The sequence below is a fragment of the Cervus canadensis genome, chromosome 5 (genome assembly GCF_019320065.1).
Source record: "Cervus canadensis isolate Bull #8, Minnesota chromosome 5, ASM1932006v1, whole genome shotgun sequence".
NCBI classification, from domain to species: Eukaryota; Metazoa; Chordata; class Mammalia; order Artiodactyla; family Cervidae; genus Cervus; species Cervus canadensis.
In genome coordinates, this window is record NC_057390.1 from 46684654 (window position 1) to 46756742 (window position 72089).

Sequence of the window (72089 nt, forward strand, 5' to 3'; positions counted from 1 at the left end):
GAAAGTCAAGTGACATAACACTCAAAAGAATCTAAAAGAAGAAAATAAAATAACAAATTAATACTACTAGATTTATAGACCTACAATATCTACAGTAAGTGACACAAGGCCTATTTACAATGGCCTATTGTTTACAATGGCCTATTCATAAATGGCTTCCCTGGTAGCTCAGACGGTAAAGTGTCTGTCTGCAATGCAGGAGACCCAGGTTCAATCCTGGGTTGGGAAAATGCCCTGGAGAATGAAATGGCAGCCCACTGCAGTACTCTTGCCTGGAAAATCCCATGGACAGAGGAGCCTGGTAGGCTACAGTCCATGAGGTCACAAAGAGTTGGACATGACTGATCGACTTCACTTCACCTTCACTTCATTCATAAATGGGAAGCTGCTCACTCGTGTCTGACTCTTTACGATCCCATGGAATGTAGCTTACCAGGCTTCTCCATCCATGGAATTTTCCAGGCAAGAGTACCGGAGAGGATTGCCATTTCCTTCTCCAGGGGATCTTCCCGACCCAGGGATCGAACCCAGGTCTCCCACATTGCAGGCAGATGCTTTACCATCTGAGCCACCAAGGAAGCATAATTGTCAAATTTCAAAAACAACAAAGATATCCTTTAGTAGGCTTATGAATAAACTGTGGTACCTAAAGACCGTGAAATATTATTTGGCACTAAAAAGTAATGGTTTAACAGCCATAAAAAAACATGGAGAAAACTTAAATTCATATTACTATGCGAAGGAAGCCACCTGAAAAGACTATATATTGGATGATTTCGTGTACATGACGTTCTGGAAAAGGCAAAACTATGGAGACAGTTAAAGATCTGTGATTGTCAGAAGCTGTGGGGAAAGATAACAGGTGGAGAATGGAGGAATTTGAGGGCAGTGAAACTAGTCTGATGATACCATGATGGTAGACACATGTCATTATAAATTTGTCCAAAATCATAGAATATATGACCCCAACTGTGAACCATAAACTATGAAATTGGGGTGACAATGATATGCCAATGTACATTCATCAATATTATGAAATGTACCACTGCGGGTGGGTGGGGGAGGGTTGAATGGATAAAATTGGAGATGTTGTGCATGTGTGGAGCAGGGTATTTATGGGAAATGTTTGTACATTTGCTAGTTTTTATAGGAAACATCAAGGCTGTATATTGTCACCCTGCTTATTTAACTTATATGCAGAGTACATCATGAGAAATGCTGGGCTGGATGAAACACAAGCTGGAACCAAGATTGCTGGGAGAAATATAAATAACCTCAGATATGCAGATGACACCACCCTTATGGCAGAAAGTGAAGAAGAGCTAAAGAACCTCTTGATGAAGGTGAAAGAGGGGAGTGAAAAAGTTGGCTTAAAGCTCAACATTCAGAAAACTAAGAAAATGGCTTCTGGTCCCATCACTTCATGGCAAATAGATGGGGAAACAGTGGAAACAGTGGCTGACTTTATTTTTTTTGGGCTCCAAAATCACTGCAGATGGTGACTGAAACCATGAAATTAAAAGACACTTACTCCTTGGAAGGAAAGTTATGACCAACCTCGACATCATATTAAAAAGCAGAGACATTACTTTGCCAACAAAGGTCCATCTAGTCAAAGTTATGGTTTTCGCAGTAGTTATCTATGGATGTGAGAGTTGGACTATAAGGAAAGCTGAGTGCCTAAGAATTGATGCTTTTGAATTGCGGTGTTGGAGAAGACTCTTGAGAGTCCCTTGGATTGCAAGGAGATCCAACCAGTTCATCCTAAAGGAAGTATTTATTGGAAGGACTGATGCTGAGGCTGAAACTCTAATACTTTGGCCACCTGATGCAAAGAACTGACTCATTTGAAAAGACCCTGATGCTGAGAAAGATTGAAGGTGGGAGGAGAAGGGGATGACAGAGGATGAGATGGTTGGATGGCATCACCGACTCAATGGACATGAGTTTGAGTAAACTCCAGGAGTTGGTGATGGACAGCAAGGCCTGGAGTGCTGCAGTCCATGGGGTCGCAAAGAGTCAGACACGACTGAGTGACTGAACTGAACTGAACTGACTGGAACCTAAAATATCTCTTAAAAATAATATTTACAAAAAAAAATTCTTTCTTGGACTATCTAGTGTAAATTCACCCCATAGGTATGAACCCTGATGCCACATATCACACAAAGCAGGCATAACCATCTCTGACTTTAAGTCAACAGAGACTTTTTCAAGTCTCTACTGCTGGGGCTGAGAGAGAGAGAGAGATTTAGGGAGGAGGTTTCCCAGCCCTTCTACAAAATCTTCCATTGATCTTCAAACCTGGGTGCATTTGAGAAGTGTTTTCAGCAGATGGAAGCACCCAGAGCAACTGGGGCAGCCCATCCTCACACATCTGCTCCCCTGGGTGGTTTATGTTCTGGTCTGTAACACTGTGGGAGGTGTACTGTCATACTGCTGACAGTAATAAGTTGCAACATCATCAGCCTCCAGCCTGATGATGGTAAGGGTATAATCTGTCCCAGATCCACTGCCACTGAACAGGGATGGGACCCCTGTGTGCAACCTGGATGCATAATAGATCAGGAGCTTAGGAGCTTTCCCTGGTTTCTATTGATACTAGGCTAAGTAGTTGCTAACGCTCTGACTGGCCTGGCAAGTGATGGAGGCTCTGTCTCCTAGAGATGCAGACAGGGAGGAAGGAGACAGGGTCATCTGGAGGTCACACCTGGCACCTGAGATTAGAAACATAAAAATACATGTCCACAGGATTAATCAGGTTACAAGAGGACTTCCATAAGTGGCCAGGCAGTACTGACTACACTGGGCTGAACAAACCCGCAGTGTTCTTCCCCCTTACCTGGGAGCCAGAGCAGCAGGAGACTGAGGAGTTCCCCAGGGGTCTCATGTTCATTCTGCGTCCTGTCCAGGATAGACCTGCATAGGCTGTGACCAGACTATGAGGAAGTGTCCAGGGCAGTGGGCTGAGCTCTGGGAACATGTAAATCAGCAGGGGTGGGGCGGGGCGGGGCGAGGCTGCAGGGCTGGCTGAGCTCAGTAACAGCTCAGGGGCAGGAAGTCCCCGGGTCTGGGTCCCACAGGGCAGCACACACTTGCCTCAGAGAATGACTTCTCCCCGGGTGATCACATGACACAGTCAGTCCACTGTCCTGTGGGTACAGGGTTCTTTTGACTTCTTCAGGATCCATGACATGCTTTTCTTGCTCTCTCTCCTTCTAAGACAGGGTCTGTCAAGTAGGACACTCAAAAGAATTATACAGGTTCCTTTTATTTGGTGCCAGTGGATATTATTGTGGCCACAGAGGCTTCTGCTTTCTTTGGCTTCCCTGATATTCTTGGTGAGAGAAATTGTCATCACAACCAGTCAGAGATGCAATGAGGTAGAAGAACAAAAAAATGTGCATGTCATGACTGGTCAGAAGCATCCAGATACTGAGCATCTCCATCACACCCTGTCGTCTCCAGCTAAGCTCTGTGACCTCCATACTGCATGTTCTGTCCCAACACTTCCTTTATCCCAGAGACAAGAAAAGCTTTTCTTTTTTTCCTAGAAAAATATAGAATGCTAAAGCTAAAGTTTATAGAAGTATATATTGAGCTACACTAGAAACACAGGTTGAACACATTAAAAATGCTCTGCTAAAACTGGATGTGGGACATACATATGTGTGTGTGGTTGTGTGTGTGTGTGTATAGCCAAGGACATTTATCCTCATCACTAACCTTGTGTGTTTATGTGGCTTCATGCTTCGGGAAACATGGTGAATTAAAAGACGACTATCCTTGATTGAAAGATGGCTTGCATATCTGGCACTTAATGACTCTATAACTGGGTCATTTGTAGTGTTTTGGATGAACATAGAATCTGTCATAAAGAGTGAGTTATCAAATCAGAAAGAGAAAAAAACATTGTATATTAACACATATATGTGGAATCTAGAAAAATGGTAGTGATGAATCTACTTGCAGGGCAGGAATAGAGACACAGATGTAGAAACTGGACTGGTGACACAACAGGGGAAGGACTGGGTGGGATGAATTAAGAGAGTGGCACTGACAAATTCAAAACCATGTAGAGTAGATAGCTAGTGGGAAGTTGCTTACAGCGTGGGGAGCTCCGCTCAGCGCTCTGTGATGACTTAGAGAGGTGGGATGGGGGTGGGCGTGGGAGAGAAGCTCGAGTGAGAGGCATTAAATGTAGCCTTTTCGCTGATTCATGTTGTTTACAGCAGAAGCTAATACAACATTGTAAAGCAATTATACTCCAGTTAAAATATAAATTTTTAAAAATCCCATCTTTGTTAATCACATTGATTCACTTCAGAACTATCAAATGGTATTCAGAGAACCACAACCCTGTCTTCAGCAAGTTGCACATGAGGCCAAGTGACTAGGTGACGCCACTGTCCTTGCCTCTTGCAGAAGTTTTAGCTGTGTGCTATTGTACTGTGTAATCAGCTCCTTCTATTAATCAGATTATCTGACTAGAATCCCCACTTGCTAACTGGGTGATCTTACACACATTTCATAACCTCTTCCTGCCTCTGGGTTTTCAGCTGGAAGATGGGAATAAAATACACTTCTTATACCAAGACTTAGTTTGATTTCAAGGCACACATTAAGCATTCCATAAATATTGCAGCCATTCTTAACTCTGCTGTTGTAAAACTTATAATTAATAATGAAACTTGTAAAACAATTATGGTGAATCAGAAACTATGTTGCTCCCATTGAGGCTGCAGTCTAATTCATCATGTGGTGGTGGATTTGGGGTCTTACTTTGACAAACAGAATGCGGTTCCAGGAATACTGTGCCAGCTCTGGAGTCCAGGCCTCAAGTACCCTTCAGCTTCCACCTTCCCTCTTGAACTGTAAGAGCACTGATCTAGCCTACTGGAGGATGAGAGGCCACATGGAAGGAGCTGAGGCCCCTAGCCAACAGCCAGCACTGACCACTGTTGACTTAAAAAAATAGTCACAACCTAAAAGTTGAGAGTTATGTCTTATTCAGTAGAAATTTTTAGGATTTAAGCCCAGGAGACAGCATCTCAAGTAACCCTGAGAGAGTTGTTCTGAGGGGGCAAGGGGAGGACCCAGGTTATATAGAAGTTTTGCAACAAAGGGCATGTAGTCTGAACATCAAGAGATTATTGTTAATTAAACAGATATCACAAGTTAATTAAAAAAAAAACATAGATATACCAAGTTAAAGAATTTAGGGATTTTCTATACATGGGAAGATGCAAGAGTCTGGGCTCACTGAAATCATTCCTATCTTATGCATCTCAGCTATCCTGGGCAGGTATCCTGTGTTTTTCCACATCCTGAGTGTCCTTGGGGCTTGCCATAGGGAGTGGCTGCAGCCTGATGGGATTGAGATCACAGGTATTCTCTTTTCTGAGTGTCCTTAAGACTCACCAACTCACATTGGAGGGCTGGAATCACTGATGACTGTGACATCCTTGCTTACTGATATGACTGGAAATACTCCATTTCTCACCACTAAATATGTGGTCAGTGAACCAAGATTACCACTCTGAGAGCACCAGCTCTCCAGGGAACAGAATGGGCTCTGCGGGAGATGGCTGCTGCTGCTGCTGCTAAGTGGTTTCAGTCGTGTCTGACTCTGTGCGACCCCATAGATGGCAGCCCACCAGGCTCCACCATCCCTGGAATTCCCCAGGCAAGAACACTGGAGTGGGTTGCCATTTCCTTCTCCAATGCATGAAAGTGAAAAGTGAAAGTGAAGTCGCTCAGTTGTGTCCAACTCTTAGCGACCCCATGGACTGCAGCCTACCAGGCTCCTCCATCCATGGGATTTTCCAGGCAAGAGTACTGGAGTGGGTTGCCATTGCCTTCTTCACTGCAGGAGATGGAGTGGAGGGTAAAGGCTGGGTTCACACATGGTTCTGTGGTCTGGTGACAGCTCTTCAGCATTTATCCCTTTCTTGATTGGAAATGCCCCGCACTCTGGAAACTGAGAGTCTCATCCATATGAATTTAGCATCCAAAGGAGTTGGGCTTTTTCCAAAGGTGGGAAAAACCCTAGAGAACAGAGGCATAAAGGAAGGAGTTCAGTCTGACCCTTGGAGCTCACTCTGATTCTTGTGGGAGTCTCACCCCTGGCTTTGGGGATGAGAGGAAGAAGGGTCTTGTATGCTCTGAGCTTCCCAGGTAACGCTAATGGTAAAGAACTCACCTGCCAATGCTGAGTGAACATGCATGCTTCAAGCATGTGCCTTGCTGGCTGTGCACCATGAATGCCACTTTTCTCTTTTAATGTTTAGCAATGAGTGCAGACATTATCCTGATCTAGACGCCCAGATACCAGCATCTCCAGGACAAAGAGTCACCATTTCCTATCAAGCCAGTGTTGATGTACACAGAGAAATATCTGGATCTGAACAAAACTTGGGCAAAGGTTTGAGCCTCTTATATCTCACATCTCTACCTTGGCCCCTGAGAGATGCAGACATAAGAGATGCATATTTTATCCCTGGGTTGGGAAGATTCCCTAAAGTGGGGCATGGCAACCTACTCCAGTATTCTTGCCTGGAGAATCCCATGGACAGAGGAGCCTGGCGGGTTACAGTCCACAGGGTTGCAAAGAGTTGGACACAATTGAATCAGTTTAGCACACACATGATGCTCTAAGGAAATGGGAAGGAGCATGAGCAGTGAGCTGCCTACTGACCAGTAGTTTCCCTAGAAATCCAGACCCTAAGGCAGTAGGATTTTTTTTTTTTGCACAGATTGCACCACTGTGGTTTGGCCACCTATAGTCAGGCATGCCTGCTTCATGGAACATAGCCTTGTTATGGCAAAAGGGCTTGAGTAACTCAATGAAACTACAAGCCATGCCGTGCTACCTGATATGAAAAGCTGACTCGCTGGAAAAGATCTTGATGATGGGAAAAGGAGAAAGGGATGACAGAGGATGAGACAGTTGGATAGCATCACTGACTCAGTGGACATGAACCTGAGCAAACTTGGGGAGATTGTGGAGGAAGAGGAGCCTGACATGCTACAGTCCATGAGGTCACAAAGAATGAGACATGACTTAGCAGCTTAACAACAGCAGTCATACATGCAGTAATACTCCCCAGAATACCTGGGCTCTAAGGTGCTGATGCTAAACACATAGTGAGTTCACTTCCCCTTCTGCCGTGTTGGGTTGGGAAAGTGGGGGCCAAGGTAGAGATGTGAGATACTTGAGGCTCAAACCTTTGTCCAAGTTTTGTTCAGATCCAGATATTTCTCTGTGTACATCAACACTGGCTTGATAGGAAATGGTGACTCTTTGTCCTGGAGATGCTGGTATCTGGGCATCTAGGTCAGGATGATGTCTGCACTCGCTGCTAAACACTAAAAGAGAAAAGTGGCATTCATGGTGCATAGCCAGGAGGGCACATGCTTGGAGCATGCATGTTCACTCAGGAGAGAGGATTTTGGAACTTCCCTGGTGGTACAGTGGATAAGAATCTGCCTGCCAATGCAAGGGACATGGGTTCCATCCCTGGTCTGGGAACATTCCACACGCCACAGGGAAACTAAGCCCATGCATCACAACTGCGGAAGCTCGTGCTCTAGGGCCCTCAAGCCACAACTACTGAGCCCTCATGCTGCAACTACTGAAGCCGGTACACCTAGAGCCTGTGCTCTGCAACAAGAAAAGCCGCTGCAATGAGAAGACCTCACACAGCAAGGAAGAGTAGCCCCTGCTAGCCACAATTAGAGAAAGCCCACCCACAGCAACAAAAGACCCAGCACAACCAAAATTAAATAAGTAGAAAAGAGAGAGGGTTTCCTCCACACCACCTCCCCACTGACTGCTCTCCAGAAAGCCAGACTCCAGAGGAGCTGTACTTGAGTCTGCTGTAACATGCTGGTAAGAAGTTACTCAGAACCTGGGGAGTGTGCCTGGGACCTATAGAAAGAGACTGGGCAGGTGGGCTGCTGGTATAACCGAGGGAGTGGGGGGATGCAAAAAGGGGATAGCAAGGAAAGGAATCAAGTAGTCCTATGAGGTTGTGGGGCGTCTGATCTTAGATGGGGGCTGGAACACTTGTAAAAAAAAAAAAAAGCCCAAATATTTAAGATGGAACTTTTTTATCCTTTGATGTAACCACACTTGGAGAAAAAGATAAGAACCAGCTCTGCTGTGATAGTTTTCCTCTTAGCTAGCCTAGAATCCCACAAGATATTAGATTTCAGCAGATGAAGAGCAGACTGACTCTAAGTGAGAAACTCCTGAAGCTTGGAAGACGTCAGTGTGTGCCTGCTAAATAGCTTCAGCTGTGTCGTACTGTGTGTGACCTGCCAGGCTCCTCTGTCCATAGGGTTCTTCTCCAGGCAAGGATACTGAAGTGGGTTGCTGTGTCCTTCACCAGGGGATCTTCCCGAACCAAGGATCGAACCTGGGTCTCTGACATCTCCTGCTTTGGCAGGTAGGTTCTTTAACACTGGCATTACCTGGGAAGCCCCAGAAGATGTCAGTATACTTGGTATAAACTTTTCAAGAATTCTAATGCCCATCTGTTATTTTACCCTATGGATCACCAATCCATCTGCTTTCTGAATGGGGTGTAACTTTCAGGGTCCCACGCAGCTTTGGGTGAAGACTACTTCATCCAGAGAGGTCCACGTAACTTCAACTGAGGGACCAGAAAACCACTGTTTTGGGGACCATGTGGGCACATCAATGAAGACGGGTCCCAACGTTCAGGACAGGCAGTTGTATCCACGGATGAAATGAGTTTCCTGATGAGAACCAATTTCAGTCCCCGTGGCTCTGGGATCAGTGGTCCCCACCCTGAGGCTCCTAAGGCTGTGGATGTAGGTCTGAGGTCTAAGTTCTTTCTTCCCAAATGCACGGTCCCTCTCAGAACTCACTCTGGACTCCTCCATGTTCTGAATCCTGAATCCAGAACCACCATCCCGCTTCCTATCCCAGGAATCCAGCACTGACTGCCTGGAAGTTTTTCTTTGTAAATTCTCAAAACAGCACCCTGCTAGGAAATGGCAGGATGAGTCAGCATCTTCTCTCAAAAACTGAGAATGAAGGGAAAATCTGCAAACATGATTTTGGTGTTGAGGAGACCTGTATAACCCACAGAGTTGGTCTTTTCCAACTTTTCCTATTTCTTGACCATAATTCTATTTGAGTGACCCCTAGAGGATAGAGAGATTAAAGAGGTCGTTCCATACTAATGATATAAACAGGGAAGTGAAGATAGAGAAAGAATAGAATTCAGGAACTCTTTGAAGTGGTTTAATTTCTCCATCCATGGGCATAGCATGACTAAGATGCTGGGGACCACATGACTTATGGTTTTCTGCCTTCAAGCCTCTGATTCCCCACCTACACAGGCTACCCTGATGGCTTAGATGGTGAAGAATCCACCTGCAATGCAGGAGACCCGGGTTCAATTTCTAGGTCAGGAAGATCCTCTGGAGAAGGAAATGGCAACCCACTCCAGTATTCTTGCCTTAGAGAATTCCAAGGACAGAGAAGCCTGGCAGGCTACAGTCCATGGGGTCACAAAGAGTTGGACACGACTGAGTGACTAACTCACACATCCTGCTGCCTCGGGTTCCATGTGAAGAAGGAGAGAATGGAAGATTCTAAGGGAAGAGGGAGTGCTCCCAGCCATTCTCTCATCTCAGAAGAAGCCCGTCCCTCCCCCACTGCTCCTCCAGATCACCCCTATTCATTGTCCCCCCTTTTTGTTGCAGCATCTTCAACCTTCCCCTCACTGACCTCTCCTCCTAAGCTAACAAAGCTACACAAATATCAGCTTATTTTCCTTGGATTTGTGATTCCCTGTGGCTATCACACTTTTCTTTCTCTCACTTTTCTAAATTAAGAGCATTACTCAATGACACTAATTACCAAGAAATGCAAATAAAAACTACAATGAGGTATCACCTCAGAGGTCAGAATGGCCATTATCCAAATATCTACAAACAATAGACACTGGAGAGGCTGTGGAGAAAAGGGAACCTGCCTACTCTGCTGATGGGAATGTAAATTGGTGCAGTCACCATGGAGAAGAGTATGGTGGTAGTGGTTCAGTCACTAAGTCCTGTCTGGCTCTTGTGACCCCACAGGCTGTTGCCCACCGGGCTCCTCTGTCCATGGGAATTCCCAGGCAAGAAAACTGGAGTGGGTTGCCATTTCCTTCTCCAGGGGATCTTCCCAACCCAGGGACTGAACCCACATCTCCTACAGCTCATGCATTGGCAGGTGAATTCTTTACCACTATACCACCTATCCTGGAGAAAAAAAAAAGAGCAATGCTTTGAAAGAGTTGCCTGCACTCCCTGCCTCCACTTCCTCAGCATCCTCTCATTCCTCAATCCATTACTGACTGCCGCCCTTGCCACTTCACTGAAACTGCAAAAGCACCATGGCAAAACCTCAATGGCCGTGCAATCGCCAACTCCAACGTCTTAACCCTTCTCATACCTGCTCCACCTGCTGCATCAAACATTTGTTCATGTTACAATGCTTCACTTTTTCTTTGTGTCTCTTCTTCCTAACTCTCCTCCTTCCTCTCTGATGGGTCTTTCTTTCTTTTACTAAATACATTTTTCTGCCCTCTCTTTAAATGTTGGTGTGTGTGGAATCTCTCATCAAGTCTCTTTCTTTGTTCCTTGGCCCAGTGAGTTTGCATATATGAAAGCTTCACTAAATGCAGAGTGTGCTTATGATCAGGCAAAGGGTCCACCTGGAACTAAGGGTAGGAACCTGAGTCCCTAATCCTCCAAAATGAACCTCAGTCCTGCTGATCCCAGGGAAACTGTGGCCTGGGAAAGTCTCCCATTATGACTTATTAATACCCAATAGAAATGATCTTTGTGAAGAATAAGATTATTGAAGTGGGACCCTGGTCCTATAGAATCTTATCTTGCCAGAAGTTACATGAGGTTTTCAAAGTTTAAAGGTATTGAGATGGGACTTGCTGGTGGTCCAGTGGTTAGGAATCCACCTTCCCGTGCAGGAGATGTGGGTTCCATTCCTGGCCGGGGAACTAAGATCCCCCATGCTGCAGGGCAACTGAGCCTGCTGGCTGCCATTAAGACCCAGTGCAGCCAATTTTTTTTTTTAATTTTAAAAAGGTATGGAAAAGACCCAGATGCAGGGAAACATTGAGGTCAAGAGGAGAGGGGGGAGACAGAGGATGAGATGGTTGGCTGTCATCACCAACTCAATGGACATGAGTTTGAGCAAACTCAAGGAGACAGTGAAGGACAGGGAAGCCTGGCGTGCTGCCATTCACAGGGTTGCAGAGTCAAAACCGACTGATCGACTGAACAACAACAAAAATGAGAAATGAATGCAGGACTCATTTTGTAAGACCCTGCTTCTCAGGAGCCCCTGCACTCCACGTGAGAAAGAGGCATCAAGAGCCCTGCTGAGATTTCCTCTTGGGGTGAGGGGAGGGGTTGGGGCTGGTGCTCAGGTCATTTTCCGTGGGAAGGACCTAAGACTCTGTGGTAACACTGGTCTTCAGATTGTATGACAGTCTCTATACGATATCAGGAGAAGAAACTTGAGTTGAGGGAAGTCGGGGGTGGGGGTGTATCTGGGAAAATTGTACTATGTATATTTGCAGGTGGAAGCTATTAATATTTATACGATGTTCACACACACACACACACACACACACACACACACACACACACACACACACACACAAACACCACCAGGAGAAGGAAATGAGACAGTTGCAGCATCTGGAGTAGGGCGGGGCCAGCAGGCAGCATCAGTCACAACATCTAGAAACCAGACTTCTATTCTCGGCTCCGTTAGTAACGTCTGTAAAGCCTTGCTCAAGTCACTTCCCTCTTGTGATTGCTCCTTTGTAAATGAGGAAACTGAACTATGCACTCGCTAGTATTTCTCCTACTTCATCTCATGATTCTATACATTAAACTTCAGCACTAGTGTTTGGAGAAACGGCCTTTAACCACTTTGGCCACTAGAGGGAGACATACGATCGTTACAAAGACAGGTTTTTATTTATTTTTATTTTCTATTTGGTCACAAGAAGGTGCTATTACTGCCGTGCACTTCAAGGCAAAGAATTTCTTGGATTTTTTCCATTTTCTTCATCATGTAATTATCAGAGAAAGTCAGAGAGAGTCACCTTTCAATTTAACAAAAATTTATCAACAAAATCTACAGAACACATTTAAGAAAGAATGTTCAAAAATAATTTCTTTAAGCCTTGTATTGCCTAATTATGACTACAACATTTTTAAAGTATTACTTATATGGCTTTCATTTAAAAATATTAGAAATATGCATATTCTGTTTATCTTTGCATTATTTATATTAGGGAAAAATTAGATATTAACCAAGAATTCAAAAATAGGATGGTGGGGTCAAGCATACAGTTCTTTGTAATAGTCACTAAAACTGAAATAGTAACTAAAAGTAATGACAGAAGAGAAATATATAATGTTGAATGAAAAAATCAAGATAATTTAAAAATTGTTATTACATTTCATTCTTGACTATAAACACACAAAGATAGGGGGAAAAAATCAACCAAAATTTCAGAGAGTTTATCCTTGTTAAGCAAATTATCAATTGTTGTTATTTTTCTCTTTTTAATGTTATATGATTTTCAGATTTTTCAGTATGGACTTGTATTACTTTTGTATTTTAAAACAAAAATGAAAAAACAAAAAACGGCCATGAACTTTCCAGTAGATTTAACTGATCAACCATATCTGTATTTCTGATGTTAGCAAACACTGAAATCACCCTTGGCACCATCCATTTCTTGGTTTTACTTTAAAAATACCTGTGATGGGGGCTTCCCTTGTGGATCAGTGGTGAAGAATCAACCTGCCAGTGAAGCGGACACAGGTTCGATCCCTGGTCCAGGAAGATCCCTGCCAAGGAGCAACTGAGCCCATTTGCTGCGACGCCTGAGGCCCTTGTGCTACAGCCCGCGCTCCACAACAAGAGAAGCCTCCGAAGCGGGCACTGCAGCTAGAGAAGAGCCCGGGCAGCCACAAAGACCTACCACAGCCAAACATAAAAAATAACAACAATTTTTAAAAGTGCCTGCGATGAAAGTCGTCTTCTCTCATATATCCTACAATATATTTGGTTAGTTCTGATTATGACAGCATTCTGGATACAAAGTCAAATTCTGCCTTTTTGAATGTCCATCCATCACTTTGACTCCACCCTCTGTTGCAAAGCCCGTGAGAGGACTTCACAAGCTTAGGGAGAGCTTACATGAACCCTCTGTCCTGCAAGGTTTCTCTTGTCCAAGCTGAATAACCACCATTGATAACCTTCGCTGTGTTAATATTAAGGGTCAGAAGTTGTGCCAGGTCATGACATTAAGCAATGAGCAGAGCTCAGGGTCTAACACAATAAACCACCAACCAGCTGTGTTCCTAGCAGCGTCATGTTCTGTGATAGGAGTGAGCAGGGACCCCAGGCAGAGCATGGAAAGATGTCCCCTTGGACTTTGGAGGTAAGGAAGGCTGCTCCCAAGAAACAGCTTCTCAATTGAGAAGTGAGAAGAGTGAGACAGGAAAACAGTAAGAGGCCGGCTGTGGGGAGGAGAGCTCTAGGGATGCTGAGGAGGGTGTGCAGGGACCCAGAGGGGAGACGGCTGGGGCTTTGGGAGAATGTACTGCTCCATCCCCAGTCTTCATGAAGCCTCTGCTTGCTCAGGGTTACCCCATCTTACAAGCTATTTGAGGATAAAGATTGTTTTATTTAAAATTTTATCATATCTTTTGTCTGTCCTAAACATCCAGCCCAGTGCATGGAACATAGGAAACAACAATGGATTTCTGTTGGGTGAGTGAATAAGTAAACATGATAACACTCATGCCATCTGATAAACACAGAGTAGCACAGAGTCAAAATAGGGGTCTCCAATTTTTTGTGGGGGGTCTTCAATTTTTAAATATTTTGTTTAATATAGAGATCAATACTTAGTGATCCTTTAGACCTTGGAGATGCTGTAAAAGGTACAGTCATCCGCATGGACTGTTTTCACCCATTAAGTCACTATTGATTTCAGATTGTCCCATCATGTAATTCTCCATCTTTTTCTCTTTTCTTTCTTCCATTTCAATGTATTCATTTCTGTGCATCAGGGAAAGGAATGCATGATGGAAATTTCACAAGGGTTCCCAGATGCCCAGCTCCTCTCTCTCGAGTCAGCCACTGCTTCTAGTTTCATGAGTATCCTGAAAAGAGCCTGTGTCTCTGCAAACATACATGCATGTGTACTTTCTGTCCACAAATAGTAGCAGAGTAGGCCATGTGTGCCATGCAAAAATTCGAAGCAGCGGGGAAAACAGGTGAGTTGTAAGTTCCACGTGTACAAGGCAGTTTCCACAGGGATGGACCCAGCAAAGCTAAGGGAACAGATGCAATCAACAGTGAATGAAGGGTAGAGAGCATTTACTCTTGGTGTATTCCTCCTGAATGTGGGACAGATAAAGGGCTTCCTTGTTTGACAGATGCGAAACAGCTTTGTGTTCAACAACGGTGATGGAAAATTTCACTCTGGACCTAACTGTTTAACAGCCCAGGAGTTTTTCAGAAATGAACAATAAGAGACAGATAATGCAGTGATTTATCTTTTGAATTATATTTAACATTGCCACAAGTGCTGTCTCCATAATGTACTAGACAATAATGACCCTCAGAGGACTAAGAGACATAAGTGAAAATTAACTTATTAATTTTAACTAAGGATATATACATCATGACCAGGAGGGAATTATCCATGTGATGCAAGGAAGGTTCAACAGGTGAAAATCAATCAATGTGACACACCAGGTTAACAGAATGAAGGGTAAAAATTTTGTGATCAACTCCATAGATGCAAAAAAAACCCTGACAAAATTCAACACCTTTTGATTAAAAATATCAATAAATTATATATAAATTAAAAATAAGGAACTTCCTGTCAATCCAGTGGTTAGGACTCTGTGCTTTCACTGCTAAGGGCCCAGGTTCAATCCCTAGTCAGGGAACTAAGATCCTGCAAGCTGCATAGCACAGTCAAAACAAATTAATTAATTAAAAATAGAACTATTGTATAATCCAGAAACCTCACTTCTGCATTTATAGCCAAAGGACTGTAAATCAGGATCTCAGGAGATATCTGCATTCCTGTGTTCTTTGCAGCATTATTGACAACAACCCAGACATGGAATTAACTTAAAAGTCCATCAGTGGATGAAGAGATAAAGAAAATGTGGGCAATTTGCATACATACAACCTTAAAAAAGAAGGAAACTTTGTCATTTGTGAAAATATCAATGAACCTAGGAGATATCAGGCTAAGTCAATCACAGAAGAACAAATACCTGATCTCACTCATATAAAAAATCTAAATCAGCATTACTCCTAGGAACAGAGCAAAACTATTTTATATTAAGTCCTAAAGCAAGGTGCCTATAATTGACAATACTGTATTTCGTACTTAAAAATTTGCTTAGAGTGCAGATCTTATGCTAAGTGTTCAGAGAAAAGATAAATAGATAGATAAAGAAAACACGAGGCAACTTTTGGAGGTGATAGCTACACCTGTGGCAATGATTATGTGATGGTTTCATTGGTATATACTTATCTTCAAACTCAGCAAAATATGTGTAACTCTGTGTATGTCAATCATATGTCGGTACAGTGATTTTTAAAATGGCAACAAGTGGGGCTTCCCTGGTGGAATCCACTTTCCAATTCAGCAAACACTTAGCTTTCCTAGTTGGAGAACTAAGATCCTACACTCCATGAGGCAACTAAGCCTGCATGCTGCAACTAGACAGCCAGGGTGCCACAACTAGAGAAGGCCCACATGCCACAACAAAGACCCAGAACAACCAAAATAAACACACAAATAAACAAAATAAGGGCTCCCCAGGTGGTGCAGTGGTAAAGAACCTGCCTGCCAAGGCAGGAGATACAGGAGACGTTGGTTCTATCCCTGGGTCTGGAAGATCTCCTGGAGGAGGAGATGGCAACCCACTCCAGCATTCTTGCCTGAAAAAATTTCATAGACAGAGGAACCTGGAGGAGAGTTATAGTCCATGGGGTTGCAAAGTGTCAGACATGACAGAGTGACTGAGCACAAATAAAATAAAAATAAAATGGCAACAAGTCAAAAGACTAATGAGAAAGTAGAAAAGTAATTTTGCAGTTTGTATCACAGACAGATGGCTACTCTCTCCAATATACAAAAAGCACTTAGAAATTGAGGAACAGGCCAACAATTCAATGGAAAAAAACTTTTTAAATATGGACACAGAGCTCTAAGGGAAATAATTGAAAATAGACTTTAAACATGAAAAAGTTGCTCAACATATCTTATAATAAGTGTAAATTAAAGCTACCCTGGAACACCACTTCTCACCTACTAAATTCAACAATATATTCTGTTGTTGAGGCTGTATGGAAACATATACTCTCATACATTTTTTAAAGTGATAAAAAAATGGGTGCAACCCTATGGAGGGAAATTTAACAATGTCTAAAACATTGCATGTGTATTTTTATTTGTCTATCTCATTCTCTCCCTCTCAATACTGGACTCATAAATTTCACATAGTCAACTTGTTTTAATCAGCTGCTTTCATTATCCTTTTTTGATGTTCATGTTGTCCTATTTTTGGCCAATAAGAAGCCCTATAAATGGATGTCTATGTCTTTTGACTCAAGCTATTACCTCCCCCCCTTTTTTTAAAGCCAGATGAACATTTTATTTGTTTTTATTATGGAAAATGTAAAATAAAAGTAGAAAGAAGACTTCAATGAGCCCATATATATCCATCAGATAATTTCAACAACTCCCCACACATGGATAATCTTGTTTCATCCACATACCTTACTTACTATCACAACCTCAGCCTCAATTTATATGAAGTGAATTTCATACTGACTGGATATTTGACATCATTTAATATTTGATGATAACTTGACATTATGTTATTGCTCTGTATGTGTATGCTCAGTTGTGTCTGATTCTTTGAGGCCCATAGACAGTAGCCCACCAGGCTCCTCTGTCCATGGAATTTTCCAGGCAAGAACACCAGAGTGGGTTGCCATTTCCTTCTCCAGGGGATCTTCCTGACCCAGGGATTGAACCTGCATCTCTTGCATCTCCTGCATTGGCATGTGGATTCTTTACTACTAGCGCCAATGTTATTCCTAGTGTGATTCAATTTTCCCAAGCAATTACTCTTTAACTTCCTAGCTTTGGGGCATGAAAAATATGCCAGCATCATCTTGTATATTTTCTGCTCCAGATCTGGAGTCAGCCCTTTTAAGAAATTCTGATCTCTTTTAGTGAAAACTAGTATTGAGAGGATCACACTCATTGCTATCAGATTGTTATTGCTTCTGAGATTTTCAGCAGATATAAAGGAAAAGAGGAACAATCCACTGAACAGCAATGAAAGCGACTACCATACCAACAATTTAATATGAAAACTGTCATTTTCATTCAATTCAAAGGAAAACATAAGTGTTTATCCTATCTTCTTTATATAAACCATATGAGCAAGATTGTTCTAAAGCATGAGAAAATCTGCTGTGACCAGAGTGAACAAAGCAGAAAAATCACCCTTTTCAAAGCTTAATGAAAAAAAAAATTTCAGGCAACAATTACTAATGCATTAAATCATTATCACTATCTGAATACAATGATTAATCTTAGCACCATGAAACAGGAACAACAGACACTGGGAGCTTTGTTGTGATGTGACATGAGGCATACTGCAGCCTCTGTATCTGTATCTAAAGTACTCTGGCCACAGAAATTGCACATGAATTTATTAAGACTGTAGAGCTAACTTCCTTTTATAAGTATCATAAATAGAAGCACTTCCCTGGTGGTCCAGTGGTTAAGAATTGGCCTTCCAATGTAGGAGACTCAGGTTCCATCCCTGGTCAGGGAATTAAGATCTCACAGGCACAGGGCAACAGAGCCCATGCACCAAAACTACTGGGGCCCATGCACTCCAGAGTCCATGCCCTGCAACAAGAGAAGCCACCACAAGCAGCCACAATAAAAAATAAAAATTAACTAATTAGTAGTAAGAAGAAATAAACGAGAAAGAAGATAAATGACACCACAAAGAAACAAATAGACAAATGCAGGTAGGAGGACAACAAACTTAGTGAGGACAATTAATCTGATGTCTGCAGTGGGTCAGTGGCAAGGGGGTGGAAGGGAAGAGGAACCCTTCTAGATTAGAGACTCAAGAGTCGTGACCACCAAATTTAAATGTTAAACTTATTTGGAACCTTATGTTCAAATGCCTGCTATAAAACAAAAATTATGATATAGCTGGGAAAATTCAATTACGAACAAGGTAATAAACAATATTAAGGAATGAATGTTGACTTTGTTAGGTATGATAAGCAAGGTCACATTATGACTTTTATGAATTCTGGAAGCTTTTCTGTCTGCAAGATCCTGCTTCCATAAAAGAAATATTAAAAAGTGTAGTTTTTGATCATATTGGTGTAAAGACTATTGAAGTCCAAGGCGAATTCAATAGTATATATTCAATATTTTTTTCTGCTTTTAAAAGAAATACAGATTAAAACATTTTTCTGTGCTCCTAAACATATTTTGGGTCCTAGGAACTGTGTCCTCTCTGCTTGGTGGATCACTTAGACTCAGTGACAATGCCACAAAGAACTGAAGAAAGTTCTTCACAATCGTTTTTATATCAATAAGAATTTAATTCAACAAAACAAGAGCCCAAAGATGAGAATATAAACAAAATGAGACTGACAGATTGCAATTCTCATGAGAAATAACTGAGCAAGAACCCTCATAAATAATATCATTAAAAGTTAATATAGGGGCTTCCCTGGTGGCTCAGTGGTAAAGAATCTGCCAGTCAATGCAGGAGATACAGGTTTGATCCCTGATCCAGGAAGATGCCACCTGCTGCAGAGCAACAAAGCCCATGGGCCACAACTATTGAGCTTGTGCTCTAGAGCCTGGGAGCTACAACTACTGAGCCTGGGCACCCTGGAACTCCAGATCAATAGAAGCCATTGCAGTGAGAAACCCGCACACCACAGCTAAAGACTCCTGCAACTTAGAAAAGCCTGAGTAGCAACACAGACCCAGCACAACCAAAAATAAATTTAAAAAAAATTTTCAAGGTTAATATACAAACAGTAAGAAAGAGAATAGTCATTATCTTCATCAGTTTGTGCTGCTATAACAAAAACCACAGACCAGGTGTCTTAAAAAACAGCAGACATGTATTGTTCACAGTTGTGAAGTTCTGGAAGTCTGAGAGCAGGGTACCAATGAGGTCATGTGGGGGCCCTCTTCTGAGTCACAGACTTCTCATTGTAACCTCACATGGTGGGAAGGACTAGGGAGCTCCGTGGGTCCTCTTTTACAAGGGCACTAACCCCATTCACGAGGGTTCCATTCTCATGATCTAATCACTGCCCAAAGGCCCCACTTTCTAACACCATTATATTGAAGGTTAGATATTCAACATATGGATTTTAAACATTTATGAACATTCTGACCATAGCAGTCATTATTCAAAATATTTTGTTGACTGAATAAAGACTGATGATAATCACAATGATCACAATAATTACATTGTGATCACACTGTGATCACAGTATTCACAATGTTCATAAAACAAAGACTAAGATGAAAGAAACTAGTCTAAATATCCCCAGTTCTATTTACTAACCTACGATAGAGTGGAGTACATGCAAGGTCCTAAACCAATGACCTCTTGATGAGGTCTGGGTGACCTATAACCCCCTAAAAGTGTGTTGCTCAGGGTGGACTATAGCTTCCCAGCTATGATCAAATGAACAGAGAGTAGGGCAAAGCCCTAATATTATTTGTCTCTAGTCAGTGTATACCAAGGGTGATATCTGGAATATTTGGATCAATGTAGGGAAACAGACCTCGTCTGGGAATCTCAAAGAAGAATGCATTATTATGCTGGGGAATTCCACTTGTTATATTGCAGCTGGAAATGCCATACCAGCTGCATATTGCTGTGTAGTAGCACTTGTATAGAGATGGATATTGAATACTCTTGAGACCAGGAACATTTCCAATACAATAAAATTCCCATCCAATCCTCTTCACTCATTTATGTTATTTACTGAGCCCCCATAGACATTTGAATGGTGACTCCTGCATAAACCAGTAAAATGTTCACCAGCGGGTAAAATTCTCCATCTTTATGAGAGATTCAAATGGGTGGGGCCATGCTCAGTAAAACTTCAATCCAATTTTCTGTTGATGGGCGAGGCTGTATTCCTCCCTGTTGTTTGACCTGAGACCAAACTATGGTGGGGGCAATGAAGATAATAGCGACCTCCTTCAAAAGGTCCCACACACGTAGTGCCTCACTCGGTGCTCCCGACCCTGCAGCAGGCCACCGCCAACCCACGCCTCCACCAGACTCCGGGACACTCACAGACAAGTCTGGGTCAGTCTCTGGTGGGGTCACCGCTCCTTTCTCCTGGGTCCTAGTATGTACCAGGTTTTGTTTGTGCCCTCCAAGAGTCTGTTTCCCCAATCCTGTGTAAATTCTGTAATCAAATCCCACTGGCCTCCAAAGTCAAATTGCCTGGAGATTCTCAATCCCTTTGTCAGATCCCCAGGTTCAAAAATCTGTTGTAGGTCCTAGCAAAGAGTCTGACATGACTGAGTGACTGAACTGAACTGAACTGATGAGAGACTATCTGTAGATGTGTCAGAGAAGAGTTTTTGAAGAAGACACTTCTGACTCCAGTCACGATGGAATAAAAGGTGTCAGACGAACCCTCCTACTGTGATTAACTATAAAACTGAACAAAATATATAGAGCAATTATTGCTCAGGCATAATATGCAATGTAGGTCTGTGATCCTTGGGAGAAGAGAAACACTCATACAAGTCTAACATTCATCAGAGTGAGAACTGCTAAAGCAGCTAGAGTTTGAGGAGCAGAGGGGAAAAAAAGAGGGAAAATTGTACAGAAAAGGGACACTTGGACCCTGCATATGGGTCTTCTCGAATCTTTGGCCAAATATTTAAAGGCTAGGAGAGAATGGGTAAATGTCAGGGAGGGTTGTGTATAAGGAGCTGAGGCCTTGGGAATCCAGGGAAGAGCAGAGATGGAAAGTAGTATCTTGGAAATGGAGTCCACAGGGCCATCCTCCTTCAGAGAGGCCCCTCTGGCCAGTTCAGTTCAGTTCAGTTCAACTGCTCAGTCATGTCCAACTCTGCAACCTTGTGGACTACAGCAAATCAGGCTTCCCTGTCCATCACCAACTCCCAGAGCTTCCTCAAATTCATGTCCATTGAGTTGGTGATGCCATCCAGCCATCTCATCCTCTGTCATCCCCTTCTCCTCCTGCCTTCAATCTTTCCCAACATCAAGGTCTTTTCCAATAAGTCAGTTCTTTGCAGCAGGTGGTCAAAATATTGGAGTTTCAGCTTCAGCATCAGTCCTTCCAGGGAATATTCAGTACTGATTTCCTTTAGGATTGATTGGTTTGATCTCCTTGCAGTCTCAAGAGTCTTCTCCAACACCCCAGTTCAAAAACATCAATTCTTTGGCACTCAGCTTTCTTTATAGTCCAACTCTCACATCCATACATGACAACTGGAAAAACCATAGCTTTGACTGTATGTGTGTGTGTTAGCGGCTCAGTCGTGTCCAACTCTTTGCGACCCTGTGGATTGTAGCCCACCAGGCTCCTCTGTCCACGGGATTCTCCAGGTAAGGGTACTGGAGTGGATTGCCAGTTCCTTCTCCAATAGCTTTGACTAGACAGATCTTGGTTGGCAAAGTAATGTCTCTGCTTTTTAATATGCTGTCTAGGTTGCTCATAGCTTTTCTTCCAAGGAGTAAGCGTTTTTTTAATTTCATGGCTGCAATCACCATATGCAGTGATTTTGGAGCCCCCCCCCCCCCCAAAATAAAGTCTGTCATTGTTTCCAGTTTCCCCATCTATTTGCCATAAAGTGATGGGATACACTAGGGGCGATTAGACCAGCAGCCGTCAGGAAATGGCAACCCACTCCAGTACTCTTGCCTGGAAGATCGCATGGATGGAGGAGCGTAGAAGGCTACAGTCCATCGGGTCACAAAGAGTCGGACACGACTGAGCGACTTCACTTTCATCAGACTGGAAGGGCATAGTGCACAACAGCACCATCTTGTGGCAGGTTGTGGGAATAGCAGCAATAGTAGCATTGGTCCCCTAGGTATGGTCTCGCTTCCCAGGTGGCGTGGTGGTGAAGGGCCCACCTGCCAATGTAGGAGTCACAGGAGATGCAGGTTCAGTCCCTAGGTCGGGAAGATTCCCTGGAGAAGGAAATGGTAACCCACACCAGTACTCTTGCCTGGGAAATCCCATGGACAGCAGCCATGGAGTTGAAGAGTCGGATACGACTGAGCACAACATACACAGACGTGGTCTCACTGGCTCTTGGAACCTCTAAGTTTGGACCACATTTGGGTCTCCCTTATGAGCCAAGGACGAGACTTTCTGAAAGTTTGGATCCTCAAGCAGTTTAATTTAATTTGCATAGCAGTTTGTAGCTGTTACAGTTACATGAACTGGTATATAACATTCAAGAGAAATATGATTTTTCTATGATGATAATTGCCTTTTTAAATTATGATAATTGCCTTTTAAAAACAAGTTAATATCCTCATAATATTCTTTCTCTTTTTTGTTGGTCGCTCAAGCCAGACTATTTTAGTCATACTTTTAAATAAAAAATCAAATCTCGGTTTTTCACTCTTGGGTTAATATGTCTTCCATTTTCATTTTTTTTCCTATTTTTTTCCCACTGTTACAATTAGTTTTTTGCAAGGGCTGACTGATTTGTTGATTTTATAACGATTTTAATTACTTGGTTAGGTGTTCCATGGAGGATTTTATTTTTCTTTTTAAAGTCTGGATTAATGTTACAAATTTTATACTTGCTATTGCTTTCTCTGCACCCTGTACAGTCACTGGTTTCATCTCTGATATATCCATCATCTGCCAATAGTTGTTCAGTGTCTCCTTTCTGTTTGTGACTACGCAGTTACTGGATATGCATTCTCTTTGTCTGTGTATTTGTGTGTGTGTGTGTGTGTGTGCTGGAATATGATATTGCACAATGCCCACATCTGAAACAAATAAACAAGCAAGCCAACAAAAACAGTTGCCAAAAATTCTGCCTTCAGGAATTCTCAGTGAGGATTCTCAGTGAGAGGTGAGAGAATTTTCCTCAGCCCACCAGGATGAGATCCCTTTGAGCTGTAATACAAAAAAATGCCTCTTCACATATCTTCAAATAAAGCCCTCAAAAAAATTCCACAAAAGTTGGCACAGTGGATAAGAATCTGCCTCCCAATGCAGGAGACACTAGTTCAATCCCTGCTCCAGGAAGATCCCACATGTCACAGAGCAGCTAAGCTAGTGCATCACAACTACTGAGCCACGTGCCTAGAGCCTGTACTACGCAACAAGAAGTCACTGCAATGAGAAGCCTGCGCACTGCAATGAAGAGTAGCTCCCACTTGCCTCAACTAGAAAAAGCCCACCCAAAAGCAACAAAGACCCAGCACAGCCAAAAATAAACAAACAAAAACTCTGTCAAAGTCCTTCAACTTCACCAGTTGTGAATTAAAAGGACTAGATTTCCTCTGGGGCCCTGGAAAGTTCTGAAACCCCAGTGTACATTAAAACCACATCGTTGGCTTCTTTGAACATATCAGTGCTTGGGTCCCATTAGAGACCACAAGACTCAGATCTCTGGGGGTGGAGCCAGCCCCCACTGGTGACTCTACCTGTGGTTAGCTGTCACTTGCAACCAGCAACGTTTGGGAGCCACCATGCCTGACTTTACCCAAACTCAACTTAGGAGCTACAACTACTAGGGAAGTCCTTTCCCATGGCTGGGACCAGTGGCAGAACAGACAGTAAGAAAGAACACCATGGAGAACCCATTGGATGAACATGAAGATCTGAGTTAAGAAGAGCTTGAAGCCAAGTGTTAACACCAATTGGCCTAGCTGCTTTATCAGACTTTTCCTACATGCAACAAAGTGGCAAGGACAATGGTTTTACAAACCTGATTATGCTGAGGAAGGTAATATTTTTTTTCCCCAAAACAAAATTATTTTGTTCTTCTTTCCATTTTTCTTTTCTTTAGAGGTTCTTAGAACTTAGGGGCTATTGCTTCTTGACAAAGTTTCAAGGCCATCAATATGGTTGGTTAAATTTCCTTGCTATTTAAAATTATGGAAGTTAAGTTATCTGCTTTCTGCTTGGTCTCTTTCCCTAATTCTGTAAGTCTGTTCCCTCTTACCTTTATTCAGCTGTTAATGGCTCCCAGTGTGTCTCTGGGGGTCTAATTGTATCACGTACCTAGAAACAAATTCTTTAAAGCTTTAGAGCTATTAAATAGAAGAGGCAGGACTGCCTGCAGTCTGTGGCACAACTCTCCTCTCCCTGGGCCTCATTTCCTTCCCCAGGCAAGTGGGTGGCTGACAGCGCTGACCCTTCGCTGGTGTGGGGCGGTGAGGAAGCAGGGAACCTCCAAGCTTCCTGTTGTGCTCTCCTGCTGACTTTAACTTTAAATCATACTACTGCTGCTTCTGGAAAGAAAAAAAAACTACTATGGCCCTTCTTCCTTTCTTGCCTTTCTGCTTGCTCAGTTTCCTTCCAATCTCCTTTCATTTGTCCTTTCTTTCCCCTCGTTCCTCCCTCCCTCCCTTCCTTATTTTCCTTCCTTTTCTCCCCAACTTACCCACCTTCCCCTCCTCATCCTTTTATCACTCTTCCTTCTTCCTCATCTCCTTCCTCTTTACTCTCCTTCTCCCTCTCGCTCTCTCTCTCCCCCCCTCAATCCCTCCCTCCCTTTTTCCTTCTTCCCTCCCTTCCTTCCTTCCTGTCTTTCTTTCTCTATTATTTATCTGGACACCTGAGCTGAAGAATCTAGCTGCTTGCTCAGGTCCTTCCTAGGTCCAAGTTGAAATCTCTCTTAATTATTTTCTTAATCTCTAATCACAGTTTTCCGGATTTGTAGATGTTAGCAGTAGAAGTTTAGGCATTTTCTTCCCAATTTAGCCAGGACCAAGAGCATTTCAGAGGCACTCCATTTTTGTCAATAATGATGGCTTGCGCATCATTTCATGATAACCTCTATGCCAGTTTTCCCTGCCTTAACTCAGATCCTGCCCAGCTGGGGCCCTGCAGCTTCCACCTCCAACAGCTGTCTTTTCTCATAACCTTGAGCATGCTTTTCAATATGATGAGTCTACTTGCTGATACTTAACTGAGCCTTGCTTCCTCTGCTGCATCACTTTCCAATTCAGTCACTGGGCTCTCAGTCTGATTTTGGTACCTTGCCTTCATCCTATCCTCCTTTCCATTTACAACCAGGCACTAGTCCAGTTTATATAACAGGTGACTATAAATCACCCCAACTATGTTGGGGAAGGAGTGTCCTTCTTCTTTCTCCTTGTCCCTGTGGATGGACATAGAAAGTGAAAGTGAAAGTCACTCAGTCGTGTCTGACTCTTTGTGACTCCATGGACTGTAGCCCACCAGGCTCCTCTGCCCATGGGATTCTCCAGGCAAGAATACTGGAGTGTGTTGCTATGCCCTCCTCCAGGGGATCTTCCCAACCTACAGATTGAACCCTGGTCTCCTGCATTGCACGTGGATTCTTTACTGTCTGAAACACCAGGGAAGCCCAATAATACTGGAGTGGGTATCTGATCCCTTCTCCAGGGGATCTTCCTGACCCAGGAATCAAACTGGGGTCTCCTGTATTGCAGGCAGAGTCTTTAACAGCTGAGCCACCCGGTGGTTGAGCCACCAGATGATGGTAGTGAGTCCATCCCCTGCTCCCAGGATGCGGCGATGACACACACCAGACCTTATCAGAGCCTTGCATTCCCTTGACCATCATGATAGGTTCTGGGATCAAGTCACATCTGAAGTCATACCACTAAACTCTGTCACTTGAACCAACAAATTCCATCTTTGTTTAGCAATTCCAGGTTGGGCTTCTGTCAGTTGCAACCATAAGAGGACTGCTGATTCATCCATTGGAGCCGAGTGCCTGTGGGGGTGTCCCTGTGTAAGACCAGCTGCCAGAATGCAGAAACCTCACACCTGGCTTCAGGTCTGTGAGCAGCTGCTTTGACCGAGATGTCTGTGCAGAGAAGCAGCATCTGGGAGTCAAGACGGAGTGGGATGCGTGGCCACAGGATGTGTGCACAAGGGGCCGCCAGCCAGGGTGATCCTCCAACCCTGTCCAGGGTTGCCAGTCCCCAGGCCTCTGCTCTGGCTCCCCTCCAGTCTGGGTCTTTTTGGTGCTTCTTTTCCCTGCATTGTAATGAATTCAATCATGCAGTCATTGTGTGTCACTGTCACTTTTCAAGTCCAGTTCAGACTCACTCCAGCTCTTTCTCATCAATACCCAACGGTCATAAAAAAAACGAGGTAATCTTGCCATTTGTGAAAACACGATGGACCTTGAGGGCTTTATGCTAAGTCAAATAAGACAGAGAGAGAGAGAGAGAGAGAGAAAGACAAATATGTATGAATTCACCTATGTTTAGAATCTTAACAAAAAAACAAGATCATAGAAACAGAACAGCTTGATGGTTGCCAGAGGCCGGGGGAAGGATGAAATGGGTGAAGAGGGTCAAAAAGTATAAACTTCTAATTATAAAATAAATATGCCATGGGATGAAATATGGGCTAGCCATGTGGTTCAGTGGTAAAGAATCTACCTGCCAATGTAGGAGACACAGGTTTGATCCCTGGGTCAGGAAGATCCCCTGGAGAAGGAAACGGCAACTGACTCCAGTATTCTTGCCTGGGATATCCCAAGGACAGAGGAGCCTGGTGTGCTACAGTCCATGGGGTCACAAAGAGTCAGACATGACTGAGCAACTGAGTGTGAAATGCATGTTTAGTGATGATAGTTGTAATATTGTATTGCATACTTTAAAGTTCCTAAAAGAGTAGATCTTAAAAGTTCTCATCACAAGAAAAAAAAATGTTCTGAAACTCTGTACAGTGATGGATGTTAACTAGACTTATTGTGATGATCATTTCACAATATATGCAAATATCAAATCATTTTGTTGTACACCTGAAACTAGTATATGTCAATCACACCTCAATTTGTAAAAAATGAAAAAATACCCAGGCCTCTGTAGCATGTTGTCATCTCCTCCTTTCACTCAGGCCATGGGACTGATGGTCAGTTGTCTCAAAAACCCCACAGATCCTCTCAACCCTCACATGAACAGCCAGGATCTCACTGACCACCTTCAGCCAAGGCCAAGTTTCCTCAACACATAGTGGTTCTCAGCTCTCGTGGTGCATAGAATCACTGGAAAAGATTAGATGAACTACCTGCAGCCCTCTGATGTAACTGCCCATGGGTTGTACCTGGGCATCAGTGTTCTGTAAATTCCCCTCATGATCCAAATGTGCAGCTATACGGAACGGGTCTCTTTACAGTTTGGGGGGGTGGTCTGAGCATGGCCCTCTGTACTTGCTTGTTGAGTTTAATGAAAAGACCAGGCAGAAGCACAAAAGGCCTCGCGTGGCATTGCAGGCGATGTCAGTCTTGCATGTGTGCTCAGTTGTGTCCGATTCTTTGGGACCCTACGGACGGTAGCCCACCAGGCTCCTCTGCATTGGTAGGTGGATTCTTTACCACTGAGCCACAGAAGCACCTGGAAGACCAGAAGACATCAAATTCCACCACGTGGGGGCAGCACACACCTGACCAATGGAAGTTCTTCTACTTTACACTGAGAATACGCAGAGCCTGGAGAGACTGTCAGCCATTAGGCCCCCGGGCTTTCCAAGCTTTCAGATCTATCTGAAGAACCCACATACAGTGAGGATCAGCCATCAGACCATTTAGAAAGATGCTAAAGCTTTACATTTTTCTTAACTGCTCTGTCTTTTTAATGAGCACATTAATATTCTTCATATTAATATTAATATTTCTTCAAAATATTGTTTAATAATAAACTGAAATTGTAAGGTCCTTTATTTTTTATAAACCTTTGCCATGTTTGAGTAGACAAAAATGCATACATGAAACCTCCAGCAACAAAGTGCTAAAACTTAGCAGTTTACCCAATTGAAAATGAACAGAGGGGGAAAAAAAAAAATGAACAGAGCAATGTGGAAAGGGGAGAAAGAAGACCTGAGTTTGAATCTTGCTTGGGTCTTCATCAGTTACTTAATCTCTAACTAAGTGTCTGTTATCAGTACACAACTGGGTGCTTCGTGAGTGTTTGTTGAACAAATACATTTGTAAAATGGGAATGATAATAATACCAGTTTCTGTGGTCATGAGAATTAAATGAAGTCATGAATTCAAACAGGCTTTGAAATGCGATGATATGTTGTGTGTCATTATTATTAGAGCTAACTGTATGGTTGAATAACAAGAGAGCCTGGAGGTGGAACGGAGGGGTCATTGTCCACCCGAGGTCCCAGGGAAGCCTTCCCATGATGGATAGGGCAGACAAAGTACTGAGTATCCTTCTCCATCACTACCAGGAAATCTGCATCCCAGAGATGCCCGCCAGGGAGCAGGAAAATATTTGCCCTTACTAAGGTGGGAGATGTGTTCTTATTAGGGAGCTGAAACACTTTCCTCACGTCTACAACCTCTCACACTGCTCAGGGTTGTTTTGCACCAAATGGATCTAATCATATTTCTGGTAGGACCCCTTCCACCCCACTCATACATATTAGCATCCTCAGAAGAAAGGCTCTCGATCCATTCAGAATCTTATTATTGCCTCCATAATTATTATAGTTATGACTATGACAGTCATTCTAAGGAAAATTATCCAAATGTAGGAAGGCAGAAGAAGGTGGGGGCTCTGTGGCTCTGAGCAAAGTTAAAAGGCCAGTGAATAGAGAGAGATGTCCATGGCTGTCCTCCGGGGTAAGCTGGCTGTGAGCAGCAGGGGTGGAGAGTAACCACACTTTGGTTTAAAAAAGCCCCTTCCGCCTCCTTTCTTCCCAAGCATTGTCCACCTCCTTTTTTGTTTTAATATTTATTTATTTGGCTATGCCTGGTCTTGGTTGCAGCATGCAGGATCTGCAATCTTTTTAGTTATAGCATGTGAATTCTTAGTTACTGTGTATGGGATCTAGGTCCCTGACCAGGGATAGAATCCAGGTCCCCTACATTAGGAGCCTGGAGTCTTAGCCACTGAACCACCAGGGAAGTCCATGTCCACCCTCCTTTTGTAATGTCTTTAGTTCTCCTCACTTCCTCTCCATCCCCTCTGAGTTTGCCCTCACTCAGGTCCACATGACCCTATGCCCAGATCATTTCAGTGTCCTTGTCACCCACCTCCCAGCCTCTGGGTTCCCTCTAGTAAAACCCCAAAATGGTCCTCCCCACATAGTATCATTTCACTCCCCTACGCAAAATCAGTTCTCATTTATTAGAACATACATATTGAAGTCCTCATCATGGCTTGAAAACCTTCATATCCCAGTGGTTACTTTATCCTACCAGCCCAGAGATGGACAGACAGACTCAGTTCCTGCACACACACCATTTGTTCACACCTCGTGGCCCCTACTTCTCTTAGCCTGATAGTCTGAAAGTATCTCATCGTCTTTCCTTCAAAGCCCCGGCTCAGACTGCCTCCTCCAAATATTTCCCAGTGTTGGGATTGTTTTCTCTTTCATTTCTCCTAGCATTTTATTTCAGTCCAGGATACTCTGCCTTGGCTTTGAGCTACTAAGTTCATACTGCTTTTTGTTATTGTTGTTTAGTCACTAGATCATGTCCAACTCTTTGAGATCCTATGGATCTTGTCCTTCACTATCTCCCAACAAGTATTAAAGCTCACAAGTTTGCTCAAGTTCATACTGTTAGTTCCCCCTAATTGACACTCTCTAGAGGTCAGGATCTATGCCTGAGTCACCTCTGGTGCTAGTATTTTGCACCCGGAAATAGTCAGAGCTGAAAAAATGCCTGGTGAGTTTCAAATGTATTTCATCACCTTCCTTTGACTTGCTCTCACAAAGACCCTAGGAGGTAAGTCTGTGCGTGAAATGACCATAGGTGTTACGCATGGGCAAACGGAGGTCAGACAACTTGACCCAGGCCAGACACCTAGTGATGGAATCATACATAGAACCGAGCCTTATACATAAAAGCAAGGGTGGACCCAACCTGGGGGTTGCATCCCCTGGTGGGGAAATGCCCCTGATGACTCCAATGAGTCATAATACTGTAAGTTAGTGATTAAGAGTCTAGATCCGGGGCTTCCTTGCTGGCTCAGTGGTAAAGAATCTGCCTGCCAATGCAGGAAACACAGATTCAATCCCTGGTCTGGAAGGATCACACATGCTGTGAAGCACCTAAGCCCATGCACGACAACACCTGAGCCTGTGCACTACAGCCCAGGAGCCACAACTACTGAGCTCACACGCCACAACTACTGAAACCCATGCACCCTACAGTCCACTCTCTGCAACAAGAGAAACCACCGCAATGGGAAGCCCATTACTAGAGAGTAACCCCGCATCTCTGAAACTAGAGAAAAGCCCACGCAGCAGAGAAGACCCAGCGCAGCCAATAAATAAATGTGCTATATGTGTGCTTAGCTGCTCAGTCATGTCTGACTCTTTGTGACCCCATGGACTGTAGCCCACCAGGCTCCTCTGTCCATGGGATTCTCCAGGCAAGAATACTGGAGTGGGTTGCCATGCCCTGCGCCAGCGGATCTTCCTGACCCAGGGATCTGACCCAGGTCTTTCACATTGCAGGTGGATTCTTTACCATCCAAGTCACCAGGGAAGCCCAATAAATAATAAATAAATAATAATAAATAATAAAGTTATTTAAAAAATAAAATAAAAGAATACAGATCCTGGTCTCATCATTTCTACATCTACAATTCTGGGGATGTTTCTTGACCTCACTGATTCCTCACTGCAACCTCCTAAAATTGCAGATATATTAGACAGCATCAAACATCTCACACTGAATCAGGTGCATTCTGATACACAGACAGAGCTTGGTTGTCATTAAGTCAGTACTAACAGCATTGAAAAACACAGGACTCGGGTTTCTCTTTTGTGCCTGGGAATAGTGGTGAGGAGTCCAAAGTGCCATCCCAGGAATAGGGAGGAGAAGGAGAGGCTGGAAAAACATCCCCTGGTTGTCTGAGCACATTCCCAAGATACCAGGCCACCCATCCGGCATTTCCCAAGCAACAAGTCACAGTCATTTCCTCCCCCGTGCCCTGGGAAAATGTGCAAATTGAGTTCATTCCATGAGCCACTGTCTCCTGTTCTCAGGCCCAGTCGTGACCCTTGCCAGCTATTTGATACTCAAAAAGCCAGGTATCCACCATATTGAATGTGGGCCCAGGCTGATCCCTAGGTGTGCAGGGGCTGAAAGCAGCTTGCTCAGCTAAAGTTAGAAATGAGATGCTGCCTTGCTCCTCTGAATCCTGAGCAGTAGTCACTGAATCCAGTCATCCAAATGGAAGGCAGAAGACAGGAAAAAAATGAGAAGATATAACAATGACTGGGAATCAGGAGTTGCCTGAAAGTTAGCCTTCTTGGGTTCAAATTTCTATACCACTCCTTCTTTTTTTTTTTTTTAAGTTTTTATTTTGTATTGAGGTATCATTGATTAACAATGTTGTGATAGCTTCTGGTGGACAGCAAAGCGACTCAGCCATACATGACACATGTATCCATTCTCCCCCAAGCTCCCCTCCCATCCAGGCTGCCATATAACAGTGAGCAGAGTTCCCTGTGCTGTACAATAGGTCCTTGTTTACACCATCACTTCTAACTGCATGGTGCTGGCCTTTTGCAATTCAATTCCTTGGTTAAAAAAGCCAGCATCTGTATCAGAAAATTGTGAGGATTAAACGAGGTAATGATGGGCTTCCCTGGTGGTCCAGTGGTTCAGAATCTACTTGCCAATGCAGGGGCCATGGGTTCACTCCCTGGCCTGGGAAGATTCACATGCTGAAAGGCAACTAAGTCCCTGCACTAAAATTACTGATCCCACTCAGCACAATTACTGAAGTCTGCACTCTGTGGAGCATCCGTGCTCCTTGACCAGAGAAGCCAACACAATGAGAAGCCTGTGCACCACAATGAAGAGTAGCCCCCACTCGCTGCAACCAAAGTCTACATGCAGCAACGAATGTCCAGCTCAGCCCAACATAAATAAAAAAATAATTTTTAAAAAGTGAGATCATAGGTGGTCCTGTTGGTAAAGAACCCACCTGCCAATGCAGAAGACATCAGAGATGTAGGTTCGATCCCTTTGTCAGATCCCCTGGAGGAGGGCATGGCAACCCACTCCAGTATTCTTGCCTGAAAAATCCCATGGACAGAGGAGTCTGGTGGGCTATAGTCCATAGGGTGGCAAAGAGTCAGACACGACTGAAGTGACTTGGCATGCCACAAAGAAGGCCACATGAATGCTTGGCACAACACCTTCACCCAGACCAGTGCTCATCTGGATAACAAGGTTGTTGGTGATGTTAATTTGACCCTGACACAGACTGGCTGAATGTTTTTATTCTCATTTCAGAGTTGAGTAAACTCTGCCTCAAGAAATTAGCTGCCTTGCTTGAGGTCCCAGGGATAGTCCATAGCAGATCTTCTAACTCAATTTCCCCTCTGTTTCTACCTGGGACCCCAGCAAGGGTTCCAGATGCCTGAGGAGCTAGGACCAGAATGGGCATTCTTCTTGGGAAATCAGAGGACAAGAAAAATGCAAACCGAGAACCAACTGAGCCCAGCACTTAGGTAAAAAAGCACTACAAATCATTACATGGGACCAGATAAGAGCATGTCTGCTGAGAAAGCCTCTTTCCTCTACTTGCCTAAATTGCCAACTTGTGCAACATTTAACCGTTCTCTCCCTGCCAGATTTATACACCTGAGGTCATTTAAGTCATGGGAAGTCTTACTACAAGGGGCAGGTGTGAAGTTCCTTCTAGAAGGAGTCCAAAGTCTGTGCCTATAAGCAGGAAAGGCAGGAAGGTCTCAATCTTGCCCCCAGGGCCATGTCAGGAGGCTTGAGCTACAGAAAAAGACTACCTCTCTAGGACCTCCATGGGCTTCCCAGGTGGCTCAGTAGTAAAACATCTGCCTACTGATGCAAGGAGACACAGGAGATTTTGGTGCAATCACAGGGTCGGGAAGATCCCCTGGAGGAGGGCATGGCAACCCACTCCAGTGTTCTTGTCTGGGAAATCCCATGGACAGAGGAGCCTTGTGGGCTATAGTCCATGAGGTCACAAAGAGTCAGACACAACTGAGAGACTGAACACGCAGCACAAGCTAGGACCTCAATCTATGGATCATTATTTGACCCCAGGTGAAATCTGCTTGGTCGAAGCATCAAGGTAGTATTGATTGACCAGGAACTGCAAGAGGAGGGGGTGACCCCAAGAGTAACAAATGACTTGAGAGAGTCGTGTGCAGTGGCATTCATCACCCTTCAGCTATTGTGGTGATGTCACTGGGAGCTCACCTTTGACTCGCCATTGCCCTGGTGCCAGCACCTATATGATGGCGTGACAGGTAGTCCATAGATAGCTGTCAGATGAACAAATAGAAGCCACCATCATCCGAACTGAGCTTAGTTACACCCTCAAGCAGTATTTCTCTCCTTTGGTCCTCATGATAGCTTTGAGAGTTCCCCTTGGCACACGCTGCTATCTAAGATTCATAGAGAATCTTCTGGAAGCATCTAACTAATAAACAGAAACACAAGAACTTCTGAGCATGATCACATGATCCTGTGAATTCTCTATTTTGCCACCCTCGGGGTGATGGGGAGGCAGGGGGATGGGGAGGGCTGCAGGCTGGTGCATTCTGGGACAAATGCCAGCTCTCCGCATCCTTCTCCTTCTTCTGCATGGGTTGCCAGAGGAACCAGAAGTTTGGGCCCCATGTGGCAACTGCCCTAGGCTGTCCTGGCATCATTCTCACTAGCTTTTCTGAGAAGAGCCAAATAAGACATTTTCAAAAGAGTGATGGCTTTTCAGTGGGCAGAACTGGAATCTAGGACCAGCTCAGTTCTCCCTGGCCATGGGTCCTTGGTAAGTTATAAAATATTTCTCTTCCTCACTTTCCATGTATGTCACCTGGGGTGTGGTGATTTGGAATTAAATGGCAACGGGGGACTTCCCTTGTGGTGTGGTGGATAAGAATCTGCCTGCCAATGCAGGGAACACAGGTTTCATCCCCGGTCTGGGAAGATCCCACATGCCTTGCGGCAACTAAGCCTGTGTGCTACAACTATTAAGCTGGTGCACGGCAACAAGAGAAGTCACTGCAATGAGAAGCCTGCAGAGTGCAGCAAAAAGTAGCCCCTGCTCTTTACAACTAGAGAAAGCTCACACACAGTCATGAAAACCCAGTGCAGCCAAAATAGTAAAATAAATAACATTTTTTAAAATGTCAACAGGAATGCGGAAGGACTTTGGGTGGTACCTGGCACATTACAGATGCTAAAATTGTCATTAGGGATAAATGAGAAAATACATGCCAAGGGCTTATCACAGGGCAATATGACACCTGTATTCAATTTGATACCTAGATTCAGTGATCGTTGCTGCTACAGTTATTGTTTGTGACCAGCTCTCGTCCCTGGGGTAATGTTTGTCCAGCGGCCTCACACCAGGAGTTCCCTCCCTCTGGCCACTGTGCCTTTCTTCTCCCAGGGTCCCTGACAACCACCCACCACCTCTCCACCTTCGCTGGTCCTCTCAACCACTCTGAGCCGCCCATTATTCAGTCCTCTGGGCCTCAGCCTCATCCAGCCTGGCCCTCAAGACAAGGCCCGTCACCATCTTCCCTGATCTGCTGGAGCCCCTGCCTCTTGAAAATCCATAGAAAATGTCTGAAAACCCTGGGTCATGACACACTGCCTTAGAGCTCCATCATATTTTTTCTGTCTCTTTTCTCAGCTGGGCAAACTTAAAAAAATTATTTATACATTTTTTCAGTCATTTTTAAATTTTACTTTTAATGAATTTATTTATCTTTGGTTGCCCTGAGTCTTTGTTGCTTTGCATGGGCTTTCTCTAGTTGCAGTGAGTGGGGGCTACTCTTTCTGTGGTGCATGGGTTTCTCATTGCAGTGGCTTCTCTTGTTGCAGAGCAGGGACACTAGGCATGTGAGCTTCAGTAGTTACAGCACATGAGCCCAGTAGTTGTGGTTCCTGGGCTGTAGAGTTCAGGCTCAGCAGCTATGGTGCCAGGGCTTAGTTGCTCCTCGGCATGTGGCATCTTCCTGGACCAGGGATCGAATCTGTGTCCCCTGCATTGGCAGGCAGAGTCTTAGCCACTGCACTACTAGGAAGGCCCCTGGCCAAAGTTTTAATCATCTCATGTCCATTTTGAGTACATTCCTCACCTGAGTTACCCAAAATCTCTTTCTCATTGCCCAGGTACCTGATTCTATCCCAGGATTCCTTTCTAGCTGGTGGCTTGGTCTCCATCATCGTGATCACCCTCCCACATTCCATGTGATCTCAGATGGGCATTCAAGAGGGGGAGGTGAGACAGGAAGGGCGGGGCTAGAAGGATGCAGGCATCATGGGAGCAGAAGTGGGCCTGAGTGTAGACCTGGGGCCCCACCCACGCAGAGCCCTGATGGAACAAGTGATACCTAATGCGGAGCCTGGCACTGAGTAGCTGCTCAGTAAACACCCCGTTACACATGCCCTGTGTTGACATTTAGTATTTTTAATTGTTTTCAAAAACACCCCAAGTATGCTGGTATCCAGGATCAGGCGGCCCACAGCTCTGCCATCTTATGGACTCCATGTCTGGGCAGGAATTGAAGAGAGGGAGGCTTACCCAGCTCCTGTGACCCAAGGTAATATGCCAGTGATAACCCAGAGCCCTGGGGAGAGGGCAGGGGGACTCTGCTGGGTCTGTGTGAAGAGCTCCAGTCTAGGGGAAAAGATCAAAGGTAGGAATGGACATTCTGATCATCAGAAATCAGATGTCCTCAGAAGTCGTGACTCTCACTGTCCCCTGCCATCCAGGACAGTAGAGTTGCAGGCCTTGAACCTTGTAAGAAGCATCAGTGTCTGTTGTTCTGGGAAACGCTGGTCACCAGCTTGGCTCATCTTCTGTGTTCACAGATGCAAAGTGGGAAGCAGGCTGGAGGAGCCGCTCTGTGGAGGAGATGGCCCAGAGGTCCACAGAGGGCCTGTGGGGGACAGGGGAAGGGGGCATGATGGAGCCTGGGAATAGGCGTCTCATTTGAGCTCAGCTGCTAACTGTATATGGGGCAAGGAAAGTGGCCCACAGGGTCTCGTGAAACTTGGGAGTTGGTCCAGATCAGTGGTCTCTAACTTGAGCAGGTACCCGAGCCATCAGCTAGTGCGTTCATGCTAAGTCGCTTCAGTCATATTCAGACTCTTTGCAGCCCCAGGGACTGTATGCCAGGCTCCTATATCCATGGGATTCTCCAGGCAAGAATACTGGAGTGGGTTGCCATGCCATCCTCCAGGGGATCTTCCCAACCCAGGGATCAAACCCACATCTCTTATATCTCTTGCATTGGCAGGCAGGTTCCTTAACATTAGTGCCATCTGAGAAGCCCCGTCATCAGCTAGAGGGCTTGTTAAAACACAGATGGCCAGACCCTACCCCACCCCATAAGACATACACACTCACACACACACACACACACACACACACACACAGAGTTTCAAATTCAGGACGTCAGGGATGAGGCCTGAGTCTGCATTTAGAACAAGTTCCCCAGTGGGGCAGATACTGCTGATCCAGGGACCACACTTTGAGAACCACTGATCTAAGGTGAGGGCTTTCCTGGTGTCTCAGATGGTGAAGAATCCATCCACAATGCAGGAGACTGTGGTTTGATTCCTGGGTTGGGAAGATCCCCTGGAGAAGGGTTAGGCTACCCACTCCAGTATTCTTGGTCTTCCCTGGTAGTTCAGATGGTAAAACATCCTTCCGCAATGCAGGAGACCTGGATTCAATCTAAGTGAGGGCTTCCCTGGTGGCTCAGATGGTAAAGAACCTGCCTGCCAGTGCAGGAGACATAAGAGACACAGGTTCAGTCCCTGGGTGGGGAAGAGCCCCTGGAGAAGGAAATGGTCTAAGTGATGAATAGTAAAGCTTCTTCTGCTATGAGGTTTTAGGATCTGATTTCCAAGAAGTACATAAATGGGAAGAAAAAATAGAAAATTAAAGGAGAATTTTAGAAGAAATAGGAGACAATTCCACACTTGTCACCTACCTGTGGCTGCAGGCAAGCACCCAGTCAATGGCCCAGGCCTTTCAGGAAAGGGGTAGAAGACAGGGTAGACTCACTCTCACCTCCCGTCTTCTCTCAGGGTTTCTTTTCATCTGGTTTTCATTGGATTCTATGCGAGACCATATTTCACGATGCCAGCTGCTTGAGTCTGTAATGAAATACTTTATGTGAAAGCATTTTGAAAATATGAAGTCTAAGGCAGGGGGTTATTTTTAATGTATGTTTATATTTTCTGCTTTATCTCCTTCAAAACAGCAAATTATGATTGCAATAAACGACAGAGATGTCATTGATGAGAGAGAGTTGAATGGGATGGAATGGAACTGATTTGAATTAAATAAGAGTTGCATTATCTCCACTCATAGAAGTCGAACACTGAATAGAGGTGGGAGGGGAAGCCTGATGACTCCAAAGATGATAGAGACCAGCTGCTGGAAAGGATTGGGAAGTGGACAGCACAGTAAGTGCAGAGCATGGGTGTTGTGTTGAGTGCCATTCTTGGAGAATATTCACTCTCAGAGGACCCGGAGCCACATGGAGACGTGGTCTTCGTACCCGGGACACTAGACTCTGGTGAGCCACAAATGCCTTGGGACCTGCAGTCAGAATATTTGGAAACTTCCTTGGCAGTCCAGTGGTTGCGATTTGGCGCTTTCATTGCCAGGGGCCTAGGTTCAGCTCCTGGTCAGGGAACTAAGATCCCACAAGCTTCCCTATGGAGTCAAAAAAAAAAAAAAAGATTTTGGTGACCAGGTCCAAGAAAGGGAGCTCAGGCTCTCTGACTCCTGGTCAATGTCTTTCCCACCATCTCAACATCCTTCCGTGGCCTGGGGTTTCTTCCCTATGAGAATAGCAGAGCACCTTAGACGTGGACCCAGCCCCTGCTCATTTGGGTTTTCTGTTTACCCTGTATGACTGCTCCTTCCAGCCATCTATCCTGGTGCCCCCTCCCCCTATACACAGGCACAGACATCTACAGGGACTGAAAAGCTGGTCAAACGCAGTTTGTCCATGAGCTATACCATCTTCCACCCTAGGACAACCAAAGCCAGTGCCCTAAACCCTGTGACTCTGAGTGCCTTCTAAGCTATGACTCTTCCCATGAGATGAGGAGACCGAAGGGCTAAGCAGACAAGCCCACTGGGAGCTCCCTCCCCACATGGACCATGGTCCAATACACATGCCTATCCCTGGCGGGTGGACAAGGGGAAGCTGTTGTGGGAAGGGCTGAAATGGTACCAGGATGTCTGTACACTTGTGTGCAAAGCCCCTCAGGGTTCAGGTCAGAGCTGAGATGAGAGGGCAAGGTGGGCTTCAGTCTTGCCTATAAAACTAAGTGTCAGCTTCACAAAGGGATTATATTCTATTTGTATTAGGAAAGAGGCTAAAGAGAGGCAAGGCCAGAGTCCCACCCAAGTGTCAGGACCAACCTCTAGATCTGGCTAGAGGAGCCCAGACAGGGGGGTACCCTACTTGCAGAGTCCCATGGACCCCACCCTGCTGGTGGAATCACCCAGCATCACTCAAGGGTCCTTCTCCCAGGGATCAGCCACACTCTTCACCAGAGTTGTTTCAAGCCAAGATCCTGGTTCCTCTTGAGAACTCTTGTAAGTGGAATGCCAGCCAGGGTGGCGCCAGGCAGCCCAGGCCTCAACAACCCCACGACCTTCTCTTGACCTCTGCACAGGAACGGGGCCAGAAGAAGTCCTAGATGAAGTCCAGTGGGAAATGTGTTTTGGAAACACAGCTGAGGCATCAAGGACATGCTTTCCATGGGCAGTACTGGAATTTAAACAGGCTGGAGCGCTGAGCTATTATCAACCAGAAGTCTTGGATTTAGGCTCAAAAATTCAGCTGAACAAGTATCAAATGGAAAAGACTCCAATAACCAGATCATCAAGACCACAGACTATCAGCATGCCACAAACTTACCTGAGCCAACAGCCTGCTAAAATAAAACCAGAAAATGAATGTAATTTTTGATAACATTAACAGAAGTAAAAGACTCCAAATAAAGAAGGTTAAAATGGTTCAGCCCATATCTGGTGTGTTGTGTTCTGTTTTAGGTGGCTTATTTTTAAGACTGTAATTATAAACCAGAATATTCTTTAATTAGTAGGATGATACGGTAAAGAACTTAGAAAGCAGCCTTGAAAGAGTTTTTAAGGAAATGATTATTTGGCCTAGAGAAGGCAGGAATCCAGGAGATTTAAGACCTACCTTCCAATATTTGAGGGATTGTCTGTTAGAATGTTTGTTTCAACATGAATATGACAGTGGATGCTGAAAACAGAAATCCCATCAATAGAAACTGACACGTCTTTTTGGAGAACAGGATGGTCTGCAGTATCAGGGCCCCTAAAAAATCCTCATGCTCTTTGGTCCAGGATTTCTATTGCTAGGAATTTAGCTCAAAGAAGTACTTAGAACATGCAAAGATGTTCTTGGAATGATACTTGTTGTTTGTTTAATTGCTAAGTCGTGTCCAGCTCTTTGGGACTCCATGGACTATAACCTGCCAGACTCCTTTGTTCATGGGATTTCCCAGGCAAGAATAGTGGAGTGGGTTGCCATTTCCTTGTCCAGGGGATCTTTCTGACCCAGAGCTCGAACCCAAGTTTCCTGCATTAGCAGGTAGATTCTTTACCATCGCACCATCTGGGAAGTACAATGATGTTTACTGTCATGGTATTTATAATATCATTTGGAAACAGCCTAAGCCTCCAGCAGTAGGGTAACGGTTACTACACTGTGATTCACCCATGCCATAGAAAATTCGGCAACCCATAAAAATATATCTTCAAAGACTACTTAGTGATATGAGAAATGTTCACAATGTCAGTGAAAAGAATGAGCTGCATATAATATCTATAGTCAAACACGATTCTAATTTTATAAAACACATGCACAGGTGTAGGAGGATCTGGAAATAAAGCTTACCTTAAGAAAACAGAAGGCTACTTCCACAAACAGTAAGAAATACACCAAAGTACTAACCGAGCTTATCACTGCAAGTTATATTTGTCAGTGATTTTTTTTCATATTTATTTTTCTATGTTTTTCAAGTTTCTGCAATGCATATGTATCATCTTTATAATCAGGAAAAAAAGTATTAACAATATCTATAGAGTGGGGATTCCCTTGGTGGTCCAGTGGTTAAGACTCCACGCTTCCACTGCAGGGGGCACAGGTTCTGTCCCTGGTTGGGGAATTAAGAGCCTGCATGTGCATGGCCCCCTTCTCCCCCGCCAAAACTTGTAGAGCTGTTGTGGGCTGAACAGGTGATACACTCGGGGATGAAGCAGCTGCCAGAATGGCGCAGCACCAGCTTCCCCATGAGGTATAGGCCTCCCGTCACTTAACGGACTGGGTGAGAGGTTGAGTAACAGGGCTGCCGAGTGTGAGAACCAAGGGCTTCCCTGATGACTCTGGTAAAGAATCCACCTGCCAATGCAGGAGACGCAGGAGACACAGGTTTGATACATGGACTAGGAAGATATCTGAAAAAGGAAATGGCAACTCACTCCAGTACTCTTGTCTGAAAAATCCCATGGACTGAGGAGCCTGGTGGGCTACAGTCCATGGGGTCACAAAGACTTGGACACAATTGAGCGACTGAGCATGCGCTCATGTGTATTAAAACTCTAGCTGATGGACTCCCTTGTAAAGTCTGCAGAACAGATTCAGTTCCAATCCTTGAAGCATGAGGTTTTCCCCAGAGACCAACCATCCACATGTAAAGCATCCTATTTTCTCCCCTCACCTTTGCTGCCCCACTCATCTGCAGCCGCTTGGCTAAGGTAACAAGGAGCATATAGTTCAGCTTCCTTTCACAGATGGCAATATTGAGTCTGCCATCAAAAATTCTAGACACCAAGCCTGGGACAATGATGCATCTGTCTCCTACCAAGGCTTTGGACTTCTGCAGTGGTCCCCAATCTTTTCAGCACCAGGGATCAGTTTTGTGAATGATAATTTTCCCATGAACCTAGGGCAGGGGGGATGGTTTTGGAATGATTCAAGCACATTACATTTATTGTGCACTTTATTTCCATTATTACTACCTTGGCTCCACCCCAGATCATCAGGCATTAGATCCTGGAGGTTGGGGACCCCTGTTCTAGAGGTTTACTTGAGTGAGTTATTTTCATGAGAGATCTTCAATGGGTCCTAGAAAACTTAAAAAAAAAAAAAAAAGCCACAAACATAATAATGACTAGAACTATCTGAGCACTGATGTGCTCCTGGGTTATCAGCCACTGCTCCTTTCCCTCCCTCCCCCCGCCAGCTACACACATACACACGTGTGCACACAAGTACAGGCACGCACACACACACAGTTTTCCCCATAAAGGCTCTGAGGGTCAACTAATTCAAGCGGTTCCTGACTCTCACCAACAGAGCATGGAAAGCAGGGGTTGTTTTTAGGAAAATCTGACCCACATTTGAGAGAGGAATGTTCCCAGGGACAGGCCCCACTAGGGATACCTGACTACCTATAGGAATTCAATGTGTAAACTCCATGGACTTGGCTCTGAGGGTCAATGTCACTTGCATAGTGTGTCAAGAAATAAAATGTTCTCCCATCTCAGAACTAGGAGGTTGGGGGGGGAAAGGAATATCTTTCTTATTTTCTGATTTCCAAAAATTTAAAAGTAGCCTTTAGTCGAAGACAGTATGGTAGTTTCTTACAAACTAAAAGTAGAACTATCATATGACCCAGAAATTCCATGGGTATGTATATGAAAAAATGAAAACACTAATTAGAAAAGATACATGCACCCCAATGTTCATAGCAGCACTATTTACAATTGCAATGTGGAAGTAACCTAAGAATCCATTAACAGGTGAATGGATAAAGAGAATGTAGTATAGCTATGCAATGGAACAATACTCAGTAAAAAAATAAAATAAAATTTTTCCTTTTGCAATAACATGAATGAACTTGGAAGGTATTGTGCTAAGTGAAACAAGTTAGACGGAGAAAGAAAATTATAGTATAATCTCATTTATATGTAAAATGACAACAAACTAGTGAATATAACAAAAAAGCAGACTCACAGATACAGAGGACAAACCAGTGGTTACCAGTGGGGAGAGGGAAGTAGGGAGAGGCAATATAGGGGTAGGGGGATAAAAGGTATAAACTATTATGTGTAAAATAAGCTACGAGGATATATTGTACCACACACAGAATATAGCCAATACATTACAACAGTAAATGGAGAATAACCTTTGAAAATTGTGAATCACCATATTGTACACCTGTAACTTAGAATATTGTACATCAACTATACTTTGATTAAAAGTAAATAAAAATAAAAGTAGCCTTTAGTTTTCTTGTGTGTTCAGTTGCTTAGTCACGTCCAACTCTTTTTGACCCCATGGACTGTAGTGAGCCAGGCTCCTCTGTCCATGGGATTCTCCAGGCAAGAATACTGGAGTGGGTTGCCATTTCCTCCTCCAGGGGATCTTCTCAACCCAGAGATCAAATCTGTGTCTCCTGCATTGACAGGCGGATTCTTTTACCTCTACCACCGTATTTCCAGATCTTCCTACACCTGAAACATTTTCTAAGATAAGGCAGTCTTTGGCCATGAATATATACTTCCTGAGAGTCAGAAATGCCAAATTGGACCATTTCACACAGCAGGACCCTTCACTTCCAACCTTCATAACATGAGGAGAGGATCTGAATATCCCCCTGGGACAAGCAAAAAATCCTAATAACCCACTATGAATATATAGTGTATGAATTTGAGAAGCTCAGCTGACATCTCTTGATGTCACTCTCCTGCTTTATAAAGCGAGGGTGGGATCACCAAGGTACCTCCCAGTTTTAAATTATGTAATTCCACCCAGCTATGAATGGGTTAGCAAACTTCAGTTGGTGGATTAAATTCAGCTCATTGCCTATTTTTGTAAATAAAGTTTTATTAGCACACAGTCATGCCTGTTTGTACATACAATCTATGGCTGCTTTCTTAACACAACAAAGTTGAGCAATTGGGACAGAGCTGCCACATAGCCAAAAATAATTGCTACCTGCTCTTTTACAGAGAAAGTTCCCCAACTTCTGGTCTAGACCATTAGAAACTAAGGTAGCCTTAGTTAGACAACAGGAAGCCAGGTATTCTGTAGGGAACACACAGCAATGTATCCATAAGCTGGGAATCTATTTATATTTTGAGCCTGTGCCACCTCTTGGGATCACGCAGCAGGCAGCAAACTTATGAGACGTGTTAAATAGAACTTTCTTGTCGTTGTCCTAAAACTGCTGCTTCCGAGCTTCACTGAGTATGCCCTTGGCAGGCACCTGCCTCCTCCCCCTCCATTCCCTCCACTACCCCACAGATTTCCATCACATTCTTGGTCGCCCTTCTTCTTTCCAGACTTTACTGTTTGGTCTTTCTTTCTAGTTCGTCCTCATACAGAAGGCTCTCCTTCCCTACGAGCGTTTTAACTGCCCTTCTCTGGATTGTGTCCAGGTTCATTATGTCTCTGAGGGGCTTATGACCAAAACCGCACACCTTCAGGAACACACTGTGGCTTCGAGCAAGGAGGGAAGTTTGGATCCTGGGGCTCATGGGGTGGAGGGCCGAGCCCTGTGGTCAGACTTGGACTGGAATCTTGGCTCCCAAAGACTCCAGTTATGAGGCTTCATGGGTAAACCACAAGGCAGCCTCCAGAACCTCTAAGGTGGTTACAGTCATGAGCTGGTGAGACATGGGACACAGTGCAGACCCTGCAAGAATGTACAGCTGAAATGAATAGTTGGCTGACGGTGCTCTGTGGACGGGTTTCCCAGGTGGTGCTAGTGGTAAAGAACTCAACTGCCAGTGCAGGAGATGCCAGAGATAAGGGTTCGATCCCTGGCTCAGGAAGAGCCCCTAGAGGAGGAAATGGCAACCCACTCCAGTATTCCTGCCTGAGAGATCCCATGGACAGAGGAGCCTGGTGGGCTTTGGTCCATAGGGTCACAAAGAGTCAGACATGACTGAAGCGACTTAGCACACACGCACATTGTGTGGATGCCCATCTTCAGAGATGTGTATTTGTATGTGTGTGTGTGTATATGGTTGAAATCACAACTGATTCGTCTGAAGATAAGATTCTCTCTCTCTCTCAGCTGCTTCAGTTGTGTCCGACTCTGCAACTCTATTGACTGTAGCCCACCAGGTTCCTCCGTCCATGAGATTTCCCAGGCAGGAATACTGGAGTGGGTAGCCATGCCCTTCTCCAGGGGATCTTCCCAACCCAGGGATTGAAACTGCACCTTCTGCATTGCAGGCAGTTTCTTTACTGCTGAGCCACTGGGGAGGCCCATATATATATATGTATATATATACACAATAATTTTTAAGTTAACAACATGTTTCTGAACTGAACACAAGGCTCCTTGTGGGCATGCAGCCTCACCCATGTTTCTGCACACTCAGGGGCCAGCATGGCACCTGTGACATATCGAGCTGCCTCGGTGAAGGAACCCTGAAGGCCACCATGAGGCCCAGAAGAGTAAATTCCAGGAAAATTTAAAGCCATAAATGAGGAGCTATAATTGCTCCATAAATACTAGGTAATTCGTGTTTTAAGCTGATCAGCTCTCAGAACCAGAGTGTAAAATGTTCTTTAGCCAACTGTGATTGAACACGGAATACGAGCCAAATCCCTTCAAATAGGACATGTCCTTTGCACCCCTAAGTATTGGTTTACAACTCATTAGCCAACTGACAGGGCGACTGGGAGGGCAGGGTTGGAAAAGAAATGTAACCTTGGAGGGTCCCGAGCCGTTGTCACCTGGAGATAATACATCTCTGAGATGTGGAAGAAGTCCGTGAGAACCCATTTTCAGTCTCCTTCACTCAGTGGATACCCCAACCTTTAGCAAACACTCTCTGTGACCCCATAGGCTGTAGCCTGCCAGGCTCCTCTGTCCATAGAATTCTCCAGGCAAGAATACTGGAAGTGGGTAGCCATTGCCTTCTTCACGGGATCTTCCCAACCCAGGGATCGAACCCAGGTCTCCCCCTTGCAGGCAGATTCTTTCTCATCTGAGCCATCAAGGAAGCCCCTTAGGGAATACAGAACACCCCCCCCCCCACACTCTTCATGCTCTTGGACCTTGCACCCTGCATCTGGTGAGTATGATTGGACTGTTTCCTGGGAACTGCTCACCTGGCAAGTCGCTCATTTGTCCCTCACCTGCTGGGTCAATACAGCAGAGTGGCCTCAAGAGGCCCTTGGCCCTAATCTCAGAGTCGACCATCTCAGACCCAGACAGCCAGAGCCAAATTACCTGAGAGCTGAGAGCAGCCCAGAGCATCTCCCACCTCACCTGGATCAGCCCCGAGTAACTCTCAGTGTTACAGAAAAGCACAAGAGTTTCCCATTACCCCTGAGTGGACCCCTATCTCTAATCAGGATCACACATTAATGACAGAGACAAGTCCTCAGGAAGATGAAAGGCCTTGTATAATTAAAAAGATAAGAGTGGGCCTGGGAGAAGGAAATTGGGATTCAATTAACACAGCGTACTTCCCCCGCCCTCCCCCACTATCGAATGTTCCACCAAGAAGTGCCTTCTCTCCTCCCTGAGAGTGAAAGGCTGAAGGGCTCTTATTTATGGCCTGGTTAGAGTGGGGCCTGGGGCCTTCCTCGGCCCAGGGAGTTTGTTTACTTAGAGTCCAGGAGGGGAGGGGAAGAGCAACACGAATCCTGCAGAAGGAGGTAACGAGCTGCTTTTGACTCCTTTTCTTGCCTCATCTCAGCTCCTCTGATCTTCTTGACAGGGGAAGAAAAATACTCAATAGAAGGTCTATTTCCTTCCTCCTTCAGCCCGAGGCTGACACAACAGGCTAAGGGTCACTGCTGAGAAAGCTCTGTTGGGGTTATTTGTCTTGGGAAACCCGGCCACTTCCCCCTTTCCGTCTTTCTCAGGTTTCCTTGGAGGCAGAGGGAAGATAAGGTTGGAGACACAGCTGCTCAAAGGGTCTGTGGGACAGGTGGGAGCCCGGCTCCAGGGAGCCCTACTCTTGGGGAACCCCTGAAGGGTTCTGAAGCCAGGAGCAGAGTTTGTTGAGGTCCCTGGTCTTAGCTGGGCTTGGCAAGGTGGGGATAGTTTAGCGGGCTTCAGGGACGAGCAGCAGCTCACAACAGGTCTGTGGGATTTGTTTCCAAATTGCCTTTGTTGTTGTTCAGTCACTAAGTCGTGTCGGACTCTTTGCAACTCCATGTCTATTGAGCTGGTGATGCTACCTAACCATCTTATCCTCTGCCGACCCCTTCTTTTGTCTTCAATCTTTCCCAGCATCTTGCAACTATTTAACTTCTCAGCTAAGGCAGCCCTAGGCCCCAAAACCTTATAGAAGTAGAGCATGGTGGTCCATTTGGATGGATGGGCTAGGTTTTGAAAACACTCTTTTTGTGAAAGGATGGTGAAGCTTCTCCCTGCGTCTCTTTTCAAGGGTTTCATGGAAACCTGAATCAGAACCCCCCCTACCGGAAACCATCTCCCAGTCAGCCTGCAGGGCCCTCGAGGCTGTGTCACCAGACCAATGGAATCCAAGAAGGTAAGGAGGATGGCCTTGAGGAAACCAACCCAGGACATCTGGGAACGAGAAGACAGGAAATAGTACAACAGCTGGAAGGAGTGGAGAAATTTGCAGATAGAACAGAATTATCAGCATATTAGATCTTGTTCTATGCCCGGTTAGTCACCTGGAAGCTCTATTCAAGGTTGTACATTAACCTCACTTACTATGTGGTGGACACCTCAAGTTCAAGACATTTAAAGCCAAACTCCACATTTTAACCATCTGATCTCTCTTCCTCCCGTGTTCCCTACTTCAGCAAATGCCTCGGTTAGGACTTTCTAAGCCTTGGTTATTCAATCCACAACATGGAAGAAGCAACACTACTTCTGTCTCCTTCAGGATTGACAGAATCAAAGAGAGAAGCCAGAAACAAACACGTTTTGGGAAATTTATCAACAAAATGATAGGCAGTTCGCCAAAACTGGAGACGTTGACTCTCCTCTTCCTCATGGCCCACATCAGTCACCTCCTTACTGATCTGGCAGCCTGGATGGGAAAGGAGTTTGGGGGAGAATGGATACATGTGTATGTATAACTGAGTCCCTTCACTGTCCACCTGAAACTACTACAACATTGTTAAGGGGCTATGTGTGATAAGTCGCTTTAGCTGTGTCCTACTCTTTGTGACCTATGGACTGCAACCCACCAGGCTCCTCTGTCCATGGGATTCTCCAGGCAAGAATACTGGAGTGGGTTGCCATGCCCTCCTCTAAGGGATCTTCCCAACCCAGGGATTGAACCCAAGTCTCCTGTGGCTCCTGTATTGCAGGCAGATTCTTTACCTGAGCCACCGGGGGAAGCCCTAATGGGCTATACTCTAATATACATTAAAATGTTTTCAAAAAAAAGGTAGAGAAGCTGAGGCTTGGAAAGGTTAAGTAGGCTTTCCAAGATCACATTATGCCTAGAGGCAGAAATGGGTAAAGAAGCCAAGCACTTCTAGTGTTTTCTCTTTGTACAAAATCCAACTTCTGAAATCACATTATGTAGGCATCTACATCCTTAGTTATTGTCCAGGGCCTGCTCTATTTTCTAAGAACTGCTTGCTGCATGCTCTAGGGCATAGATGGGTACAACAGCATCACAGGTAGATGAAGGAGTCACCTCCACTTCAGGACAACCTACTAAGCTAGCCTGAGTATCGCCAGCCATCAATTGACAAGCCTCAACCGAGTGCCTGCCATATGACAAGTGTCAAAGAAGCCACGTCTACAGGGTGCATTTCCTAGAGGCACAGTTCAATAGAGAGCCAGGGGGTGAAAAAAAAGAGAAAAGAAAAAATAAGAAAGCTATAACATTTGAGCTTGAAATGTCACAGGGAGCCAAGGAAGTTGTCTGATGGATTGCCCTGTCATCTCCAAGCCAAAAGAAAAAAAATTTCAGATCCATCAATGTGTTCCTGCCCTTTTAATCCAAACAATATTTTACAGCATTGGAACGCAAAGAAATTATTTTCTTAGACATTCAACAATGTGTGAGGATTGCGGAGCACTTCACCAGAAAGCAGCAAGTGAGAACCACAGGTTGTTCTAATGTCTGTGCATTGATCCAGATTATATGTAAAAGTATACTCTAGCCTACATGAGAGCCTTCAAGGTCCTATATGTTTGTGTATTCATTCATTCACTCATTCATGGGGAGCCCACTGTCCACATGGCTCTGCCCCAGACAATGAACATGAAGGGACACCTGTGTACTTGTGCTACAACTGCCCAGGTCAAGGCCAATTCCTGCCTGCCCTGGACCTGCTCCTCACTCTGGCTGGCTTCCTAGTCAGTAGGCACGTTGTCCAACATCCTCTCAGGCTTTTCCTGTATGCTTCTACCACCTGCCCCTTGAATTAAATGTTTGACTCTTGGACCCAGGTCCTATGGCACTATAGCTTTACTTTAGACTGGCTTCATAGCAAAGGCATCCAAGTGAGGTGATATGCGATGGGGGTATTTTCCAGTTCTCAAACAAGTCCTGCCTTCTCTCATCCCAGAGTCTTAACTCACAGAGCTTCTGCCTCCTCTAAGCGATCCTTCCTGATGCTCTCAGAGTGATTTTCCCCTTTCCCACCATATTTAATTCCTCAGTGATCTGCTTTGTATTTTAATTACCCATATGTGCATCTACCTCTGCTGCTAGATTGTGAGTCATCATTGTGTGTGCTCAGTTGCTCAATGGTGTCCAGCTATTTGCTACCCCATGGAGTATAGCCTGCCAGGCACCTCTGTGCATGGAATTCTCCAGGCAAGAATACTGGAGTGGTTTGTCATTCCCTTCTCCAGGGGATCTTCCCAACCAAGGGATCAAACCCATGTCTCCTGCATTGGCAGGTGGATTCTTTACCACTGAGCTACCAGGGAAGCCCACATTATTATTATTGTATTGCCAATAAATGGTAAGTACGTCTTTAAGTCAGCCTACATCTTATTTTCGTAAGGGTTACTTCCAAGATTTGACTCACTTGGGACAGAAGCTATTAGAAAACACTCATGTGGCCTTAGTTTGGGAATGCTACAAAACACATCCTCTGGTGCTATTCTGGTGCCAGACACTTTGACATATATTAAAAATACAATTTAATCCAATCCTCAATGAAGCTTCTAGGGTTGAAGCTAAGTATTCCCATTTAATAGATGAGGAGACTGAGGCTCAGAAAAAATTAAGGCTATACCCAAAGTCATACAAATAATGATCAGAGCTGGGATTTTTAACCCTTTTCTTGAAGTCCCATATTATTCTCACTATACTACTCCTGTAAAGAAAGGTCTTAGTGAACTGAATTATTTGGAGTTCCTTCTTATAATATATTGACTCAAGAGCTTCACTGAATTTTCTAGCTCATCAGAAATGCTGAGATAGACAAAGTATTTGGTGAAATGGACTACAGAACCCAGAGACAGATCTGCAAGTAGATGGACACCACTTAACACAGAACACAACTGATGTTGCAAATCAACAAGGAAAGAATTCGATGAATCTTGCTGGGCCTACTGGTAAGCCATTAAAAAAAAAAAAAAACCACTAAATTGGAATTCTACTTCCTAGCATACACAAAATCAATTTAAGATGGCTTAATAACTGCAGAGCGTAAGATTTAAAACTTTAGAAGAAATTGTGGGGGAATATCTTTATGACCTCAGGATAGGAAATACTTTTATCTGAAAACACAATATAAAAATAAAGCTCATAAAGAGAAGATTGTTAACTTTGACTACATTGAAATTAAGAACGTGGGTTCATCAAAGTACACTGTAAAGAAAATGAAAAGACAAGCCTCTAACTGGGAGAAAATATTTGCAACACATAATCAACTAGAGATTTTCAGAACAGAGTTTTTGTGAATCAGTGAGAGAAAGACAAACAATTTGACAAAGAAGGGTCAAAAGAAATCACAAATAGTCGTTTTTCAAAAGAGGAAACATAAGTTGCTGATAAACATACAAAATTTTCACTCAACCTCACTGGTAATCAGGAAAATTAAAAGTCAAACAACAACAAGAAACCATTATTCACTCCAAAATTTAAAAGTTTGATAATACCAAGTGTTGGTGAAAAAAGTGAAGCAAGCAAACTCTCATTGTTGTCGAGTGTATACTGAGAAAGCCACATTGGAACAATATTAAGTGCTGTCTATTACATTTGAAGATATGCATTCCCTGTGACCCTAAAGTTATGCTCTTGGATAAATACCACACACACACTTGGCCTTTGCAGCAAGTAACAGTGAAAAGAATGTCCACGGCAGACTTACTGTAATAGAAAAACATGCTGGCAACAAATCAACAAAACAAATGCTCATTAACAGGAAAATGGATGAATGGCTTTTGACATAGCCCCACACTGGAACAGCATACAGCCATGAAAAGTACAGATGCCAACATCAATACACAGAAATCTCACAAACATTCACTGAACATGATGAGAACAAACTCAACTGCATAATAATATACCTATTGGGACGTTCCTCACAGTCCAGTGGTTAAGACTCCACACTTCCTTGGAGAGAGCAAGGATTCGATCCCTGGTCTGGGAACTAAGATTCCATATGCCTCACAATGTGGCCAAATAGAAAAGAACAAACAAATAAACAATAACAACAAAAAAGAATATGCATATTATATTATTGTTGCTTGCTTGCTCAGTCATGTCCGACTCTTTGTGACCTGATGGACTATAGCCCCATGAGGCTCCTCTGCCCATGGAATTTTTCAGGCTAGAATACTGGAGTGGGTTTCCACTTACTCTTCCAGGGGATCTTCCCCATGTAGGGATCAACCCTGGGTTTCTTGTATCTCCTGCATTGACAGATGGATTCTTTACCACTGTGCCACATCGGAAGCCCCATTTTACATAATACTTCTTAAATAAAATTTTAAAATATGAAATATTAAGCAATCTGTTGTTTAGAATACATAGATTTGGGGCCAATGACATAAAAAGTAAAAGGAATAATGAACACAGAATTTAGGATACTGGTCACCTTTGCTGGGAGAAAGGGGTCTGGGGTCTCCAGTGGTTCCATGGATGATATTCTATCTCTCAAGCTGTGTGGTGTTCACATTGGTGTTTATTATGCAAGTTTTTCTGCCTTATCTATTCTATATGGACTATATTGTGGGTATGAGTTTGGTAGAGGACCCAGACAAGGAAAATTAATATTTATAATTCAGAGTGAACAGTATCTAGTGCTCTGGATATACCTCAACCCAACAACAACACTAAACTCCTCTTACTGAAGTCTATATGGCAAGCACCTGGCACACAGATCATTACACATGCATAATGATAACTTGATAAGGGAATGAATGGTGGGAGGGTCAACTATATGAATGGGTGGATGGACAGACAGTTGACTGAATGAAGTGGACAGCTCAAGAGCCAAAATAACATGAAAATATTTAATAGAAGCCTTAGGGCAAATGGGAGAAGGCAGCAGGAAGCTAAATAAGATTTGAGAACTGCAGCCAGAACTTCCTTTCTCCTATCTCCTGAATGCACTCAATCAGATAAAATTAGAATCATCTAATTTAGCATAAACCTAATTGAATCCCTCTTTATTAAATGAAAAGACTAACTGTTAATTCGGCACATCCCTACTGCCACCACCCTATCCTCACCAGTCAGCCTGGAGAATTGCCTGTTCTTTTTCAACTCTCTCATGCTTGCCCTGAACCCAGCTCAGTCTTCCTAATGCACTTTGATTATGAACACCCTTTATTGGTTTGCAAGCGTGATGCCCTTCTGGACCCTTCTAGGGTGTAGGCTTGATGAAGGGAAATGTGTTCTACTCATCTGCTAATCCTGCATCTATTATGGTACTTTACGGATCACATGTGTTAGACACATACTTCTTTTGAAATTAACAGACAGGAGATGCGTTAAAAGCAGTGTATCTGAGTCAATGATTCCAAACTCAAGTATTAATAGATCAGCAGAGTAGGAATCTCAAAATCAGAAGGAAGGGCAAAAATACAAAGTAGACCCTAGGCTGATAATAGCTAAGATGTAAAAAAGCACTTTACACCAAGCCCTGAAGTCTTGCAGAGTCTTCTACTAAGCCAAGCAAATCTGATGCACACAATATGGCTAGCAGGCCACACACAGCCTAGGGGATAGAGAGTCTCCGTAAAGTTTAGACAAGCTATCTTTAGAAGGTTGAATAAAAGTCAGCTTTGTGGAGACTCAAGGGGGAGCATATATGGTATACTTACAGCTGTATATATGATATAGTATATATACATGTATACATACAGTATATGTGGTACACTTATGTGGGCTTCCTTGATGGCTTAGATGATAAAGAATCTGCCAGCAATGCAGGAGACCTGGATTCAGTCCCTGGGTTGAGAAGATCCCCCAAAGAAGGGAATGACTACCCACTCCAGTATTCTTGCCTGGAGATTTCCATGGACAGGGGAGCCTGGCAGGTTACAGTCCATGGGGTTGAAAAGAGTCAGATACAACTGAGTGACTAGAACTTTCACTTTTTACTTATAGCTGATTCACATTGTACAGCAGAAACCAACACAGCACTGTAAAGCGATTATTCCCCAATTAAAAACTGTTAAAAATTCAGCTTTGAAAAATAGGATATTTGAGATAAAAAAATTCTTTTTGGTATTTATCCCTGGAAAACACTCACTTTAGGCTGCCCTGGAAAGGACAGGCAGGTGACAAGGTCAGGAACATGTGCAGAAACACAGTGAGGTGAAGGAGTGGGGGGAAGTCACGCACAGAGAAGGGTGAACCTGGCATGGAATTAATCACACCTCTGTGATGGCTCAGGTCTGCATTGATCCTATAAGAATTCTTGTGCAGTAGCCAAAAAACTCAGTTGAAATTCTTCTAGCAGACACTGCTGCAAATTTCTCTTTGAAAAATCTAACTAAGTTGCTTGATTTTGTTTATACACTAAATGCCTCTTTGCATCCAAATGTAAAAGCAGAACTCAAGGACGAGACCAGAACTCATAACTGGATCTGATGATTTCTTTCCTTCTTCCTTTTGGAAATATTCTCACATCTCAGTAGTTTGCCTGATTGGTGAAAGGTGCTGTTGTTCAGCCACTGGATCACATGCCATACAAGAGCAACAACAGGGCTATTACAACGTGTTGACTGGTTGACCACTCACTACATGCAGGTACTCTCTTAATCTGTGAACCTGCATTTTCCTTGAAACAGTCACAATAGTGTCCTCAAGTCGGAATTATTACTCCATTCTCTATATGAGAAAACTGACTTTTGAGAGATAGAGTAAGCTGAGCAAAGGTTTGTCTCCATGTCTATCTAATTTAATCTTCTTCTATTTGATATTCATAAAAAGACACCTTTAGGGATGTCCCTGGTGGTCCAGTGGTTAGGACTTCCCCTTCCAATGCAGGGGGTGCAGGTTCCATCCCTTGTTGGGGAGCTAAGATCCCACACACCTCAGGACCAAAAAATCAAAACATAAAACAGAAGCGAGACTGTAACAAATTCAATCAAGACTTTAAAAATGGTCCACACCAAAACAAAACAAAAAAATCTAAAAAAAAAAAAAAAAGAAAGAAAGAAAGACATCTCTAAGAAACACTGGGCTCTCTGCAAGTATCGTCAGATATTTCTTTCCACTTAGAGGGCACAAAACAGCCACCATTAAATCATGGGAAACTCATGGGCAGGGCTCAGCAGAGAACTGGGCATCATGAAACTCAGTACATTTACTGATTGAATTTTGTTCAGAGATAATGTGGGGCATCAGGGCTTCGAAAATGTCGAAGAGTGAGAATTTCCCACTGCCTGTGGTCCTTCTTTCCTTTCCTCTTCTTTCCCTTCCTCCCCTTCTTCCTTCGTCTCCTGCCTACTTTCCATTAAATGAGCATTTTTAAGTACCTGCTAAGTACAAGCTTTGTGCTAGGAGCTGAGATACAAAATAAACATGGATCCACACTTAGGTATCTTGATGAAAAGATGTGGAAACACATCATAGCACAGTGAGAGAGAGGCTATGCAAACTCTGGGGAAGAGTGGACAGACAGGCAGAGTCAAATTCATCTACTTGTCCTCGTGTTCATCCAGTAGACTACAGGGCCATGCTTCCAAATGGGAGAGGAAAACCAGGGACATCTGCCTGGCATAGTGAAGCCAGGTTCATCCACAAATGAACCAAACCACATTATACATACAAGAAGGACAGTGTGATTACACGGAGGAAGCGCCATCAGCCAGTGGGGGAGGGAAAGAGGGGCCAGGAAAGAGACAGACAGTCTCCCCCAGCCCTAGGAAGAGGGGAAATCAGCAAAATTCCTTTCTGACCAGTCACTCTCCCACTCCCACTCTCAACCCCTTCATCTCCCAAGGAGTACTTAACTTCTCTCCATCCTTAATCTTGTAAATAAGAACCAAGAATGTAAATTGCATCAACAGTGGTGAGCACGACAGAACCCGAGCCTGCCCGTTGAATGGAGGGGGAAGATCCATTCCAATATTTATTTATTATTATTATTTCGAGGAGAGAAAAAAAAAAGGCCGAAATATTTCCAAAATGTCAACACTATTAAGGAAATCTGAACACCTTAATCCATTTAAATGTCAGCTAGAACCAGGAGCGGGTTTTCAGGATGGGAGAATGAGAAAGTAAGGAGGGGCAGAGGGAATTAATGCCAGATTCCACATAATCTATCAAAGTTTCTTTCTTTTCTTAATATATTAAATAATAAATGCTTCTTTGCATCTGAGTGAGAGAGGAGAGAGAAAGGGACCAGGGTGGAACTCATAAATGCCTAGATAATTGGTTTTGAGGGTTTTTTTTTTTCTTCTTTCTTTCTTTCTTCTTGGCGGATTCTCAATTTCCCTATAAAAGAGAAAATTCATTTCCAGCCGCTAATGTAATGTCAGCGTGCTGTTTACTAAGCATGGATGATGTATAGGGGGACACTACTTTCAGAGGACTACTTAATGATGCATAGAATTAAATCCTGAGCTCCTCAGCTGAGCCTCCTCCCTCCCTCCTGGTTCCCAGGCTCCCAGTGCATCCTGGGAGAAGCAGGGTTGGCCTAACCTGTCTCCCCGGTTGCTAGAATTCTGGGGGCTCTGCCAGGGAAGCTTGAAAATAGCCCCTTAGCCACCACAGACACATTTGCCCCTGGCATAGCCGGGGGTGACCTCCTGGGTGGAAAGAAACTGATGAACTAGGGGAAAGATGACTGCTTAGGGCTGGGGAGAGAGGGGAGGGGCGTTAGTGGGAGGCACCCGCATCGGAGTGTTGGGGGATGAGTGGATAGGAAGGGGGCAAGTGGAGAGCCTTGGGAGGGAGTGGGATGACCAGGAAGAGCTGGAGGTGGAGCTTCTCTGAGCACAGCCTCTGCCCTCTGAAACCACAGTGTTTGGATGTCAAGGAAAATAGATGTGGGCAGTTCGGCTGCATCCTTGGGGGCCCCCGAGGCTGTCATGGCCAGACTACACCTTCGTCCTTCTCCTGCACCAGTGGGCGCTGTGTCAGCTCATGGTGCTATCAGGGCAGGGCTGGGCAGCCCGAGGAATCCTGGCCTGCCGAGGGGCAGCATCCACCAGGGGGACCACCCAGCTTCCTGCCCTGGGGAGGTGACCCAGCCATGCCATCTAAGAGACCGCTGGTGGGCTGGCATGGCCACCTGGAGATTGGGAGAGCTGGTAGGAAGGTAGACAGTGAAGCCACTGGTGAGCTGAGGGGAACTGGGGAGATGCAGGGCTTAGTGTGGAGATGTGGGGAAGGAGTAACCACATAGCCCATTCTGCACCTCCTCCAGGGCTGCTCTGGCCCCCACCATCCTGCTGAGACCAGTTCCCCTTCTGTCCCTGGGTAAGACAGGTGGCCTCATTTCTCTGTCCTCTCGAGCATTTGATGTCACTGACCACTCCTGCTTTCTGGAAGCCCTCTACTCCTCTGGCATCCTGTACACCACTCTCCTGACAGCTCATTGCTTGTATCCCTCATGGGTATCTTTTGTTCCTGCTGTCTGCACACCATGGACTTTCTACAGGCATCTTTCTTGGGAGTTCACTCCTTCTTTGTGTTTTCACTTCTTATACAAGTTCCTGTCTTTTGTGACTACAAGCCTCTGTCTCTAGTCTAATCATGCTCCTGGGCTCTCAGGGCACATTGACAACCAGTTCTGGACACCTCAGTACAGGTGCCCGGCTCTTGGGTCATGTTCGGTTTCATCCCTATGGTCAACCACACTTCTCCCACCCCATTTCTGCCAGTGTGTTAGTCTCTCAATCGTGTCAGACTCTTTGCGACCCCATGGACTATAGCTCATGGCTCCCCTGTCCATGGAATTCTCCAGGCAAGAACACTGGAGTGGGTTGCCATTCCCTTCTCCAGGGGATCTTCCCAACCCAGGAACTGATCCTGCAGTGCAGGCAGATTCTTTACTGTGTGAGCCACCGGAGACGCCTTGTTTCTACCCATGCATTTGCTATTTTTCCAAGTTCTCAGATCAGAAAACTGAGAGTTATCATTGTCTCTTCTCTCATGTATCAGTTTTGAAATGTCCCCTGGCTTCGATTCTTTCCTATTCATTCTTGGGCCCAGAATCACCCTGATCCAGCCCTGATACCTGGATTTCTGCCGAGGTCCCCCAGGTTTCACCTGCCACCAACCCTGAACTCTGAGACTGGACTCAGCTTCACAAAACAGCATATCTATTAATACTAAGTCATTAATATTATATCATCACTTAGGGCTTCCCAGGTGGCACAGTGGTAAAGAATCTGCCTGCCAGTGCAGCAGATGTGGGTTCCATCTCTGGGTCGGGAAGATCCCCTGGAGGAGGAAATGGTAACCCACTCCAGTATTCGTGCTTGGAAAATTGCATGGACAGAGGAGCTGGTGGGCGACAGTCCATAGGGTCACAAAGAGTTGGACATGACTGACTGACTGAGCACAGGTCCCCACCTACTCAGCTGTGTCCAAACAACACAGTCCTGCTCAGATCCCACCCCAAAGAAGAATCAGCCTCAAGCCCACAGCAGTAGCACTAGTCAAAACTGGGAGGAGATCCCGGCCTGCTTGTGGAAAAGTGATTGAAGAAACTGACTTTACAAACTCAAAGAAGGAAGGCTAAACATTTGAGCTTAATTTGAAAATCTAAAGAGCTTCTCTACAGCCAAGAAGGATCAGGAGTTGACTGACACAGGGGGACATTTCTGGAACACATGGACACAAGAAATCATGAGCTAGATTTTAGCAGAACTTTCCAACAGTCAGAGACATCCAAAGGTGAAATTGTGTTCTTCTGTGCCTATGCATGTTTCAACAAAGATTGATGATCATAGGTAGGGTTATCATAGAAGAGACCCACATGTGGGACTGGTGAGGCAGGAAGAGTTTTTCTAAAAGGGCTTGAATAAGTTCCTCCCTACCCAGAAGTTCTATGCTGTTCTACTGAACTTCAATGCCTTCCATCACCTGACCTCATGTCTGTATCCATCTTTCCCAGCATCCTCAGCATGTGTCCAGACAGGCCAGATTCTTCACTATCCACACACACTCAATGAAAAGTCTTTGCCCATGTGGCTTCTAGAACAAAGAATGCCTCTTGCTGATCCTGCAGATCCACTCAGTCATCTCTGCTCTCTCCCATCTTTGACCCACATCCATTCAACCACACAGTCTTGTACTGTACTTTCTCTTTTTATCCTCAATTATTTCTAAGTGTGAATCGCTCATGGCCTTCTGATCCGATCATGATGCTTTTTTTGTACTTTCGCAGTATGTAACACAGATCCTGGTGCACACTGGCCATTAATAAATATTTGATCAGCTAATTGATTAACCACTAGTACACACACATTTTCACTGCCCACCTTGAATCTTACTCTGTTAGCCTTTCCATTCCAAAAAAATGTCTTTGGAACTTCCCTGGCAGTCCACTGGTTATGAGTTCACCTGCCAAAGTGAGGGACCTGGTTCAATCCTTGGTCCGGTAAGATCCCACATACCATGGGCTTCCCTGGTGGCTCATGTGGTAAAAAATCTGCCTGCAATGTGGGAGACCTGGGTCTGATTCCTGGGTCAGGAAGAACCCCTGGAGAAGGAAATGGCAACCCACTCCAGTATTCTTGCCAGGATAATTCCATGGCCAGAGGAGCCTAGTGGCCTACAGGCCATGGGATTGCAAAGAGTCAGACATGACTGAGCAACTAACACACGCACATGGGCTAACTTAGCCTACAAACCGCAACTACTGAAGCCTGAGTGTCTAGGGCTTGTGCTCTGCAACAAGAGAAGCCAACGCAATGAGAAACTGGTGCACTGCAATGAAAAGTAGCCCCCTCTGGCTGCAACTAGAGAATGCCCGCAAGCAGCTATGAAGACCCAGTGCAAACATAAATAAATCACTTAAAACTGAAGCAAAAAGAAAAACGTCCTTGAAAGAAACATCCTGTGCATGCCTTCTCATTACATACTGACTATCCTAAGTATGACACTCAGAGCTCATCACACCCTCATCACCAGCTATGTTTCTTCAACCCTCACCACCCAGCCACGTGCTTTGCTCTGGCCATAACAGACTCCCACTGTTCCCCTTCCCCCTGCCTAGAAGATGCCCTTCCCATCTTTGTTCATCTGGAAAGTTCTTATTCAAAAAACCCCTTTTCTTCAAAAGGCAACTCAGAAATCACCTTCTCACTGAAGCTTTTCCTGATAACCTCTAAGGCGGCTCCTGCACCCCCTCCTCTCTGCTCCCATGACACTTTGGGCAGAACTCCATTATATCACTCGCCATATTTTATTATAGTTAATTGTGTACACATCTGCCTTCCCATTGTATGATGTGCTTGTCCTTCAAGGGCAAGGACAATGTCTTACCCATCTCTCATCCCTCTAGTACCCAGTGGAGTGTAAGGTATAGAGTAAGTATTTAATTAGTAGGAAAGACTAGGGGGGGTGGGATAGAAGGAAGGGGAAGGATAGAAAAAGGGATACAGGAAGGAAGGAAAAGAGAGGAAAAATCACAGGTGGTGAAGGTGTTATGATAAGAATCTGATGAGGGATATATGCATGGCCCACAGGTAATAAGTGACCAAGAAGTAGGTACTTTGTGTGACTTCATGGGTCTAAAAAAAGAGGCGGAACATTTGCCTTCTCTTAGGAACATCCATTCTGGTACATGATCATGGCTTCTTTGCATTATTTGTTAGTGTTGCTGTTTAGTCACTAAGTCGTGTCCAGTTCTTTTGTGACCCCCATAGGCTGTAGCCCACCAAGCTTCTCTGTCCATGGGATTTCCCAGACAAGAATTTTGGAGTGGGTTGCCATGCCCTTCTCCAGGGGACCTTCCCAACCCAGGGATCAAACCCAGGTCTCCTGAATTGGCAGGCAGATTCTCTACAACTGAGCCACCAGGGAAGCCCACCTTGCATTATAGTCCATGTTACAGTCCATGGGGTTGCAGAGAGTCAACACGACTGAGCGACTTCACTTCACTCAGTTCATACTTTATCACTGGAGAAGGAAATGGCAACCCACTCCAGTATTCTTGCCTGGAGAATCCCATGGACAGAGGAGCCTGGCGGGCCATGGTCCATGGAGTCGCAGAGAGTTGGACACAACTCAAGTGACTGAGCACAGTTGAAGCAAATCTCTCTGTCTCTCGTAGGACCTTGAGGTCCCCCTCTGTATAAGAGAGAAGGAAGAATTTCCATGAAGGATAAAGATCTTGAGTGATGGGATAACTTGGTGTAGGAACTTAGGAGCATGTATTGCCAGGCATTATGGTTCATTAAGCCCACAGAAGAGGAAGAGGGTCCTTGACCTCACAGGGGTGTCAGGATAAGTCAGAATAACTCTATTTGGCATCAGTTCTCAGTGGAGTTGGTCCTCAAGAAAGCGCTGAGCCTGGTCTCTCTCCCTAGTCAATGCTGCTAATTGGAATAACAGGGTGCTGCAGTTAATCCAAAGCAGACTCAGGTACAACAGACGTGTCTGATGAGCTGTTGGGTGGTTCCCTTTGGCAGCTTATCTGTAGGAAGGAATGATGGGGACTTGGTAAGATAATTCACCACGAGGAAGAAAGTCTTTCAGACTCAGCAGCAGCACCAAGGGTTGGACAGTCATGGTAATATCCTGTGCAGCATGAGTTATTTCCCAGCTCAGCTACCCTGAGGACACAAGGGAAAAATAGGTCTGTGTGTCTGTAAGTTGAAAAAGGTATTTCAGTAAATTCTGATTCTTTGGGAATATAGGCAACCCTACCTGGAGATTTCCCCCAGTTGAGCACAGAGGGTAAAATGTTCTCACTTCCTAAGAGCATTAGTGATTGAGCAGTGGTTTCAGATAACAGAGCCCCCAGTGTTGGCATTTGGGGTGGCAGGTAAGCAAAGATGTTTGCTAAGCAGCAGAGATGGCAGATCAATAACAGACACCAGCACCACTAAAGTAGCCCAGACTAAAATGCCTACAGAAACTACCCCTTTGGTAGTATAAAAATGTTCGAGAGAAGGAAAAGATTGCATGAGGAAGCAGAATTTAAAAGCAGCAAGCCTCAAAATTATTCAGGTGTCAGCACCTGAACCCACAGAGAGGTGAGTCAAGACGTTGAGAATACACTGTTTAACTGTTGTTGTTGTCATTGTTATTTTAACTTTTTAAAAATTTGTTTAAATACAGAGGGTGATTGTGCAGGCCAGGAGAAGAGAAAATAAAATCACACTGGCAGATCCAAGTCATGACACTTATAGCCATGTTGTTCTCCAAGTTCAGGTTCTATGAGTGGTGCATCCACCCACTAGAGACAAGAGGTTCCACCTGGGAGCCTTGGCTTCAGCCCTGAGAGTCAAGTACACTGAGGATGAGTTGCTGAGAGTGGAAGACAGAGCTCAAAGTCCACCTCAAGGATGTCAGAACAGTTCTTCCTTCCACAGAGGTCCCTCAACATCAACACAAAGAGACTTCAAAGGATCTCTAAGAAAGCAAACCCCTGGTCATTGTTAGTCCAGCCAAGAACTCTGCTTAGCACCAATTTTGTACATCTGAGTGTCTGTTCCTGTGGCCTGGGCACAACCAGTATTTCTTTTTTCTTTGTGCTATTTATGGAACCCTTGACTTTTTGCCATCAAATATGAATTCCTTCAGATTATGTCTTCTAGATTTTTCCCTTTAACACGCTGCTGTTGTTTAGTCACTAAGTCACGTCCAACTCTTTTGTGACCCCATGGACTGTAGTCTGCCAGGCTCCTCTGTCCATGGGATTATCCAGGCAAGAATACTGGAATGGGTTGCCATTTCTTCTCCAGGGAAATCTTCCAGACCTAGGGATCGAACTCAGGTCTCCTGCATTAGCAGGCAGATTCTTTATCACTGAGCCACCAGGGAAGCCCACTCAACACACTAACCTTGGTATAATATCCTAATTTCTTTCCTTTCTCATCTTCTCCACAATCCAACCCACCTCCATTTACAGCCCCTCTGTCTTGAAAAAATTGGACTGATATAAGGAGGAAGTGAAGACCATACAAAATCTGCCTGTCCAATGGTTCAGCATTCTTCTCCTCCAAGACATTGAGTCACCAGTGCCTCTACACCGGGCCCTGAACTCAGACCCATCCCTTTTCCTCAGCCTCACTGCTTCCTGCTCATCTCAGAATCAAATATCCTTGGTCCCGTATGCTCTTCTAGGTTGAAACAGTAGTGGCTAATGCAAGTTAAGTTGGAGCAGGTAATGGCAACTCACTCCAGGAAATCCTATGGACAGAGGAACCTGGCAGGCTACAGTCCATGGGGTCACTAAGAGTCGGACACAACTGAAGCGACCGAGGACATATGCACACAATGCAAGAGAGTGGCTTATATTTTCCTGGGGCCTTTTGAAGTCACCAAGGCAAGAGAGTTCCAATCAAATCCTCCAGTAAGAGGTACTTGAGAAAGGTACCCACATTTTAGTTCTGGGGAAAGTACCATGACCAAACTGCTGGGAGACCCATGTCCTGAGAGACACCCCCCACCTACTCCCTACTCCACACCTATTGTGTCCTGTCCTAGCCCGTCTCAAGTTTGGGTCAGTGTCTCTGCCTCACTGCTCGTGGGGGGTCTCCACATTGGGGCCAGTCACCAGCCCCATAGGGCTTTGTCTCAAACCCATAGTGGCTGATTGTTCCAGAAAAAAACTTACTTACTTGGAAATTCCCTGGTGGTCCAGTGATTAGGACCCCTCTCTTCCACTACAGCAGGCATGGGTTTGATCCCTGGTCAGAGAAATAAGATCCCACATGCCATCTGGTGCAGCCAAAACAAAGGATTTAAAAAAAAAAAGAAACTTACTTATGCACACCTCAACTTTTCCCCCCAATACACTGGCCACCTGTTAAAAAAACTGACACATTGGGAAAGATCCTGATGCTGGGAAAGATTGAAGGCCAAAGGAGAAGAGGGTGACAGAAGATGAGATGGTTAGTTAGGGTCACCGACTTGACCAACATGCATTTGAGCAAACTCTGGGAGATAGTGGAGGACAGAAGAGCCTGGCATGCTGCAGTCCATGGGTTGCAAAGAGTTGGACATAACTTAGTGACTGAACAACAACACCTTTCTCTCTGCCTCTTTCTCTCTCTCTTTCTCATAATTCTTTACTCATGCTTACCTGCCTCAAAGACAGTTTCATGGATTTTTTTCAATGGGGTCTACAAAAAAATAAGAGAAATTTCATCCCTCTGGATGGCTTTTGAGACAGTTACAAATGACTGATCTTGGAAATCTGGATGGCAAGAGTTTCCCAGCTGTTCTTCTTAAAGCTAAGCATGCAAACAGACGCTTCACAAAGGGAGAGGGCAGCGGGGATGGCAGGGGGCCACTCAGAAAAGTGAGGAGTAGAATAAATGTTGCCTGACTAGGAAATGAGACCCGGGGACGAGAAACTCTACTCCAAACCCTCCTCAGGCCATAAAGACTCAATCACACGCCTTCCCATGATGGCACGTCCCACAAGACATGTGTAAACAACAGAGGGGTTCCAGGGAGCTGGGTGATGAGCAGGGGAGGAAGAGGGATGAATCAGTCTGAACTCCAAGGATCTCAGTTCTAAGTCTGCTGAAGCACCCCCGCCCAGGTCTGGATTTGGGGAAAGCGTGCCTCAGTTTCCCCATTTGCAAATAATTATAACCAAAGTTAATAGCCACGGAGGCTTCTCTATATGACATTGCAAAGTTCTTTATCTGTATTCATTAACTTTCTCCTCACAACAACCCCACAAGGCAGGTCCTATTATAGATCCCATTATACAGATGAAAAATCTATGGCTTGGAGAGATTAAGTAACCAGCCAGAGGTTTTAGTGTGCACCTTTGATTCAGACCCGAGTCTGCCTGTTTTTCCACACTGCTTGTCTAGAGGCTTGTATGACAACCATTGCATCTTATTATTTCCTGGCCTACAGGCATCACCTTCTCCCCTCCATGGTTCATTCTGCTACTCATCAGACTGGAGGCAGAAATAAGGTGAGTGAGTTTCCGTAGGTTGGTCAATTAGAAAGGTTCAGTTCAGTTTAGTGGCTCAGTTGTGTCCAACTCTTTGTAACCCCATGGACTGCAGCAATGCCAGGCTTCCCTGTCTATCTTCCCTAACTCCAGGAACTTGCTCAAACTCATGTCCATCGAGTTGCTTATGCCATTCAACCATCTCATCCTTTGCCATCCCCTTCTCCTCTTGCCTTCAATCTTTCCCAGCATGAGGGTCTTTTCTAATGAGTCAGCTCTTCACATCAGGTGGCCAAAGTATTGGAACTTCAGCTTCAGCATCAGTCCTTCCAATGAATATTCAGTGAATAATCAATGAATATTGATTTCTTTTAGGATTGACTGGTTTTATCTCCTTACAGACCAGAGGACTTTCAAGAGTCTTCCCCAACACCACAGTTCAAAAGCATCAATTCTTCAGTGCTCAGCTTTCTTTATGGTCTAACTCTAACATCCATACATGACTACTGGAAAAGCCATAGCTTTGACTATAAGGACCTTTGTCAGCAAAGTAATATCTCTGCTTTTTAATATGCTGGCTAGGTTTTTCATAGCTTTTCTTCCAAGGAGCAAGTGTCTTTTAATTTCATGGCTGAAGTCACCATCTGCAGTGATTTTGAAGCCCAAGAATTAGAGAGTTAGCCAGTGCCAACAACCAATGCACGTGGATACCAATTGAAGTTTGTAAGGTTTTCGTACACGTGCTCTCTTTCGGCTGTCACAGTAGGCTAAATCTATAAAGAGAGGCAGGTTTCCCTGTCCATAAAATGAGCATCAAGTTGATACAAAGATGAGGTGATGCCCCTTTTGCTCAAGGGGCAGTGTCAGGCATAGAACTTGCACTTTCCTTTTTTTTAAAGATTTTTTATGTGGACCATTTTTAAAGTCTTCATTGAATTTTTAAAGTCTTTATTACAATATTGCTTCTGTTTTATGTTTTGGTTTTTCTGGCCATGGGGCATGTGGAATCTCAGCTCCTTGACCAGGGATCAAATCTGTGCCTCCTGCATTGGAAGGCGAAGTCTTATCACTGGACCACCAGGGATGGCCCCAGAATTTACTCTTTGAAGAAATGTGAGGTCCCTTCCAACTCTCTCCAAAGTGATAGGACGAATAAGCAGCAAGGACTGTGGTCTTACAACTGCAATTCCACCTAGCCAGGCTTCCTCCCTGGAAGCAAGCATGTCTTGGCATCCCTTGCCTCTTCTCTGGATTTCCTTTCTCCCTTCCCGTTTCTGATCCTCCCTACCCACCTCCAACACTCATGACTTCAAGTCCTAAGTGGATTTAGGTGCTATGTTTTAAGGCAAGAATCTAAAAGAAGACCCAGGTTTGAGATGGGTAAGGAGTGCTTTGGGGTGACAGCATGCAGAGGTCTTTAGGGAAAGAAGGGCTCAGGTCATGAGCCCATGAGGGAAGAAAAGGCACATGGCACTGAGAGATGGACAGGTGAATGCACACCAGTCAGTCAGGGGTGAGCAGACTGCATGCATGCACATGTACACACACACACACACACACACACACACACACACACACCAGCAGGGGCCCAGGTAGAGCATGCCTCTGATAATAGTAGTTTCAGCAGATGAGCCTCTGCTCACTCTAGGAAGGAGCTACTCAGGCAATCTGGTCTTCAGGAAACACTCTTTCTTTTTTGGGACATGTGTCAAATATGTTTATGTAGCCAAGTGTGTCTGAGGACCAGCCCTCTCTGCTGCCTCTCAAGTACCTCCACAGTTCCTCAGGGCTCCACAGGACACACTTTGAGAAACACAGCCTTAAACCAGAGAAGGAAGAGATGCAGAATTTTGAGGTTGGGAGCCAGAGGGAACCATGGTTGACCTTCAAACTACACAATGTGGGCAGTGGCCAATGTGGCTTTGGAGGGGTGGGATGCTTGCGTCTTTAGTGATTTGGTGGAGTCCCTGCTCCAGTGCTCAGCTTTCATACCCACACTCCTTGCTTTGGGAGAGACGGATAAACCCCTGCTTTATTTAGGCCACTTTATTTGAATTCCCATTACATGCAGGTCAACTGGGGCCCTAAATGATCCATCATGCTATTCATTCCTCTCCTGGCCTCCTGCATCCCAGACTGACCTCCCAGTCTGATGCTTACTCTTTCCCCTGGACCTGACATCGCTTATTCTCTTCATCCACACAAATCACTCAAGCTGCCTTCCCTGCCAGATTCATTGCAGTATCCCCAGGTCTCAGATCCATGCTTGGCACATAGTAGGCACCCAACAAATACTTCTTAAGCAGTGAAATGAATTATCTAAGCAGCTCTGCCCTGTTCCATTATCCTAAAGCTGTTCAATCTCCATCTCAAACCCTGACCCCTTGGTCCTCTACTATCTCATATTTCTTGTTGTCCACGGAAGATCACTATTTGGTTGACCTTCCAACCCCTGTAACAAAAGCTTGTCTAAAGCAGAGCTTGTTATCTTTCCTTCCAAACCAGAGCCCCTTTCCACCTTCCCTATGATTGCTGGCAGCTCAATTAGCCTTAGGATAGCACCATCATTGCTCTTCGTTTTCTCTTTGTTTTTGGCATTTACTCCCTCTTTGGGTCTCGCCTGTTCTTTCTCAGCAAGGACTCCCAAACTCCGAGCTCTCCCTTCCCATCCCCACTCCTGATCCAGGTGAGCCCTCAGTGCAGGAAGCCTCAGCAAGTTTCCTTCATGACATCACCCAGCATCACTCCTGCCATTTCCCTGATACAGACGTGCTCCAAAGTGAGTGCTGGATGGTTGATCCCTACACTGGCGTCTCCTAGGGGAGACAGGTCGTCTGTGTCCTGTCTTTCCAAGATAAGCACAGTAATTTCCAGGCCCTTCTTAATTCTTCAAGTGTCTTTCACCCTCAAAACCAATCTGAAAACATACCCCCTCTCTGCTGCCTTCACACCCTCCATTCTCTGTCCCTCTTTCCTGATTCTGGACCACTGTCCTTCACTGAGTGACATCCACATGACGACTGGGGAAGGGGCCATGATGGGGAATCGCTGGTGATCTCAAAACCCTACTCATGGGAACAGATGGTCTTGGCCCATGCACCTCCTCCTGCTGCTGGACTTCCCAGGTTTTGTTCTTCACCTCTGCCTAGAGAACACTTCAAAGTTCCTGTTCCCTTTAGTGTTTAATAACGTGCTATCTTCCAAATAAACAGATAAACAAAAAGAAAGAAAAATTTCTCCCCAGAAGCAAGCCCAGCCCATTTTCCTCAACACCACCCCCAAACTCTAATCCTCAACCTACCTAAAAGTGCTCTTCACCTGGAGAATGGGTGAGAGGATTTCTGCCCACCTTAGCCTGCTTTCTGGGTATAACTGTATGTCCAGGATGACTCTTTGGGTTTCCTGCACTCTCTGACCATCCACACTGCTCAGAGTCTATCTGTGTTGACTGATGTATGTGGGGCTAAATAAACCCCTTTCTGAGAAAAAAACTTGGGATTTGGACATGCACACAGGTGACATTGATGGGGTCTTCATGGAAGTCAGACTGCAGTGAGGAGCTCCACTCACCACTGAATCAGTCTGGATACAGGGCCTGAGCAGCAGACAGAGCAGGCTCTGCACAGGGTGAGGCCACAGCTATGTGTGCTCAGTCAGCCCAGCCCTGCTGGTGGCCAGGATGCTCTTCTGCAGAAAAAAAAGGCAGTGTCTATGCCTTCCCAGGTGGCTCAGTGGTAAAGAACTCCCCTGCCAATGCAGGAGAGGTGGGTTTGATCCCTGGGTTGAGAAGATCCCCTGGAGCTAGAAATGGCAACCCATTCCCGTATAATTGCCTGGAAAATTCCATGGACAGAGGAGCCTGGTGGACTACAGTCTATGAAGTCTCAAACAGTGGGACGTGACTGAGCATGCATGAACAGTTAAATAAGCTGCAAAGTCTTAGGGTTCAAGCAAGTCTGCTCTGATCCTTTAGAAGGAAGTCATGGAGCAAGAGAGGAACCTCTTCCTCTCCTATTTTGCAGATGCTCAGCATATAGCCATCCAGAGCAAGTGGAGATGGCTGCCTTCAACAGATCACCTGAGCAGAGTGACGACGGGAGCACCGCCAAGAAGCAATGGCATCAGCAGAGGAGGAGAGCAGAGATTCATGAGAGCACCATAACACCCCAGGCACTGCCTGAGATGGATGGGAGGAGCCATGGGAGGGTGAGGGAGGAGGGAGGGGGGATGATGGACTCAAGTTCCCAGAAGTAACCTCTCCAGTACCAGAAACCAGGCCCACAGATCACTGTGACCTCACTGCACCCGCAGGCAGTGAAGTGAAGGAGCATTCAGATTACATAAGGTATTCTCCAAGTCAAGGTTTGTCAAACAAGTCCAAAGAGTGAAGAAGGGAGAAGAAGAAAAACAAAACACCAGGGCTTCCCAAGCATTGAGCACATTTGAGTACAGACAATGCTTGGTCAGACGCTGTTTGAAGGGGGTTGGTTGGGAGAGGAAAGATGTGGCAGAGGAAAGATGTGGCAGGAAGTCAGCCCCTGGATCCCGATCCCCCCAGCCCACCCTAAGCCATCACAGTGCTTGGAGTCATGGGTAGTTCAGAGTGGTCCAAAAACAGTGGATGCCTTGGAGACTGGTGATTCGAATTCCTCTGTTTCATCAATGGGTCAACGAGTTTTGCACAAAAGGAAATAATTTGAAGCGGCATTTGGATGGCATACAAGGCCTCCATTAGTCTGCATAATTCTCATAATATCCTCATGAGATATGGCTATCCCTGCTTTAAAGCTAAGAAATAAAGGTTCAGCAACATTAAATAGCTCCCAAGTTGCCCTGGCTTCCCTGAATACCTTGCTTTGTTAAAGGGGGATGTGGTGGGGATGGCAGAGTGTTGGTTATTAGAACTTGGTGAAATACTGTCAGCCCTTTTGTCAGTAAATATGATGTATATGAAAACACATTCAATATTTTTAACTGGAAATTGGGCAGATTTTTAAGAATTGGAAAGTCCCATAAAATAGCGAGAAAATGTGAGATTTAGAACAATTCAGGAAATATCTCATCCAGTGTTTGATGTACATTAAAATTCATTAAAAAATATATGCATGTGGACCCCATCCATAAACTACCAAATCAGGATTTCTGGGGGGACTCCCTATATCCAAGCTGCCTAAGAGATTCTGCTGTCTGTGAAAGTCTGAGAACTAACAATCTAGGTTATTTGTTGTTGTTTAGTCACTAAGTCATTTCTGATTCTTTTGCAACCCCATGGACTGTTGACCATCAGGCTTCTCCCTCCATGGAATTTCCCAGCCAAGAATACTGGAGTGGTTTGCCATTTCCTTCTCCAGGGGATCTTCCTGACCCAGGGATCGAACCCAAGCCTCCTGCATTGGCAGGCAGATTCTTTTTTTTGTAAATGAATTAATTTATTTTAATTGAAGGCTACCTACTTTACAATATTGTATTGGTTTTTGCCATACATTGACATGAATCAGCCATGGGTGTACATGTGTCCCCCATCCTGAACCCCCCTCCCACCTGCCTCCACACCCCATCCCTCAGGGTCATCCCAGTGCACCGGCCCCGAGCACCCTGTCTCATGCATCAAACCTGGACTGGCGATCTATTCACATATGGTAACATACATGTTTCAATGCTATCTCTCAAATCATCCCACACTCACCTTCTCCCACAGAGTCCAAAAGTCACTTCTTTACATCTGTGTCTCTTTTGCTGTCTTGCATATAGAGTCATCGTTACCATCTTTCTAAATTCCATACATATGTATTGGTGTTTTTCTTTCTGACTTACTTCACTCTGTATAACAGGCTCCAGTTTCATTCACCTCATTAGAACTGATTCAAATGCATTCTTTTTAATAGCTGAGTAATATTCCATTGTGTATCTGTTCCACAGCTTTCTGATCCATTCATCTGCCGATGGACATCTAGGCTGCCTCCATGTCCTAGCTATTGTAAACAGTGCTGCAATGAACATTGGGGTACACATATCTCTTTCAAATCTGGTTTCCTTGGTGTGTATGCCTCGCAGTGGGATTGCTGGGTTGTATGGCAGTTCTATTTCCAGTTTTCTACTCCTTGGAAGGAAAGTTATGACCAACCTAGACAGCATATTAAAAAGCAGAGACCTCACTTTGTCAACAAAGGTCTGTCTTAGTCAAGGCTATGGTTTTTTCAGTGGTCATGTATGGATGTGAGAGTTGGACTATAAAGAAAGATGAGTGCCGAAGAATTGATGCTTTTGAACTGTGGTGTTGGAGAAGACCCTTGAGAGTCCCTTGGACTGCAAGGAGATCCAACCAGTCCATCCTAAAGGAGATCAGTCCTGGGTGTTCATTGGAAGGACTGATGTTGAAGCTGAAACTCCAATACTTTGGCCATCTGATGCAAAGAGCTGACTCATTTGAAAAGACCCATGTGCTGGGAAAGATTGACGGCAGGAGGAGAAGGGGATGACAGAGGATGAGATGGTTGGATGGCATCACTGACTCAATGGACATGGGTTTGGGTGGACTCTGGGAATTGGTGATGGACAGGGAGGCCCGGTGTGCTGTGGTTCATGGGGTCGCAAAGAGTCAGATACGACTGAGCGACTGAACTGAACTGAACACCATTCTCCATAGTGGCTGTACTAGTGTGTATTCCCACCAACAGTGTAAGAGGGTTCCCTTTTCTCCACACCCTCTCCAGCATTTATTATTTGTAAATTTTTTGATAGCAGCCATTCTGACCAGGGTGAGATGGTACTTCATTGTCGTTTTGATTTGCATTTCTGATAATGAGTGATGTTGAGCATCTTTTCATGTGTTTGTTAGCCATCTGTACTTCTTTGGAGAAAGGTCTGTTTAGTTCTTTGGCCCATTTTTTGATTGGGTCGCAGGCAGATTCTTTACCACTGAGCCACCAGGGAAGCTGGATCTAGGTTATAGATTACTTTAATTTATAATTATCAGGACAAATAATTAACTAGTTTGCGAAAGCCATGTTTCTGGATTGCTGTCATGTTTCTCTCTGATAATAGGGGCCCATCTTCATGAGGACTAACTCTCTGCCACATACTCTGATGTAATTTTCATAAAAAACTTCAGGGTGTTATTACACTCACCTAAAGGTCAGAGCAGTGGAGTGATTTGGTTGCTATTAAGCATCCTCGTTAATATATGGCAAAGCTGGGCTCTGCCTCCAAGTCTGGGTTTAGTCCATTGTACCTGGGACATCATCCTCCTTGGTTGGAGGCTGGGTTGGGAGGATCCGGAAGTATGTCACATGACTCCAAAAAGAAACTGAGGAGCTTGATTCTCAGAGCAGGTCCCAACATTTCTTACAGCAGCAAATAAAGCCTTTTGAGAAGAAGTTGGTGAGGAAAAAAGATGAGGAGCACGTATGGCTTTGATAAAACCTAGAAGGAACAGGGAGCTTGTCTGCTAAAGAATGAGGAGAGATTAGAGAGGGAGTTGGAGGTGACGGAGATAAGAGTCGATGGAGAAAGGGAGGCCTGCTTGAGGAATGTGAGTAGCTTGGAGCCGGCATCTGTGGAAAGCGAAGGAGTGAGGTGCTATGAAAGGGAAATCAGGTAGAAGGAGAGGAAGGAAACTTCCAGATGGAGGGGAGGGGTTCAAGGATAGGGCTACAGTGAATGATGGGGGCAGTACGAGAGCAAGAGAGAGTGAGGGTGTGGGGAGAGGGAGGTGAGGAGTGGGCTCATTATTTCTAAGCCAAACTCAATCAAACGTGCAACTAATAAGCTTTTAGAGATATGCTCTGTTCCCACAGTTCTCCAAAGTTTGATCTCAGGATCTTTTTACACTCTAAAAAGTTATCAGCCCAAGAGCATTGTTTATGTGGGTTACAGGTATCAATAGTCATCTTATAAATCAAAACTGGCAGGTTTTAAATATACATTTTAAAATTCATTTAAAAGTAGTAATAAACTCATTCATGCTAATACAGATAATGTATTTTTATGAAAATATATTTTCAAAACTGAGTGAGCCAAAAAAGATCATTATTATTCATGTTTGCTCATCTCTTTAGGTCTGACTTAAGAGAAGGCGCTGGCTTCTCACACCTGCTTTGACATTCAGTGTTGCCATATGTTGTTTTGACTGAAGTGTATTGAACAAACCCTGGCTTCACATAGATATGCAATTGAAAGGGGAGAGAGTATATATAAATCTCCTTCTCAGATAATTGTGGGTATTCTTCTTTGACAC